Source organism: Eschrichtius robustus, chromosome X (assembly GCF_028021215.1).
Source record: "Eschrichtius robustus isolate mEscRob2 chromosome X, mEscRob2.pri, whole genome shotgun sequence".
Taxonomy (NCBI): domain Eukaryota; kingdom Metazoa; phylum Chordata; class Mammalia; order Artiodactyla; family Eschrichtiidae; genus Eschrichtius; species Eschrichtius robustus.
Window position 1 is genome coordinate 113745732 of NC_090845.1, and position 70576 is coordinate 113816307.

Below are 70576 nucleotides of genomic sequence, written 5' to 3' on the forward strand. Positions count from 1 at the left end.
CTATTCATCTTAATTCAAAAAAAGAAATCCAGCTTTACCTCACTCTACCCAAAAGCTGTGTCCTTGAGAAGTTGAGTGCAAATGACACTGGGGGGAACCAGATCCTACTTTATATGCCCCAAGAGGCTCCCAGTTAAAAGGAACTCAGCAGTACATCAAAAGTCAGTCAGCATGCTGTGTATCTGAGTAGACAGCAAAGTTGACAGTAAAGCTGACGAAGAAGGGTCCCCTTCAACGTGCCCTGGGGCATTTTTCCAAGGTGGGTTGACTGGGGAGAAGCCAAGCAAACAGTGACTGCAGCAGGTCCCTGGCCTGGGAGAGCTCCCAGCCCATTGAGGAGACAGACAGGAGCCAATGGAAGAACAATAGGCCCCAGGGAATGGATTCGAGTAATAGTTGGGTGGTGACACCATTGCTAGTTCACTAGTTCTGAGAAGCACGAGTGAGGTTAGGCAAGAAGAGGCGGGGAGGCCACTGAGGGGGGGCACCCAGGACTGCGCTCAGGCATCCCTTGCACCACCACACAGAGCTGTCCGCTTCCTGACTCTCCTTGTATGCCCCAGTTGCTTCCGAGTCCTCCTACTCTGCTCCCTCGGCTTGGCCACGTGGTTGGCCGCCTGGGGAGGCGCTGGCATGGCTCCCAGTGCCAGAGGCGGGGGGTGAAGATGTGTGGTCTGGTTGGAGTGTGGCCAGCCTGCAGGGCCCAGCGGCAGGGGTCAGGGCCAAGTTGACAATGCTGGCCTGCAGAGACGGAGGGGCAACTGCTGCCTGTCGCCTCCAAAATACCAGTTGAGGTTTTCTCCTACTTTGGGGTTTAGAAACTATTTCTATTTCTATTAGGCCTTTGCTTTCCCTAGTTTGCCTTTTTTTTTGTACTAGTGTTAGTGGTAGTGCCTGGAGGTGAGACAGGCAGGGCAGGGCAGAAGCCAAAAGAACAGTGAAGTCAGCAGAATGCGCCCTGGGGCTTGGTGACTTCTCTCCTAGCACCCCTCCTCCTATCCCTGGGCAGTGCCTCCCAGGGCTTATCCGCCATGGGCAGGACAAACAGGGCTCCCACTCTACCCTATTTCCTCCCCCATCATGACTTCCCTGAACTGTGGCCCATTGTCTCAGTACCCACCTCTCTGCTGGAAACGAGGATGTTCACTCTGTCTGGGGCTGCCTTCTCCTCCCTTAGGACACGCTCTTCCCGGACAGTCTCACCCATTCCCATGGCCTTATTTACCATGTATGTGCCATAAACTCCACATTTATTTTTTCAGCCCCCAGCTCTCCTCTGAACCCCAGGTTTACGTATCCAACTGCCCTCTCCAGTAGGGCAGCTCACAGGCAAGTCAAGTTCCACATGTCCACAACTGAACTCACCAATTCCATGCTACCCAGCCACCAAACAATATACTCCTTTAAAAAAAGAAAAAAAGGACTTCCCTGGTGGCGCAGTGGTTAAGAATCCGCCTGCCAATGCAGGGGACGTGGTTCGAGCCCTGGTCCAGGAAGATCCCACGTGCCACGGAGCCGCTAACCCGGGGCGCCACAATTACTGAAGCCCGCGCTCCTAGAGCCCGTGCTCTGCAACAAGAGAAGCCACCGCAATGAGAAGCCCGCACACCACAACGAAGAGTAGCCCCCGCTTGCCGCAACTAGAGAAAGCCCGCGCACAGCAATGAAGACCCAACGCAGCCAAAATAAACAGATAAATTAAGAAATTTTTTAAAAAAAGATAATTCACTGCTAAATGCTACTGAATTGTTCACTTTAAAATGGCTAATCTTATGTTCTGTGAATTTCACCTGAATAAATTATTTTGAAAAAGATAAATGATTATTTAAAGCAAAAATAATAACAATGGATTTGGAGGCTTATAATATACGTAGAAGCAAAATGTATTACAACAATACTACAAAGGATAGGAGAAATCAAAGTATGCTGTTTTAAGGTTCTTACTTGTACATAAAGTCATATAATGCAATTTGAAGATAGATTGTGATAAGCTAAAAATGCTTGGTTTTTTTTGTTTTTTTGTTTTTTAACATCTTTATTGGAGTATAATTGCTTCACAATGGTGTGTTAGTTTCTGCTCTGCAACAAAGTGAATCAGCTATACATATACATATATCCCCATATCTCTTCCCTCTTGCGTCTCCCTCCCTCCCACCCTCCCCATCCCACCCCTCTAGGTGGTCACAAAGCACCGAGCTGATCTCCCTGTGCTAAGCAGCTGCTTCCCACTAGCTATCTATTTTACGTTTGGTAGTGTATATATGTCCATGCCACTGTCTCACTTTGTCCCAGCTTACCCTTCCCCCTCCCCGTATCCTCAAGTCCATTCTCTAGTAGGTCTGCATCTTTATTCCCGTCTTGCCCCTAGGTTCTTGTGATCTTTTTTTTTCTTTTTTTCTTTTTTTTTTAGATTCCATATATATGTGTTAGTATATGGTATTTGTTTTTCTCTTTCTGACTTACTTCACTCTGTATGACAGTCTCTAGGTCCATCCACCTCACTACAAATAACTCAATTTCGTTTCTTTTTATGGCTGAGTAATATTCCATTGTATATATGTGCCACATCTTCTTTATCCATTCCTCTGTTGATGGACACTTAGGTTGCTTCCATGTCCTGGCTATAGTAAAAAGAGCTGCAATGAACATTTTGGTACATGACCCTTTTTGAATTATGGTTTTCTCAGGGTATATGCCCAGTAGTGGGATTGCTGGGTCGTACGGTAGTTCTATTGTTAGTTTTTTAAGGAACCTCCATACTGCTCTCCATAGTGGCTGTATCAATTTACATTCCCACCAACAGTGCAAGAGGGTTCCCTTTTCTCCACACCCTCTCCAGCAAAAAATGCTTGTTTTATTTTACTTTATTTTTTGGTTGAAGTATAGTTGTACAATATTATATAAGTTACAGGTGTACAATATAGTGATTCACAATTTTTAAAGGTTATGTTCCACTTACAGTTATTATGAAATATTAGCTATATTCCCCATGTTATACAATATATCCTTGTAGCTTATTCTACACAATAATTTGTACCTCTTACTCCCCTACCCCTGTATTGCCCCTGCCTCCTTCTCTTTCCCCTCTGGTAACCACTAGTTTGTTCTCTATATCTGTGAGTCTGCTTCTTTTTTGTTATATTCACTAGTTAGTTGTATTTTTTTTAGTTGTATTTTTTAGATTCCACATATGTGATATCATACAGTATTTGTCTTTGACTCATTTCACTTAGCATGATGCCCTCCAAGTCCACCCATGTTGCTGCAAATGGCAAAATTTCATTTTTTATGGCTGAGTAGTATTCCATTGTGTATGTATATACACCACATCTTCTTTATCCATTCATTTCTTGATGGACACTTAAGTTGCTTCCATATCTTAGCAACTGTAAATAATGCTGCTATGAACATTGGGGTGCATGTGTCTTTTTGAATTATTATTTTGGGGTTTTTTTTTCAGATAAAAATGTTTGTTTTAAACCCTAGAGCAACTTCAAACAAAACAAAACAAAAACAAAGCAAAAAAACACAGCTATAGCTAAGCAGCCCATGGTGTAGATAACACAGAATATAAAAGATTTCAATTATTCCTAGATACTTGTCCCTCCAGGAGGTGGAGCTTAACTCCCCTCCCCTTGGGTGTAGGCTGAAATTAGTGACTTGCATATAATGAATAAAATTTGAAAAGGGAAAAACAGTAGCTTTATAGTTGAGAAATCTGACAAACACCACCTAAACCAAGTAATCAAAGTTAACACCACCAGTAAGTCATGTTGATGTCACATACCCCCTGATATAATGGAATGACAAGGGCACATCACCTCAGTGGTATTCTTCCCCAAGATCCATAACCACAGACTAATCAAGAGAAAACATCAGACAAACCCAAACTGAGAGACAGTCTACAAAATACCTGACCAGTACTCTTAAAAATTGTCCAGGGGGCTTCCCTGGTGGCGCAGTGGTTGAGAATCTGCCTGCCAATGCAGGGGACACGGGTTCGAGCCCTGGTCTGGGAAGATCCCACATGCCGCGGAGCAACTAGGCCCGTGAGCCACAACTACTGAGCCTGCGCGTCTGGAGCCTGTGCTCCGCAACAAGAGAGGCCGCGATAGTGAGAGGCCCGCGCACCGCGATGAAGAGTGGCCCCCGCTTGCCGCACCTAGAGAAAGCCCTCGCACAGAAACGAAGACCCAACACAGCCAAAAATAAATAAATAAATAAATAAATAAATAAAATTTAAAAAAAAAATTGTCCAGGTCATCAAACCCCAGAAAAGTCTGAGAAACTGCCACAGCTAGGAGGAACCTAAGGAGACATGATGACTAACTGAAATGTGGTATCTGGATGGGATCCTGGAACAGAAAAAGCATTAATGGAAAAATCCAAATGAAGTCTGTAGTCTAGTTTATCATACTGTACCAATGTGAATGTCTTAGTTTTGATAAATACACTACCATGTTCATGCAAGATGTTAACAGTAAAGAAGGTTGGATAAACATTATTCAGGAACACTCTGTACTATCTTTGCAACTCTTCTGTAAATCTAAAATTACTTGAAAATAAAGAAAATACTCAATCCAACACAGGGCAGAATAAGAGGGAAAAGTTGATGAAGTTGTCGGGAAGAATAGAAAACAATTAGAGAAATGGATGACCTAAACCCAGCCATATCAACAACTACATTAAATGTAAATGTACTCTAAGCAAAACAATTAAAAGTCAGAGATCATCCTACTGTATTAAAAATAAAATTGGCCTCAATTTTTTCTTGCTGTCTATAAGAAACATCTTTTAAGTATAAAGACACAGGTTAAAACTAAAATGATGGGGACTTCCCTGGTGGCACAGTGGTTGAGAATCTGCCTGCCAATGCAGGGGGCACGGGTTTGAGCCCTGGTCCAGGAAGATCCCACATGCCACAGAGCAACTAAGCCCGTGCGCCACAACTATTGAGCCTGCACTCTAGAGCCCGTGAGCCACAACTACTGAGCCCACATGCCACAACTACTGAAGCCCACACACCTAGAGCCCAAGCTCTGCAACAAGAGAAGCCACCGCAATGAGAAGCTCGCGCACCGCAACGAAGAGTAGCTCCCGCTCACCACAACTAGAGAAAGCCCACACGCAGCAATGAAGACCCAACAATGAAGACCCAATGGAGCCAAAAATAAATAAATAAATAAATAAATTTATTTTTTAAAAAAACCTAAAATGATGAATAAAGATATATCAATGATGGCTATATTAATTTCAAAGTAAGCTTCAAGACACGGAATATTACCAAGAATAAAGACATTTATAATGATAAAAGGGTCACCTCATCAGGACAATATAACAATCTTAAATGTGTAAGTACCTAATAACAAGCTTCAAAATACATGAATCCAAAACTGCAGAACTGAAACAATATATAAAATCATAATTATAGCTGGAGAGTTCAACAGTTCTCTCTCAGTAACTGATAAAACAAGTGAACAGAAAACCAATGACGATGTAAAAGACTTGAACAACACTATCTATCAATCAACTTGACCTAATGGACATGAATGGAACACTACACCCAACATCTGCATTCTTCACCCACATTCTTCTCCAAGCACACATGGAACATTATATAGAATAGACCACATGCTGGGCCATGAAATGAGTCTCAATAAATTTTAAAGGATTGAAATCAAAGAGAATATGTTCTCTGACCTCAACATAATTAAATTAGAAATCAATAACAAAAAGATGTCAGAAAATCCTTAACTATCTGGCAATTAGATGACACACTTCTAAATAATCCATGCGTCAAAGTATAAATCAAAAGGGAATTGGAAGGTATTTGTAAATGAAAGAAAATGAAAATAACATATAAAAATTTGTGAGATGTGGCTAAAGCCGTACTTAGGGGGATGTTTATAGTACTCAATACCTATATTAGAAAAGAAAAAAGCCTCATATCAATGACCTCAGCTTCAAATTTAAGAAGCTAGAAAAAGAAGAGAAAATTAAGCCCAAAGTAAGTAGGAGGAAGGAAATAATAAAGGTAAGTGCAGAAATCAATGAAATAGCCAAAAAAACCAGAGAAAATCAATGAAACCAAAAGCTGGTGCTTTGAAAAGATCAGTACTATTGATAAACTTCTAGATAGGTAGTACTAGTTATGTGGTTGTATTCATTTGTCAAAACTCATTGAATTGCACACTTTTAATGGGTGAATTTTATTGTCTGTGCATTATACCTAAAGAACAGACACTTCACAAAGGATGATATACAAATGACCAATAAACACATGAAAAGATGCTCAACATCATTAGTTATCAGTGACATGCAAATTAAAGCCACCATGAGATACTAGTACACACCCATTAGAATGGCTGAAATTTTTTTTAAAAATAACAATAGCAAGTGGAAACAATGGGAACTCTCTTACGTTGCTGATTGAGTATAAAATGGTACATCCATGGTGGAAATCAATTCAGTAGTCTCTCATAAAATTAAACATAAGCCAATACTTTGGCCCAGTAATTCCATTCCTAGGTATTTGTCCAAGAGAAATTAAAGCATATGCCCACAAAAAGCCTTGTTCAAAGTAGCTTTATTTATCAAAAAAACAAAAACAAAAACAAAACCTGAACTAGAAACAGCCCAGGTGCCCAGCAACGGGTAAATAGGTAAATTGTGGTATATCTATACAATGGACCAATGGTATATCGATACAATGGTATATTAATACAATGGATAGTCAGCAATAAAAAGGAACAAACTACTGATATGTGCTACAACATGGAAAACCTCAAAAGTATTATGCTAACTGAAGGAAGCCAGACACAAAAGGCTAAATAGTGTATGATTCCATTTATTTGAAATCCTAGAATAGGAAAAACTAACCTGTAGTGACAGAAAGCAAGACAGTGGTAGTCAGGGATGGAGAGTGGGAGTGAGATTGATTGCAAAGGTCTTCAAGACAATTTTTTTACCAGGAGGAAAATGTTGTAAATCCTGATTGCAGTGGTGGTTTTACAGTGGCCACTCCTAGGGTGCTCAGAGCCTAGGTAAATACATTTTGCATGGCCCCTGTCTATAGACACTATTTAAATGATCCAAAACCAGTGTGTCGGTACCATTCTGATTGCCCAGTTTCATGCAGTTGTGTCAAAGAGATACTGCATTGGCTAGTGGATCAATCCACTTGCCATGCTGCCCTCCTGGAACCAGGTCCCAAGCATGAGAATCCCATAGATGATCCCATAGGTAAGAATCCTGAAGTTCCTTGGGGTATCTGGTGGGCCCCAAGCATGAAGGGGCGGTAAGGGTCTAGAGGTTCAAAGTGTCTCTTGAAGGGGAAAAACATGGATCTGGTCTCCCGCCAACCTGCAACTTATTCTGTACTATGGGCAGCCCACCCTGATGATATTGCTGACCTTGGCCATTCCCAGGCACTAAAGGGGACCTTTGAAAATTGCAAGGAAGGTGTTGCAAAACACAGTTCCCCACCCTTGAGATGCAGGGCATGGAGAAGGACCCCATTTGCCCAGGACTAAGGTGGTACTGGTTACATGGGTATATATATTTGTCAAAACTCACTGAACTGTACACTTAAAAAAATGGGTACATTTTATTGTATATAAATTATGCCTCAATAAAGTTGAGAATAATTACTAACAATTAAAAACCTCTTCTATCTCAGATTCCCAGGACCTACTCCAGACAAAATCAGATTGTTTTCTGTCTGCACACTCTGGGGAACCCTTATCTGTTGGTTCTCAATTGCCCACAGAATCACATCCAAGCCCTTTAGGTTGGCATATGATACATTTCCTAACTCAGCCCTAACCTACCCCTTCAGCCTCGGCCCCTGATACTCCGTTCCCTACCCCATGCTCCAGACACGCTGAACTTTGAATCAATCCCTATCACTGAACTTCAGACCAATCACTCCCCTTTTTAATTTTGTTTCTCTACATGTTAGGTTTCCCCTGCTTGAAATGTCCTTCTAGCGCCGTGCCTTCTCCATCCAAGGAATTCCTACCTATCTTTCCAGGTCCATCTGGCATGTCACTTGTTTCTGTGTAGCCTTCCCAGACCTCCAAACAGAGTTTGATGATCCCTCCTCAGTATTCCCGCGAGTCTTGGGACAGACTTTTTATGACTAGGACGCTTGTCAACAGTGGACTGTCAGTACCTCTCCTGGGGTTTTCTCCCATACCAAACTGCAAATTCCTCCCGGGAAGGGACCATAGCTTCTTCAATCCAGCACTCAGCACAGTACCTGGCACATAATAGTCTCTCGATCCAACTGTTGAAAGAATGAATAAATTGATGAGTCAATGATTGAATCTGTTCCCCTTTTGTGACTCTTAAATGGGAGCCTTCATTGGAGAGGGGCTTTACCACAAAGAGTGACCAGCTTATCACAGCGTCATTAAGAAAATGCTCTTTAGGCTTCCCTGGTGGCGCAGTGGTTGAGAATCTGCCTGCCAATGCAGGGGACACGGGTTCGAGCCCTGGTCTGGGAGGATCCCACGTGCCGCGGAGCAACTGGGCCCGTGAGCCACAACTATGGAGCCTGCGCGTCTGGAGCCTGTGCTCTGCAACAAGAGAGGCCGTGATAGTGAGAGGCCCGCGCACCGTCATGAAGAGTGGCCCCCGCTTGCCGCAACTGGAGAAAGCCCTCGCACAGAAACGAAGACCCAACACTGCTAAAAATAAAAAATAAATTAATTAATTTTTAAAAAAAAAGAACATAGGAGAAGTGTATATATAAAATCATCAGTCCCCCTCTAGAACAAAAAAAAAAAAAGAAAATGCTCTTTTAAGTGGGATGGCATTAGTGGCCCAGATAACTCAAGGTTCTGGGAGAAAAAGTAATTAGGAGAGATTTGCTCTGTATATTGATAAGAAAGACTATTTAAATACAGCGTAACAGTCAGGGAACATGGGAGGTATATGTGGACTGAAATTTGCAAAAAACTGACATTTTTTTCATGATAGTTTCAGATTATGATTTTCTTATGTATTTTCACCAGGAATACCACAGTAGTGATAATGTGTCTTGTGAGCTTCAGTCACCTGATAATCATTTGTCCCATTACACCTGAGGTTCACTGGTTCAGGTGCTTTCTGCAAGATTCCTCCACTACGAGGTTCATATATTTTACCTTTAGTAAACGTCTGGTATGGTTCACTGAGAAAATGTGCATAAACCATCAAGGTAAATCTGGAAAATCCCATTTCTTCTTAGTTTTGTTTTGGTTTGGTTTTTTTTTTTTTTGCTTGTAGTTTTCTTTGGAAAATGAACATTGTCACCTTTGTTTAATAAAGATATTGGCTTTTCAAGCGAAAAAAAAATGCAGTACTTCTCATTCTTGTGGCCCTTGTATGTCTTCAGGCACTTGCCTTTGCTGTAGTCCCAGAGCTTCAGCGTAAGGCATGAAGCAAAAAGCAAGAAATTTTAAGAGCTGACCCAGCCCAGAGAGGAGGAGTGTGTGGCCAAAGTTCCATTTTAACCCCTCAGATTATGTCACTGATGTATTTCAGTTTATCCAGGACCCACATTTGTGAGATGGGCAGGCCTGGGCTTCAGTCTGTGGCCAACATGAAGGGTTAGATACCCACCGTCCTCACCACTATCCTTTAGTGGGCACTTATTATGTGTCAGGTGCTGGTATAAACAATTTTGTATCTTGCCTTATTTAATCTGCACAATAACCCGGGAGGAAGGTGCTATTGGGTTGGACCAATATGAAATTGGCACTATTCAACATTTCTTAACCTACAAAATAGCATTTTCATATGGTTCAACCTAATATTACCATCCTTTTTTGGGAGCTGAGGAAACCAAAGCTCAAGGAGGTGGAGTCCCTCACATAAGTCTGATCACCCAGTGAGGGGCTGAGCCCAGATTTGAATGTCCATCCATCTGACTCCGGAGCCCGGGCTATTTCCCTCACACTGCCCAGCTTCCATCAGCTGTGAAATTCCTGCTATAAGCCAGTCCACAGAAGGCAAGAGTTCGGACAGGGGCGGGCCTGGCTAGGGTTTCAAACACCCTTTGGCAGAGGGCATGAGCTGGTTTGGTCTATGAATGTTAGCCTTTCGGTGGTCATGTTTCCAATTTCTCTTCATTCTCTCCCTCCCCCAGAATCCACCCCCCACACATACCCACACATCCAGAAGGGAAGAGCCAAGCAGCTGACTCACACACCACACTGAAGTGGTCTTGACTTTGTTCACGTAGGCTCAGTGGCTCGAGACTCCTGCCGCAGCCTGGGCGCTGTCCTCAGCTGGCACCCAGAGGAGCCGCTGCGTACTCCGCTGCGCTGTGGACCTGGCTGCACTCAGTGCTCTGGCCCTGGAGAAAGCCAGAGAGGTTGGCAAAAGCTCAAGTCCTAAGTCAAAGGGGATGCCCTGAAAGGGCACAGGCAGCGGTGGGGAGGTCCTGCCAGCTGGGTCTTTGGGCCTGGGGAGGAGCCAGCAGCTGGTGGTGCAGACCCCCACCCCACCAGCATCTCCCCTGCCCATTTACCAAGCCCTGAGAGCTGCCGGCTGGGACCATAGGCCTGGCAGTGTTGGGGGCTGGGAAGGGAGGAGCCATGGTACAGAGTGCAGTGACCTCCCAGGAGGAGCTCTCAGGAGGAGCTCGCAGTGACCCCAGTTCATAGTATGATGCCAATGATGGAGCATTGCCTGGACTGGGGTGGGCAAGGAATGGAGGGCAGGGAAAGGCAGACTTGGGCAGGGTCTCAGACATCAGGTGGGCCTAAGAGGGCGGGATGGGGAATAGAGGGAGAGGCTGGAAGCGCAGGCAGACCTCCGTGATGTTCTGCCTTGAGATGAATGTTGGGGTGGGGGGGGGGGGCGGGAGAGTCAGGCTGGCCAGGAGGGAGTCCGGGGCTACAGGCCCTGGGCCACAGGAGGAAAGACGAAACCAGAGGGCTTCCTGCAAGAACCCCGGAAGCCCCTGGCCTTTCCTGGCATAACTAGAAAGAGAAGCAGACAGGCCCCAGGATCTTACTAACAGACGGCCCCAAAGGCTAGTCTTCCTCTTTCCTCTCTCATGAGGGGGTTGCCTGAGCTGCTGGTAAGCACCCTGGGCTGAAAGTTGGGCGGCCTGGCTGCTGGTCCATCCCTGCTTCCCAGAGCCTTCCCTTTCTGGGCCTCAGTGTTTCCATCTGTGCAGATGATGAGGCAGGATAGATAGGGTCACAGCTTTCAAACTTCTTCAGTTTGAAACACTTTCTTTCAACAAAGTCTGATGTAGCAGCTCAACATGTAAAGCAGATGAAAATAGGGCTGCTCCAGGACTTCCCTGGCGGTCCAGTGGTTAAGACTCCGCACTTCCACTGCAGTGGCATGAGTTTGATCCCTGGTCAGGGAACTAAGATCCCACAAGGCGCGTGGTGCGGTCAAAAAAAAAGAAGAAGAAGAAAGTAGGGCTGCTCCAGCCCCCCTCCCCTCCCCAGAGTTTCCCCCAGAACCTCCATGGCAGCCGAGATGCCCTTTTAAAGATCACTGGGTGTCAGCATCCCCTGGGAGGCTTGTTAAAATACAGCTTGCTGGGCCCGACACCTGAGTTTCTGATTCAGTACCTATGGGGTGGGGCCGAGAATTTGCCTTTCTAACAAGTTCTCAGATGATGCTGATGTTACTGGCCCAGGGGCCACACTTTGAGAACCACTGGGCTATATTATACCCATGCTCCTGTCTATGATTCATGCCCAATCATTCAGTATTTACATTAATCCAACTCAGATTTTGTACAATATCCAAGCATGGGAGAGCACCTGGCCTTGTGCCTGGCACATAGTAGGCACTCAATCAAAGCTGGTGGCATCGGATTCTAGATGCTCTGCCTATGAGTCTCTTCAGGTTTAAAGCCATGCTAGTCACTGGTGAAGGGAGTGACAAAGGCATAAGCCTTTCCTTGAATGAGTTTACAGTCTGCTGTAGCCCCATCACCCCCCGGTAAATAACTCCCCCGCTAATTCCACCAAGAGAGGTTATTCCGTGTTAAGCATTATCCTTGCCAGACATTCTCTTTTTTCCAGGTAAACTCCCTGGAAAAGGGGTGGCCATTTCGTCCCTGACCCCTCAGTGTTTCTCAGACGCTTTCCTGGGGTGTAATGAGCATAGGCTCTACCCTCTGTGAGTTCTTCCAGGGCAAGGACCTTACCTGTATCATTCTTCCCAGCATCTCCCGTGGTTCCTGGCCCAGTGCCTGGCACAGACTGGACACTTGATACAAGTTTGCTGAACAGAATAAAGAAAGCATGAGAGCCTCAACTGGACGCAGCCCACACAGGCCACCAATCCCCCTCTCAGGCTTGGCCCAGAGCCTCCAATCCCAGCCTCTGGTCAACGTTGCTCACTTGGGAACTTTGGAAGGGCATGTGTGGAGGGGTGGTTCCCCATTCACCTGGGATTGCTGCCCCGAAGGTTTTGCAAACTGGCTCCAGGAAAGTATGGGACCTCCCGTTACCCACATCCTCCTTTTCAGGCTCACCACTTTCTTAAATAAATTGGCACTGACCCTGGTGACAAACTTGATCATTTCCCTTTGCTCCGTGATTGTGTTAAGTGACAGCCAAAGGCCTGTTCCTGAAGAGTCAGCACATTCCTTGGGAGGCGGCAGTGGGAGCCCATCTGCTCCCTGAGAGGCTTCCTTTCCTTTATTGTGCTATTTTGGCGTCAATGTCGAACCTGGACAGGAGCACCTTCCAGCCAGGGGGGAAGGGGAAAGGGTGGGGGGGAGTGCCCGTCTTCCTTCATTTCTCTCATCTCCCTGGTTTCTCGGGAAATAAATCAACAATAATCATACTACGTGCCAGGCACTGCTCTAAGCTCTCTACACGTGTTCATGCAGTTAACCCTTACAACAGCCCTGTGAGGTATAAATCGTATCTCCATTTTCCAGACGGGGAAACTGAGGCAGAGAGGTGAAGTTACTTGCCCCAGGCCACTCAGTCTGTGCTAGAGTGAGGACTGGACCAGGAGGTTCTGGCTCTGGAAGCTGAGTTCTTCTTCTACCGCCTTGCAGGCTTTGGATTCTTGGGGCTCTGGATCTGAGCCCAGAGGTACCTGAGGCCATGGCCTCTTTCCCTCTTCACTGTCTGTCAGCAGGACCTAAAGTCGCTTGCATTAAAAACGAAATTCTTAAACTTATAGTTACCAGGGGGTAAAGGGGGGAGGAGGGATAAATTGGGAGATTGGGACTGACATATACACACTACTATACATAAAATAGATAACTAATAAGGACCTACTGTATAGCACAGGGAACTCTACTCAATACTCTGTCATGGCCTATATGGGAAAAGGATCTAAAAAAGAGTGGGTATATGTATATGTATAACTGATTCACTTTGCTGTACCCCTGAAACTCACACAACACTGTAAATCAACTATACCCCAATAAAAATTAATTTAAAAAAATGAAATTCTTTGCATAGCAAAAGCTGTTCCCCATCCCTTGCCAAAGACCCACTCATTTAATATGTGAACTCCCAGATCCAGGCCAACAGGAGAATGTGGATTTTAGCGTTAGTTGCAAGAGGCTGATGTAATCATGCAAAACAGCTGCGGGGATCACCGTGTGCAGTTCTCTTTCTGGGCTGCCTCATTTGCCTCTCACAGGAACCCTAAAGTGGGCTGCAGGGAGGAACTGGGGCTCAAAGGGCTCCCAGCCAACCACAGCCCTAGCCCTTGTGCACTTCATTGCCGCACAAGATGCTAAATAGCTAGGTGGTCCTCACTGGGTGTCAGGCATTGATTCATTCAATCCTGTATTGATTCATTCAATCCCAGGAAGCGGGTACTATGATCACCCCTACATCCCTATCTCACAGATGAAGCAGCTGAGGTATGGAGAGGTCAAGTAAACTTGCCCAAGGTCACAAGCCAGGAAGCAGTAGATCTGGGCTTTGAACCCAGACTGTTGGCGGAGACTGTTGGATCACTGATGTACGCTCTTCCCTGCTACACTATACTACCTCTTGGCATGGAGGCCACCTCAGGGCCTTTGAGGTGCCATGTTACCATAGCCCTCTCCATCCTTTCTTCTCCATGTCACCCTGTTGTTCCAAGAGGACTTGCTCTTCCCAATAACCACAACTGGAGGCTCTGGAGTCAGTCCTCCATTCAAGTTACAGCTCTGTAACTCACCAGCTGTGTGACCTCTGTTTCTCTCTGTGCCTCAGTTTCCTGATCTGTAAAGTGGGGATAATAATGGTAATGATCTCATAGGGTGGTTGTGAGCATTTAGGTCAAAGAAGGTAAGTTCCCCCATCACCACCACCACCTCCTCTTCTCCAGGCCAGCCCCAGCATCCTGCCAGGGAAACGGTGCTTCATGCCCTTGCACTTATCAGTCTCACCCTCCGTGTCTGTCTCTTCCTGTCCCAAATGAAAGGCAGCCTTCAGTTACAGATTCCCTAGGCTTTTCAACACTTGGTGATTACAATTCCTCCCAGGAGATCAGAGAAACCCATTTCCCTAGCATTCTGAGCAGGAATTCTATTGTCATCTGGTAACTCAAATATGGCCAAGGTGGCCCAGCCCATCTCCTTTCCTCCCCACGCTTACTACAGACAGAGAAAAGACAGCTTCGCTGAAACATACTCCAGCAGCATCCCATGGCCAGAGTCTCCCAGGGAGAAATTCACAGCAAAGTCACCCATTTCAAGTACTTATTTGGAATCTGAGAATGCCTTGCTACACCAGTGACTGCAGAAGTGACCCTCTTCTTCTTGCCTTCTTTACAGGGAATATAAATTATCCACTATCTTTCCCCACCTTCCTAAATGTCTTTGTCCTGCAATTCCAGTCGCCTCTAGCTGTCTAGTGTCTTGTATCTTAGCTCAGTGGGGTAGAGCATCGGGCTACCTATGAGCAGCCAGTAAGAATTGGGAAAGGAAGGCCCCTTTGCTTAGTTCTTCATCCACAGGCTGAGCCCTAACCTTGGCCACTGACGGTCCTTAATCATACTCACAGGCTAAGTATACAATCGCAGAATGAGGTAACTCGAACCGAAGGAGGTAAAGGAACTTGGCCAGTATCACACAGAACCAGTTCTCCCTCCCAGCCATATACTGACCATGAATTTCAGACCATGTTTTTAGCCATAAAGTATAAGATTACAAGTATATGGATGTATCAGTTCAAAGGGATCCCTATTACTAAGGTTCCAACTCAAGGACAGGTGAGTGGCCAGCACATTTTTGTCTCTGAGGGGGAACCCACTCTTCCAGTCTTTCCACGGTGCTGGGGCTGTTAGAAAGTGTTCTTGCCTAGAGAGGGTGATTTCTACGATGAGAGAAATCAATAAATTGCTACTGAATGCAGTCCAACTTCGCTTACACTAATTGGAGGTAGCCCTTCAAATTAGTGAACCATTTGTATTGTAGGTTACTCGTAAAGAAACGAAGCTTTATTGCTTTGAATAATTCACAGTAACTCCAAGTAGGCTAACAAACTGTAGCCTAATCGAGGTCTTAGGAGGCTTGCCTGAATGAAAAGATTCCCCAGCATCAATCATTTGTACGCAAACAGCGCTGCCAAAGGAGTGACAAAGTTTGCTGCCTTGAAGTAGGGAAGCTCAGTGCATGAAGCCCATTTATTCAGATGACTCTTTCTGCTGAGAGTGGGCAAAGTAAGGTCAGGTAGGGCCCAAGCCATCGCCATCTGGTACTCATGGAGTGTCTTCTAATGAGGTTTTACTGTAAAAGGAAACAAGAGGAGAGTGACCTTAGGAGTAGCAGGTGCAATCCATCCACTGATGGAATAAAAGATGGTTTTGGAATACTGTCACTTCCTTTCATTTCTTTTTTCCTGAGAAGACATTAGGGAAAAAAAGTTACCAACGCAAGTCAAGTACCTCAGTGCTTTGTCAAAACCCGGAACAAACATTAAGGGGAAAAAAATGTGAAGGTCGAGGAAGGGAAATAAACAAGAAGAGTAAGTAAAGCATGAATCATCCATCACCACCTGATGGCTCCTTAAAAATAAAACCATGGAAGGAAGTAGAGTTCATGCCACAGTTTGGCATTTTGCTAGAGGACCTGGCACAGACTCTCTGCCCTTTTATTTCACAGAAGGAACTGACCTTTGGCTCCTGACTTGTATTGCCTTTTCCTCAAGGGCCCACAGAGCACGGAGCGAGACAATGCTCACCCGTAACACCGGCACCCACCTCTCTCCTGGACACTGGGAGTGGACACAGAAGAGATGCATTTTATTTGCATCGAATTCAATTACTTATGCCTTGTTTCCCAAAGACTTTAGGTGGCTTACAACAATAAAATAATGATAAAATAGAAACAGAGAGTCAGGACCAGGGGAAATATCAATAGAATTTTTAAAAAACCAAGTGTAAAAAACCCTCAAGGCCATATGATGTTCAACTAAGGGAGCTGAAAAGAGCAAAGTTGAGATTCAACCCAGCTCGGTCCAATGGACCATCTCCTGAAAGAGCACAGGATCCCCAGATGGACCAATCTCTAAGTGCGATCTTGGGCCAGATCTCTAACTTCTCTGAGCCTCAGTTTCCTCATCTAAATGACGGGTTTAATAAATATTATCTATTTCATAGAGAATTCAGTGAGATGAAGTCTGTAAACCACTGAGCCCCACTATCTGGCAGAGAACACATGCTCAGTAAATGCTAGCTATGGGAATCAATATGAAGACTGCCTAACATTAGGCAATACAAAACATTTGCCCACAATGGCTCTCATCTGATTCTCACACCAGCCAGGACTTGGACCCAGGAATCACAGAGAAGGGAGAGCAGAAAATGGGGGGGGGGTGCTTTAGGGAAAGCTTCCTGCGGGCAGTGGTACCTCTGAAGGACGAGTGGGATTCTCAGAGATGGAAGTGCAGTACGGATGAGGAATGAGATGGCAGTGTATAGGGACGGTAAGAAGACCCTCCCTACTCACAGAGGAACAGGTAGAAAATAAGGGGTGGGGGATAGGGCAGGATGGGTTCATGGAATTGCTTGACTCTGGCCAGATGGTGAAGGAATTTGGATCCCATTTGACAGGAAATGGGGAGTCATTGAAAGATTTTGAGCAGGTTGAGCAGGGGAAGGATGTGACATGTTGAAAGGGATGTTTTCCAAGGTGGAGTCTGTCTGCTGCTGTCTGCTCTGTGCAGGCTGGGGTGGTGGTGGGGGGGTTGAGAGGAAGCAGAGATGGCAGATCAGATGCAGTGACCCAAGGAAGAGACAGATGGCGAGAGCTCAAGCTGAGGCAGTGAGGGTGGAGAAGACGGGCGCTGCCCAAATTCAGTGAGGGGCACGTGCTGCCCATCTAGAATCAAAATTCCATGAGGGCGGGGACCGTGCTCACCTTGCTCATCACTGTACCCCCAGGATCTAGCATAGTGTTTGGCACATAGTAGGTGCTCAGCAAGTATTGACTGACTGAATGAATGAATGCATTCATGCATGCCTCCATGCAAATACTGAATAAGCATAAGAATGTTTGCTTGGCCAACAATAAGCAATACTACAAGGAAAACAAAATAGATGATCATCCAAAAAATCCCATTGCTTTAACTAACTTTCACTGTCCCTGGACCTACACTGACAGTCTGATGTAGGAAGGTATCCCAGGAGAGAGCCAGAGCAGGCTGAGAAAGAAGCCACTTAAAGCAGAACACATATTGGCGTTAATGCTCCACAGGAAGCATACCAAATAGCACATCCCCCAGACAGTTCGCACAATATAGGAACATCACAGAGCAGGTAAATTATAGATGAGAGGAGATTTTTTTTTTTTAATGGGGGTATTTACCTTACAAAAGAATTAACTGAAAATCCACTTAAAGAAGCAAACTGCCTTGTTATTATACTTAATTTAAGACCAGGATTTGACTTACTAAAATTGGATTTCCATCCAAGACAATGTCGAATAATGGTAAAAGCCCTGATTTGGGAGTCTGGAGACCTAACCCTTGGTCTAGGCAAGTAGTAGAATGAGGTGGTTAATAGCACAGGCCCTAGAATCAGGCTGCCTGGGTTTACATCCTGGCTGTACCTTGGGCAAATGGCTTAGCCTTTCTGAGCTTCAGTTTCTTGATCTGTAAAATGTGATAATAAAACATCTGATTCTGCCTCATAAGGTTGCTGTGAGGGTGAAGTGAGGTAATGTGTGTAGTGTGTTCAGCAGTACCTGTAGGGTCTCAGTGAGTGTTGACTCTGACATTGAATCTTAGCTATATGACCTTAGGCAAGTCATTTCCCCTCTCTGGGCTTTGGTTTTCCCTCTTGTGAGCCTGAGGCTTCTTTTCATCCATACTTTAGGAATGGGGTCCCTACCTGTACTACGAATTCATCATTGAACACACATAAGGGTATCTCCACTCTCTAGGGTCCCCAGTTGATAATTCTGCCCTTAGAAGGACCACTGGGACTCCAAGAAAAGTGAGAAGGCCCAAATAGAGACACGACTAGGATATATACATTTCTTTAATATACTTTGTAAACATCCCAACTCACTCACTCAGATCCCACCCCTAAATTCTAGCCCTTTTGGCCCCTCGCAAGCTGTCTTACTTCCTTAACCATCTTCACCCCAGACCCTAAGGGTGAGTGATCCCAAGAGCATGTCTCTTCTCTGAACAGCTTCCCCAGTCCACCAGAATTTGGAATTAGGACCACAAGTCCTTCCTTTAGGTTTCTCTTCCCCACCCCCACTCCAACCCAGGGAACTGGAATAGAATCAACCTCTGCTGCCCTCTGCTGTCTGGCTCCAGACATGCTGGCTCCAGTTGGGCAGGTTAAGTCAGTTTCTCCAGCCCCTAGCTGCCACCCTGACTGCAGGAACACAACGCTGATGTACTCTGCAACATTTGCACTCAACCCTAATCAACACAAATGCACACATAGTCTTTCCTATTCAGACCCGACGATGTTCCCAAGCCACAGCTGGTGTGGTCCATGAGTTTGGAGCTGTTGTCTTCAGCAAAGAAGGCGAGCTGCTAGAGCCAGCCATGTTCCCATCTACTCCTTCTTCTTGAACACTCCACAATCATTTATTGAGCATGAGCATATGCTGTGTGCAGGGCACTGTGTTAAATGTTGCACATGCATTATCTTAATGAATCCTGGCAACGACCTTGTAAGTAGGTAAAATTATTATTGTCTCCATTTTATAGATGAAGAAACTGAGGCTCAGAGAAGTGAATGTCTTGCGTAAGGTCACAGAGCCAGGGAGTGGCAGAGACATGAAAATTGCCATAGACCCTAACTGGTTTGTCTGCCTCTACTCTCTTCCCTCCAAACTAGCCTCCACACCACGGCCAGTGGTTGAGAACACAGACTTTGGAGCTGCTCTAGCAGCTCACCTTCCTCACTGAAGGAAACAGCTCCAAGCTCATGGACCACAGCAGCTGTAGCTTGGATATGTCAGGTCTGAATACAGAAGACTGTACGAGCACCGGTGTTGATTAGGGGAGAGTGGAGATGTTGCAGAAGACAACCACAAACATCTTTAGATGTATTTAGGAGGTGGGTTTGACGAAATATGGTGACCTATTGAATGTGAGGGCAGTGAGGAGGGAACGGTCTGAAATGACTGTCAGTATTCTGGCTGGGGCAACTGGGTGGCTAGGGATGCCAATCATGGAGTTGGGAACTTTGGAGATCATTGGATGAGGAACATGTTGGGGTACAGGAGAAATGAAGAGATCCATTTTGGAAATGGTGAGTGTGAGAGATCCAGGTGGAGATAGTCAGTGAGCAATTTGTTTTATGAGTCTCGAGCTCAGGAAAGAAGTCTGGACTAGCATCAACTTGGTAGATGGGTGAGATATTCCAGGGAGAGTGAGCTGCAAGAGGAAAAGAAGAAGGCTGAGGCCAGAGCATCAAAATTTAAGGTGAAGAATATAAAGGAGTGTAGGTAGAGGACTAAGAAGCAACCATGGAAAACCAGGAAAAATTGTCAAGGATGTCAAAGAAAGGGAAAGTTTCAAGAGGAGGGAACGGTTCTACTAGATCAACTACCACAGAGAGGTCACTACCCTTAAAATGGTCCTTTCAATTTTGTCATTAGAAGGCTGTTCTGGTTATCTATTGCTATGTTTAAAAAAAAAGTCACTCTGGTCACAAATCAAGCCTTGGTAAATTTAAGAAAATTGAAATTGTATCAAGTACCTTTTCCGACCGCAGTGCTATGAGACTAGATATCAATTACAGGAAAAAGTCTGTAAAAAATACAAACACATGGAGGCTAAACAATACGCTACTAAATAACCAAGAGATCACTGAAGAAATCAAAGAGGAAATCTAAAAATACCTAGAGACAAATGACAATGAAAACATGACGACCCAAAACCTATGGGATGCAGCAAAAGCAGTACTAAGAGGGAAGTTTATAGCAATACAATCCTACCTCAAGAAACAAGAAACATCTCAAATAAACAACCTAACTTTACACCTAAAGCAATTAGAGAAAGATGAACGAAAAACCCCAAAGTCAGCAGAAGGAAAGAAATCATAAAGATCAGATCAGAAATAAATAAAAAGAAATGAAGGAAACGATAGCAAAGATCAGTAAAACTAAAAGCTGGTTCTTTGAGAAGATAAACAAAATTGATAAACCATTAGCCAGACTCATCAAGAGAAAAAGGGAGAAGACTCAAATCAATAGAATTAGAAATGAAAAAGGAGAGGTAACAACTGACACTGCAGAAATACAAAGGATCATGAGAGATTACTACAAGCAACTATATGCCGATAAAATGGACAACCTGGAAGAAATGGACAAATTCTTAGAAAAGCACAACCTTCCGAGACTGAACCAGGAAGAAATAGAAAATATAAACAGACCAATCACAAGCACTGAAATTGAAACTGTGATTAAGTATCTTCCAACAAACAAAAGCCCAGGACCAGATGGCTTCACAGGCGAATTCTATCAAACATTTAGAGAAGAGCTAACACCCATCCTTCTCAAACTCTTCCAAAATATAGCAGAGGGAGGAACACTCCCAAACTCATTCTACAAGGCCACCATCACCCTGATACCAAAACCAGACAAAGATGTCAGAAAGAAAGAAAACTACAGGCCCATATCACTGATGAACAAAGATGCAAAAATCCTCAACAAAATACTAGCAAACAGAATCCAACAGCACATTAAAAGGATCATACACCATGATCAAGTGGGGTTTATCCCAGGAATGCAAGGATTCTTTAATATATGCAAATCAATCAATATGATACACCATATTAACAAATTGAAGGAGAAAAACCATATGATCATCTCAATAGATGCAGAAACAGCTTTTGACAAAATTGAACACCCATTTATGATAAAAACTCTCCACGAAGTAGGCATAGAGGGAACTTACCTCAACATAATAAAGGCCATATATGACAAACCCACAGCCAACATCGTTTTATTTATTTATTTATTTATGGCTGCATTGGGTCTTCATTGCTGCACACAGGCTTTCTCTAGTTGCATCGAGCGGGGGCTACTCTTCATTGTGGCGCACGGGCTTCTTATTGTGGTGGCTTCTCTTGTTGCGGAGCACGGGCTCTAGGTGCACGGGCTTCAGTAGTTGTGGCTTGCAGGCTCTAGAGCGAAGGCTCAGTAGTTGTGATGCATGAGCTTAGTTGCTCCGCAGCATGTGGGATCTTCCCAGACCAGGGCTCGAACCCGTGTCCCCTGCATTGGCAGGTGGATTCTTAACCACTGGGCCACCAGGGAAGTCCCAACATCGTTTTCAATGGTGAAAAACTGAAACCATTTCCACTAAGATCAGGAACAAGACAAGGTTGCCCGCTCTCACCACTATTATTCAACATAATTTTGGAAGTTTTAGCCACAGCAATCAGAGAAGAAAAAGAGATAAAAGGAATCCAAATCTGAAAAGAAGTAAAACTGTCACTGTTTGCAAGTGACATGATACTATACATAGAGAATCCTAAAGATGCTACCAGAAAACCACTAGAGCTAATCAATGAATTTGGTAAAGTAGCAGGATACAAAATTAATGCACAGAAATCTCTTGCGTTCCTATACACTAATGATGAAAAATCTGAAAGAGAAATTAAGGAAACGCTCCCATTTACCATTGCAACAAAAAATAAAATACCTAGGAATAAACACTCAGTAGGTGTGGCTCGCGGGCTTTAGAGCACAGGCTCAGTAGTTGTGGCGCACGGGCTTAGTTGCTCCATGGCCTGTGGGATCTTCCCGGACCAAGGATTGAACCTGTGTTCCCTGCACTGGCAGGTGGATTCTCAACCACTGCGCCACCAGGGAAGCCCCAAAGGCCAGCTTCTATGAAACAAACTCTTACCTCCAGCCCTGTGGCCACCCCTACACACGCATGCATGTGCACGCACACACACACAACCCAGGCAGGGCTGGCTTTTTGTCAAAGTGGGGCAGATGTGATAGAAGGAGCACCCAAAAGCACCACAGCAGCCTTCTGGGGACTAGACAATTGACACCCAATAAAGGGCATTCCTTCCAGATTAGGGATGGGGGGCTAGTCCACACATTGTTGGGGTTTAGTGTCAATTCACCAAGCTTGTATTGAGCCCACTCTTTGCTGGGCTCTGTCTTGGATTTTGTGGTGCATACAGCCATTTATAATAGCAAGCTCCTGCTCTCAGGGATGGGTGACCTAGGAGGGGAGAGTCAGGAAAGCAAAGGGTCAAGGCAAGCTTTTGATATAGAAGCTCAAACAAAATGCTATGGAAGCCTCCAAAGTGGAGGGATGAATTTGAGATGGGGGTCAGGGCTTGGTGGACAAGGTGACTTTTGAACTAGATTCTGATGGTTGGAGAGAATGTGGGCAGGAAGAGATGGGTGATGGGACATATCAGGGAGGAAGGCCTTGACCGCTGAGCCAGAGATTGAATTCTATCCTGAGGACAATGGGAGCCGTGGAGGAACTTCAGGTGGGGGTGACAGTGAGGCCCAATGGAGGGAGCAGAGGCTTTGAAGCCCCCAAAACCAGGTCTGAGTCCCAGTTCTGCCCCTGATCAGCTTGGACCTGGGCCACACCACTATTCTTCTCCAGCCTGCCTCCTCTTCTGCAGGTGAGGACTGCCTGTCTCCCAGGATGGTTGACTAACCTGATGGAAGGGTAGAAAGGGGCTTTGGAAGCAGCAGACATGTGCTCTGCCCACATGGCAAGGGGGGGCTGGTCTCTCAGCCTTTGAGGTCACGTCAACAGCTAGATTCAAAGTCCCCTCCCACCTGCAGAACAGCAGGACCACAGGCTCCCTTTTGAGGTTTCATCCTCAATATCTTGGGACATCCCCAGTGGGGTATTTCACAATGCTCGGAGCACGCTTGGGTCTCCAACTTTCCTGCTGCCACAGGCTGCTCCAGGCCACAGTGCCACCTGCGCATGCTCTCTCGGGCTGCTGTTTATGTCAACGCCACCAATCTGCCCCCAACCCACCCCGTGACCATTGCCTGCAGTGCCACTTCTGCGCCTCTCCTGCCAATGTTCGCCCCAATGCTACTCCCCGAGGCTGTCAGGATGCCCTCTGCGGCTCTGGCCTGCTGGCTCCCACTTCCCTCTCAGGCCGTCCTTGGCTTCTACTCTTCCAGAGGGTCCCACAGCAGGGCTGCCTGTGGCCCTGGTGCTAGAGCTCCTGGCATGCTGGTCGCTTTACATGCATTTTCTGTCGTACACATGAGATGGGCTGTGATTGTGATCGGCACGGTGACTCAGGACATCCGTTTTCACCAAGTGGGAGAAAATGCAAGTTAGGTAGGTGCATTCTGATGAAGTCAGGCAGTCCTGGGTACCCAGAGTGGGCAGACCTAGGTCAGAAGGCAGGATGGCAAGCCTAAGATGGGATCAGGGTGCCAAAAAAGAGGCAGGGACAGGAGTGGCCCTTAAGAACAAATTCTCCAGTTTCAGAATTTGGCCTTTCGGCTGGCCTTGGAGAGATGGGCTGCCTGCACCACCACGGCCAGGCTTCAGCGAGTGACAGTTCATCGAAACAACGTTGACACAAGGACTCTTGGCCATCCACCCTTCCTGCACTGAATCACTCCTTTCCACATCAGGCCTGTTGCCAACCTGGGTTCAAGTCCCCCAGAGTGATGAGTAAAGACATTGGTTTTGAGGTAAGAGAGGAGCTGAGGGCGAAGGGAGGTGAGGTCATCATTGCCACCAGGGCCAAGACAGGGAACCTGGGGAAAGAACCAGAGGGCTGAGTCCTGTGCGCAGCCTCCGAGACCATCCCAGGGCAGAGTCCAGCAGATGGGGGAGGGATGTCTGCTCAGGTTATTTTTTTCCAGGGTTGGCACTTCAGCCCAGCTGATCTTTGCTAAAACATTAACTGCCATTTCAGCAGTGTTGGATGCCGGGGCAGAAAGAACCAGGTACAGATGAGAATGGTTTGAGTTCTAGTTATGCATTTGATTTAACAAACTCACACAGCCTTTACTCCTTGTGGCAAGCACGTTCTGAGAGCTTCACAAACATGAATGCATTTAACCCTCATCACATTCCTAAGAAGTTACTACAATTATTACCCATTTCACAGGTGAGGAAACTGTGGGCTCAAAGAAGTGACATCATTTTGAAACTGTGCAACTCAGATTGGGACGTGAACCCATAGTCTTTTAATTGAGATCACACACCCGGTCTCAGGACTTAATGAAGCTCAGGTTCTTGATGTCTCATCGCAGAAAGAATTCACTGAGAGACAAAGTGATAGGGAAGAAGTGGGTTTATTTAGAGAGAAACACACTCCACAGACAGAGTGTGGGCCATCTCAGAAGGCAAGAGGCCTCGAAATATGGCGTGGTTAGTTTTTACCAGCTGGGTAATTTCATAGACTAATGAGCGAGAGGATTATTCCAAGTATTTTGGGGAAGGGGCAGAGATTTCCAGGAACTGGGCTACCGCCCACTTTTTTTTTTAATTAATTAATTTATTTATTTATGTTTGGCTGTGTTGGGTCTTCGTTTCTGTGCAAGGGCTTTCTCCAGTTGCAGCAAGCGGGGGCCACTCTTCATCGCGGTGCGCGGGCCTCTCACTATCGCGGCCTCTCTTGTTGCGGAGCACAGGCTCCAGACGCGCAGGCTCAGTAGTTGTGGCTCATGGGCCCAGTTGCTCCGCGGCATGTGGGATCTTCCCAGACCAGGGCTCGAACCCGTGTCCCCTGCATTGGCAGGCAGACTCTTCAACCACTGCGCCACCAGGGAAGCCCTACCGCCCACTTTTTGATCTTTGATGGTCAGCCTCGGAACTGTCATGGCACCTGTGCGTGTGTCACTTAGCTTATGCTAATGTATAACAATGAGCTTATAATGAGGCTCAAGGTCCACTGGAAGTCAAATCTTCCGCCATCTTGAACCTAGCTGGTTCTAACCAGTTTTTGTCATGTCCTATGGCTATGTCATTCTTTTAAAGGTTGTGTCCTGCCCCCTTCCCTCCTGTTTCAATTTGCCCAAGATCGTGAGGTTAGTGGGTGACGGAGCTGGGATTGAAGCCCTGGCAGTCTGGCTCCCAGGTCACTGGTCAAGGCAGGGCTGTTTGTCCTAGAAGACTGTCTTCCGGGTCCCTCCCCTGCATGACCCCATCAAGTCTACCTGCTTGCGTTTGGGGATGGCTAATACAGTGCACAGGGGAGGGAAAGGCCTTTGAGGGGACATTTCCCCAGTCCTTTGGTCTCTGGGCATAACTTCATCCCCAGTCCTGGGCTGTCCTCTGAGGCTCTGGGCTCTGCCTCTACTTTTATCCCTGGAGGTGGAGTTCCCTGAACCTCCTCACTCATTTAGACACCCTTCCTTCAGGGAGTTCCACGAAGGCCCCCCTTCCCTCTTCGAAATGATCTATTTTATGATCTTGGATGGATTACTTGAAAGCTGCCTTAAACTTGCTATGGATGTAAGCCCAGTGTAAATACGTTAAAAATAAGATCAAAAGGAATGGGTAGTTTGCCTCTGGGGCCCTCCAGGCTAGGAGGAGCGCCTGTCCATTGGGTCTGTTTGTCTCTGGGAAGTATTCCTTTCTGGTCTAGGGGTGTAGACGGCTCTGACTGGGGGCTGCTTTGGCGCTGGTGCAGTGAGCCGCCCTCTGATGTAGTGGGTGGACATAGGGCTGGCTTCAGTTTGCCCACTTCCCCCAGAGGGAGTCATGCCCGTTGGGAGTGACCCACACCGCAGGGGCACAAAGACCTGTTCTAGAAGCTATGGTAGAAAGGGCATGTCCAGTTAACCAAATTTGTCTTCTGGGAGCCCCCAAACTCCCCTTTCTGGGTCTTCTTCCCTCTTCAATGTCATCCCCCGATCCCTCCAGATGGGCCTTTGGGCTTTCATTCCCTCAGGTGCGAATGGCACTAACAGCTGAATGGACTCCGCCGTCCCCACCATCCCAAGAGAAGGGCAGTCTTCCCCTCTGCCAGTGACTGCTGCCACTTTTACAGAGGGGACTCTCCTGAGGGGACCCAGCCCTCAGTTCAGGAAAGTCAGTCTCCGGCTGTAACTAACTTCTCCGAGGGGTGCAGTGGGGCTTCACAGGCACTGGGCAGAGAGGACACTGGCTTTTTCTGAGTCAGGCCAGCTCAGAAGAGGCGGAAGGATAAACATCCATCTCAAAGCAAAAGTGAGGCTGTAGCCAGGCCTGGGGTGAGGGAGCTAATAGGAAACAGCTTGCTGGAGGGAGGGGGACAGAATTCGGGAATGGCCGAGGCTGGCTGCTGAAGAGGGGGCTGGGAGAAGCAGGCTGATTGAGACCAGCTGCTGCTCCTCTGTCTCAGAGATCTTTGGACTCTGCCCGGGGCAGGCGCACACCCTATTCTGGGTGACAGGGAGCCAGCAGAGGCTGCCTGGGGCAGTCGAGTCTTCTCCACCCAGCCTGACTCCTGGAACCCTCAGAAACCAAAGACCAGAGGACTCTCCATCCACCAGCTGGACACCTCCTCCCCATTGCCAGCCCCCACCCCCTGGCTGCTCCTGCCCCGGAAAGGCCTGGAAGAAGAGACCAAGGAAACAGCCCTGCCCACTCTCCCTTGACCCTCCATCCACCCAGCACCGGCATCTGAAGACCCCATGGCCTGGGCTCCCTGGGGCTGCTACCCCTGGCTTGTCCTCCTCTGTGGTATGTGCATCCCCCATCTCTCCCTCCCACGCTGGGAGGGCAGGTCCAGCTGGAGAGCAGTTCTGGCCTCTCCCCTGTGGGCTCAGAAAGGGTTGGAGTGAAGGCTGGGCCTAGGTTGCCTCTTTTTTTTCTTGGTCCCTCTCTCTGTCTTGAGGAAGAGGAACCCCAGGGCCAGTCCTGGGGACCCTCAAGACTCATCTCAAGTCTGGTTTGGCCTCTTTCCATTCCCACCTGTTAAAGAAAAAATGATTCTGGCACTTGTTAAAAGAGTAAGGAAGATTTTATTCAAGACTATTGCAATAGGGGCGCTGCAGCAGGGGAGAAAGATCAGGCTCAACTCCGAATACAGCAAAGATGGCTGAGGACTTCTTGTCAATGAGCAGAGTGAGGGGGTCAGTGGATGGAAAATCGCCAAGAGGAGACATCAAGGGTGAGGAGATTCTTGCTAAACTGACTTAATAGGATCCATGCTGAAGGCAGGGTGATCAAATATCAAGGATGGATGATGAGGAATTTGATCAGATATCAAGGTTGATGAGATACTAAGGGTGGGGAATTCTCTCTAAGCTGACTTAGCAGGATTCTTGCTAAGTCTGGGCGATGCAGGCCCAGTAAGGACGGGATGGACTTGGAAGTCAAGGCCTAATGGAGAAGAGGGCTTGGAGGAGCCTAGCTAAAGTTTGGTCTTTGTCACCCTATGGTGTCCTGTTTGTACTCTTTAGTCACAGCTAAGTGCCCAGCTCAGCACCCTCCACATCCTCTCCACCCTGGCCCTAGGGAGGCCTCCTTCCCTTTGCTCTGTGGCGGCAGGACCCTACTCATTCATTCAGTACCCAGTTCCTGACACCTCCCCAGTGTCAGGCCCCGTGCCAGGGACCACAGAGTGGTTCGGCTGCAGAGCCTGCCCTTGGGAGCCACAGCCCTGACCTCAGAGAACAGCAATTGGGGTGTCTAGAGGGACATGGGTTGGCTGTGTCTTGCTTCTTATGTTGGTGTTTTAGCGCCACCATTTTGCCAGAGATCTGTTCCTACAGAAATGAGTGTTCATTCTCTTAAATCAGCAGGGTGGGTCTCATCTCTCCCTTGAGTTTATGCGACCGGACCGGGAGAGAGAGTGAGGCAGGGCATTCGTGGTGTTAGAACCCAGCTGTACTCCTTCCATCTATAGCTCAACCTACTCAGAAAGGAAAAGAAGAGTGTCTCCCCAAACTCAGACCCCCATTACCTCTGGAGAGGTTCCCCCGCAAAAGATGGAGGGCTGGAGGGAAGGCCTATCAGAGACCCCTGGACTTTCAGGGTGTGAAGGCCCAGAGCCTGCAGGACTTAGCCCAGTGCCTGGCACACAGCAGGGGCTTAGGAAATGTTTGCTCAACGAATACTGGGCGACTCTTCTTGGGACACACCAAATTTGGGGCAGAGCCCCAACTGGAAACTAAGTCTCTATACATTCTCTCCCTTCTGGGGCACCACCCTTCCATGGTTGGCTTTTTTGTACTCAGATGGCCTAGGTTCAAATTCCTGCTCTGCCACGGACTCATTGTGGCAAAACTTGGGCGAGTAACTAAACGTAGCTGGGCCTCAGCTTCCTCTTCTGTAGAAAGCAGACAATAATACCCACTTCCCAGGGTTGCTGCAAGTATCAAAAGAGAAACTAGGGCTTCCCTGGTGGCGCAGTGGTTGAGAATCCGCCTGCCAATGCAGGGGACACGGGTTCGAGCCCTGGTCTGGGAAGATCCCACACGCCACGGAGCGGCTGGGCCCGTGAGCCACAATTACTGAGCCTGCGCGTCTGGAGCCTGTGCTCCGCAACAAGAGAGGCCGCGATAGCGAGAGGCCCGCGCACCGCGATGAAGAGTGGCCCCCGCTTGCCACAACTGGAGAAAGCCCTCGCACAGAAACGAAGACCCAACACAGCCATAAATAAAATAAATTAAAAAAAAAAAAGATGGCTAGCAGGACATCAGAGCCGTTTAAAAATAAAAAAATAAAAAAAAAAAGAGAAACTATAGGTAAATTGCTGAGTTCGGTGTCTAGCACACAGTAGGAGCTCTTTAAATGTTAACCCACCTTTCCCCACCAGGGGACGATGTCAGCCTGGGATTGCCTGGCCTCTGTAGCCTGGAATGAGAGGCAGATATTTGGACTGTAAGAAATGGTAGAAGTGGGCCTTGAATTTAAGTAAACCCAATATATATATAATTAGATTTATAGAAGGGTAAAACAAAGGTGGGGTGATTATTTAGCGAGATCCTCTAGAGCATTTAAGAGAAAATCTGATTACAAAAATTTAATTTACACACAACTTTTCCAGTTCGGTAGATCCTGAAAAGACCCAATTAGATTAGAAGGAAAAAATTGATTTAATGAGCACTAAAACCCATCCAAAAGTGGCAATCACTTGTCGATGAAACAGGTTTCTTTGATTGTGACCCAGGGTGCCATCCAATTCAGCCTGATTTCCTATGAAATGTAATTATTTTTATCCTCAAGTAGAGTTGGACAGCATCTCCTGCTTCAAAGGATGCAGGCCCTGTGGGGACCAGGAGCGGGGTTGGGGGAACATGTCCCCGTGCTCTCTAGGACCTATCCAGTCTCCAAGTGACCCTGGACTTTTCTCCGGTTTCTAGCTTGTGCCTGGGGCCGCCCAAAGTCACTGGACCTGAGAGAGGATGTGAGAAACTGTTCAATCAGCCCTCCGGTGAGGCCCTGCCTCCGCCCCGCCCCCGCCCCCGCCCCGCCCGGACCCACAGCTCCCACCTTCCTCCCCATCCCCCATGGGCCCAGCTGCTAGCCTCACCCTCTACCAGCCTTCCTCCTGATTTCCGGACTCTGGGGCCACTGTTTCTGATTAACCTCCCTCGGGGCGGGCGGCGCATTCTCAGGTGTCTGACATCCGCCCCTATCCCTCCCTCCCAGCCATTCCCACGGCAGGTCATCTCCTTCCCTCCAGGCCTGAGCCCAGGCAGCCCCTGCGAGAGGGAGGGAGGAGGGGCAGCAAGGAGGGAGGAGGCCCCTAGCCAGCCTTTAGCTGAGGCTAGCTAGGCAGAGGCCAGGAAGAGGATGGGAGGAAAGAAAACAACAATTCTAGAGGAACGGGGAGGAGGGCGGAAGACAGAGGGCTAGAAGAGCCAGCGGAAGGTCAAGAGAGGGAGGCCTCGGGTGTGAAGACTGTGTGAAGGCCCAGCATATTGGAGCTGAAAGGTCGTCAGCTCCCTAGCTGGAGACCAGAGGGATTCTTTCCACAACTAGATGAGAGTGTGAAAGAGCTTCTCCAGACAGGAGCAGGCCAGAAGGTGAGGGCTCAAGGGAAGGTGAGGGCTCATGGGCCTGCCAGCAGGTCACTAAAGCCTCAGGACAAATGGGATACATCTGCTTCCCTCGTCCACTTTATGAGACCACTGGGGCAGGCAGGTAGGTGGGCAAACCACATTATTTTTATGTTAAAATAAACATGGATGTATCCTGGAGTAGAAGGCAAAACAAAACAAAAAGCCCACACTTTTTATTTTTAAGATAAAATAACCTTTAACAAAATGTCTGGCTTGGAGACGATCTTTCTGGACAATGTCCCAAACTGCTGGGGGTCAGGACCCTGCAGTTCTTACCCACCCCCTACCCCATCCCAGACTCAGGTCCCATTACTGTCACAAAAAGTCTCTCTCCAAGCTCTTAAACACCTCCATCTCCACTCAGCCCAGGCACCTTAATCTAGACTAATCCATAACATCAGCTTCTGCCCCATCCCTCTCCAGGCTGGCCCAGCCTACCCAACCCCAATCCCTGCCTAAGGAGAGGATGGGGGCCCCGGCGACATTTTCTCTAAGCAATGTGTGTCTGTGTGTGTGTGTGTCTTGGTGTCTTCCTGTCACCTGTCAGTACCTTCCAGTTACTGTGGTCAATACCACAGCGCAGCTCACAGCCCTCCGCCAGCAGATGCACACCCAGAATCTCTCTGCCTACATCGTCCCCGACACGGATGCCCACATGGTGAGGGATGGCTCCTCCCACCAACCCCCCACCCCCTCCCCGCCCCGAGCCGGGTCTGGCCTAAGAGAACAGGCCACAAACAGGACGCTGTTAAGAATCGGAAGATGGAAGACAGAAAAAAGATTTGACAGGCAAAGGGAAGGAAGTGGGGAGCTTGGACACGGGCGTTTTAGGGCAACTGAAAGAATGTATTCCTTTACATAGGAGAGAAGACATTGCCAAATCTCCTTGACCTCAGGCAATGAAACTATAAACAACTTCAGAACGATTTTGATTAATTCCTAGATGGCGGATCCAGAATGAATGTTTAGGATACCCCTGCCCTAGGAGGTTAGAATGTGGGCTGGGAACTGAATTAGAAGAACCCTGAGCTCCCTTCTGGCTCAGCCCTTCCCATCAGCTGCTGGATGGAGTGCTGAAATGATCCAGCATCCAAGAGTCCACAAGTTTGGGGTGTAGGCCGGGAGAGGGGAGCAGACAGGAAAGAAGATGGTCTGAGCCAGAACTGCTTTTCCCAAAGCAGTGCCCCTACCCACCCATCCCACCCTTTCCCACCCTGGCTCCACCTCCACCCCATCCACCTTCCCAGCAACAGCCCAGTTGGAAGAGAAGGCATTTTCAGTGTCAATACGATTACTTGAATTCATTTTCCCACCTGCCGAAAAGGGCTAAGAAGCTTGGGTAAGTGTCTGAACTTCTCTGAGCCTCAGTTTCCTCTACTGCGAAATGGGAATAATGAGATCTGTCTCCAAGGGTTATGAGAACCCAAACACAATAATGTGTAAAGCTCTCTGCACAAGTTATTTATGATGTACCCATTGGGCTTGTAGGACTGGTTGAAACTGACTAGACAGAAAGAACCGGGATGTGGTTGGGGGCCTTCCATGCGGGGTGTGACTCCATGAAGAAAGCTAATGACGGTGTTGTTGATTTCCTAGAGCGAGTACATCAGCGACTATGACAAGAGGCGTGCGTGGATTACAGGCTTTACGGGGTCTGCAGGTGACAGCCATTACCCGGCCCTCATTGTTTCTGGTGGGAGACCCAGAGTGGTCAGAGAGGCCCTGGTGTGGCTAGTTCTCAGCAGCCAGGAGCCCAGGAGCGAGTGTCCAGAGGCCCCTGCTCCTCTCTCTGCCTCCCCCTTCACCACTCCAAAAGGGGTCACCAGGGCACACATCTCATAGCCCAGCAGCCACGCTTCTGCATGAGGCAGATGGCCCTCCTGACTTCTTTCCTGTGCTCGCTGCCTCGGCCACAGCCAGGCCCAGCCGGCACTCCCTGGGCTCCATTTCTGGGACAGTTGCTACCTCTATATCTAGCCACTAGGAGCCCGCTGATTCCCTTCACACAATGGCTCGTTTGGGGACAAAGTTTTACTTTGCTGGTCCTTTTATGGATAACATCACCTCACGTGGCCAAATGAGACACAAACATAGAGGCCCTTTATGGGGTCCCAGTTTTGGAATCGGCCTCCCACCTTGATCCTGGCCCCTTGAATGAAACCTAAGCTTCCCTTGCTGATCCTTAAACATCCTTCCCCTGGGCTTCAAGCTGCCTGGCTTGCCCATCACGGGCCCTTCTTCTCTTTGCAGAAGTCGCTGGGTTTGGCCTCTCTGCCTGTCCTCAGCTAAGCCCCTGGCTTAGTGTTCCCATCAGCCACCGCATCTTCATGCTGACTGCCACACCATCTTTGCTGAGAGCACCTACATGTAGCATCGACTTTTGGGGATGGACAAAAGCAGACCCCACTTGTCCTGCTAAATGCCCCCTTAAGAAAGGGCCTCAAGGCAAAGCAGAGATGCCCAGCTCAGGACACACTTCCAGCTACCTTCCCCCCAACACTCTCTTTAACATCTCCTGCCTCACTCCCTTCCAAGGGAGGAGAGCAGCTCTTTCCAGAGACCCCTCGTGACACTGTCAGAGCCAGCACCGCATTGCTAAAGCGCTAACCAAAGCCACGCTCTGCACCTTCACCCTCCCCTCCAAGTTTCTCTGTTCTGCCCCAGGAATCGCCGTGGTGACCATGGGGAAAGCCGCTCTCTGGACCGACAGCCGCTACTGGACCCAGGCTGAGCGGCAGATGGACTGCATCTGGGAGCTCCATAAGGAAGGTAAGAGGATGGCACGGATTTGTTCCCCAAGCCCTGGAGCCCAGACTGGGTTCGGGAAGGTACAGGTGAGGGGGTGCGTGGAAGACCATGCTGAGCCCCTGTGGGAAGCTCAAGAAATTTGCAGCCGTCCCTAATCTTTGAGGTGGATATCAAGGAGGACAGACGTGGAAGGACTGTCACAGACAGAAGCCCGGCTGGAGGGCCTGGGGTAACCTCAGTGTCCCTTCTTGTCTTTCTCGCAGTTGGCACCACTCCTGTTGTCACCTGGCTCCTCACCGAGATTCCTGTTGGAGGGCGTGTGGGCTTCGACCCCTTCCTCTTCTCCATCAGTATGTTCTTCCCTCAGTCCCTGCGTTTGTCCACACCAGCGAGGGAGACTCAGACCCTCAGGATGTAAAGAAGCACATCTTGGTAGAAGGAGGTGCAGGGTGACTCTAAAGATAGAGTGTTTGAACTTGTAGTTGCAGAATATTTTGCAAAAAGGGTGTATTCCTGGATTGTGTAATGAAGATACATTTAAAAGAATAAACATAGATTTTTTTTTTTAAGTCCGGAGTGCAGAGACCCAACCTAGAAGACTCAGGGAATCGTTAAGACCTAGCCAGTGGGTAGGCCGGGATGTTCTTAAACCTAGAACCATCCTCTGTGCCCTGGAACTCTAACAATCAGGGCACTAGAACCATTTGGTAGCCCTCTTCTGGAAGGCAGCTTGGAAGGGTCAAAGGAGTTGAGAGGGTTTCTGAGTAAAGAAGCACAGTCCCTGGGACTTCCCTGGCCGTCCAGTGGTTGAGACTCTGCGCTCCCACTGCAGGGGGCGTGGGTTTGATCCCTGGTCGGGGAACTAAGATCCCTCATGGCGCACATGGCGTGGCCAAACAATTTTTTTACAAAAGGAAGCACAGTCCCCTCCCCTCCCGTCCAGGAACACAGCTCCCTGAGCTCCAGTGCCCCCGCCAGCTGGCCAGCCTGCCCCCAGGGTGCCGTCCTCATGAATATGCACGGAAAGGCTCCCACTTCAGATCTGGCTTCTTTGCCAGCCTTTCCAGTGGCCTGAACCTCACCATTCCTTTGGGCTGTGGCACTGAAGTTCAGTCAAACAGACAGGACCGAAAAGAGGGCCCCGCAGCCCTTGGCACTTAAAAGGGCGAGCTTAGCTAATTGACCGTGGGCAGCACTGGGGCGGGCTCAGGGCAAGCTGAAGGAGGAAGGCGAGAGGGCACAGCCCAGGCTGCTTGAGCGGAACAGGAGGCAGAGGGGACAAGAAGGAGCTTTGCCTGAGTCACAATTTTCCCGGAGGCATACACAGGCAAGGGACAAGTGACTCCTTCCTGCCTCTGCAGATTCCTGGGAGAGATATAACGTGGCCCTCCGAGACTCTGACAGAGAGCTGGTGTCCATCACCGTCAACCTTGTGGACCTGCTGTGGGGGTCAGAGAGGCCTCCGGTGCCAAGTGAGCCCATCTATGCCCTGCAGGAGGCATTCACAGGTGATTCCTACGCCCGTTCTCTTTCCCACCTTGGAGCAACACAGGCCCCCGCTGCTGCTCCTTTGGCTGAAAAATTCTCCCTAAGAGGTCCCAAAGCAATGGTTTCATGTGCGCCTGAATAGCTTGGGATGCTTTCTTAAAACGCAGGTTTCTACGCCCCATCCCCTCAGAGAGTCTGAATCAGAAGTTCCTCGAAGCATATTTAGAAAATGCTGGAATAAAGAGTGTCAGGATTTGAAGCAAGAGGGAACAGGAAGGGGGGAAACAAGGGAGTCGGAGAAAGATGAAAAAACACCTACCCCTCTAAAGAGAGAAACAAACATGATATGAGCTTCTTGTCTGGTAGTGAAGACTGGTTTGTATTGAATCATTCAGACCTTGACTTCTGGTCCTCCTGTGATAGGGAATTTAGATGTAAGAGGGCCGGGATCAGATGGGCTGGCATGGACAAAGGAAGCAAAAACTAAGCTCAAGCTCAGTCTGTGGCACAGATTAGGGTTCAAGTTTTGGCCGGACCGCAAAGGAAAATTAACTGACCCCCAAAATTCTAACATCGATAATCTTGACCGTGTTGACACCATCTAAATATGTCATAAAAGAACAATAGGCTCTATAATTCTTATAAGTAGTAACTAAACTGACCGAACCCAGGCTACTGAGTATGAATCAATGTCTTGGCCACCACCAGCCCCTACCTCCCTAGGAATTCTGAACAAGCCCATAGACTTGGATTCCTAGAAACATTGGGCAATCTGAGAGGTCCCTTTCCACACACAGGTCTATGCACACTTCTTGTTTGGAAAGGAATCCCAGAAACAGGAGAGAAATTTCAAAATAGCGAGTCTGATGAAACAAGTCAAAATTGTGTCCAATTTTCTTTATCCATTCTGATGTAACTTGCAGAGACTTTCTGCATCTTGACGCAGTTTTTAAAGAAACTTGCTATCCAAGACAGTTCCATCATAAATAAAACTCATCCCATTCGGATAAAGAAGGGTGCGGTTATGTCAGGAAGAGGAGTGGATAAAGGGGAAAATCTTCCAGGGACTGGGAGAGAATTCACATGGGTTTTATCACTTCCCACAAGTGAGAGGAAGCCAAGCCATCACGGGCTGCTAGTCTTCAAGGAAAAGCCATCCAGAGCCAGAACTGGGCCTGGAAGCCCAAGAACAGAGTCTCTAAGCTCACAGAGACAAGAGAGACTTTCTCTCCAGCCACTCACAGGTTTTAAAGGGGGCAAAGAGCAAAGGGAAAAACATGAAAAGTAGTTACTCAAAGATACCTGTGTGTATCAAACAATTTAAATTGGCTTTCATTTGTTGTCTCAAAAATGTATCACATCCATGAACCTTGAAAACATAATTCTAAGTGAAAGAAGTCAGTGAAGGCCCCATATTGTAGAATTCCATTTGTGTGAAACATCCAGTGTAGGCAAATCCATGGAGACAGAAAGCGGATTAGTGGTGGCCGGGGGCCCGGGGGCCAGGGGGAGAGGCAAATGGGGAGAGACTGCCTAATGGCTACAGAGTTTCCTTTTGGGATGATGGAAATGTTCTGGAATTAGATAGTGGTGGTAGTTGCACAATTTTGTGAATCCTCTTTTTTTTTATATAAATTTATTTATTTTATTTTGTTTATTTTATTTTTGGCTGTGTTGTGTCTTCGTTGCTACATGCGGGCTTTTCTCTGGATGCGGCGAGCAGGGGCTACTCTTCATTGTGGTGCACAGGCTTCTCGTTGCGGTGACTTCTCTTGTTGCAGAGCACGGGCTCTAGCCGCGCGGGCTTCAGTAGTTGTGGCACACAGGCTCAGTAGTTGTGGCTCACGGGCTCTAGAGCACAGGCTCAGTAGTTGTGGCTCACGGGCTCTAGAGCACAGGCTCAGTAGTTGTGGCGCACGGGCTTAGTTGCTCCGCGGCATGTGGGATCTTCCCAGACCAGGGCTCGAACCCATGTCTCCTGCATTGGTGGGCGGATTCTTAACCACTGCGCCACCAGGGAAGCCCTGTGAATGTTCTTAAAGGCACTGAATTGTGCACTTTAAAATGGTTAAAATGATAACACTTTATGGTATGTGTATTTTACCACAATAAAATAAAATAAACCTAGAAGAAGTATCGCACCCAAAGCTTTGGTTCTTGATGAACAGTTTTACCTGTTTGCATAAAGATTTTTTAAATTGAATTATGTTGTTTATGCTAATCTCTCAGCCCAACTAGGACCCTTAATGCTTATGATCTTCTGCCAGCAAATTCCTAGCCCTGCCTAGGGGCAGACTCTTTAGAGAGATTACAGGGAGCAGGAAAAAAAGATGAAAACCAAAGTCCTAGAACCAGGATACAAGCATCCCAGAAAGGACAGCTCTGTGACACAGAGTTTAAGGACAAGGTTGGAGACTAACAAGGTTAGCAAGATAGTCCAATGTCTATACCGATTAAGAGTGTGAGCCATGTAGTCAAACAGACCTGTGTTCAAGTCTCAGTTCCGCCCCTTGCCAGCTATAAAAACCATAGATAAGTCACTTTACCTCTCTGAAGCCTCAATTTCCTTATCTGTAAAATGGGCCAAGTAAGGATTAAAACAATGTACACAAAGTGCTTAGCCCAGACCCAAGTGGCTTTAGTAAGCGCTGGGGTTACTGCGAGGAAGAGGATTAAACACGGCCCAGCCCTATCCCTTTGCCCTTCAACTAGGGCTGCTCTCCTGATCTCTGTTTTGCATGCTTATTTATTAATCAGAAAGTTATACCAGATTTTCTATACACCCAGACACAATTCTACATACATTACAAATATTAGTTAATTCGGACCTCATAACAACTCTATTGAGGTAGACACTATTATTATAATCCGTCCCCATTTTACAGATGTGCAAAATAGGACACAGAGGGGCTAATTTTCCCTAGGCCACCCAGCAAGTAATGACAGAGGTAGGATTTAAACACAGACAGTCTGGGTCAAGAGCCCATGTCCTTAATGATTACACAAGCAAGAGTTTGGTTAAAGAAAGGGTTCTACTGCTTCTAAAGGAATGGAAAACTATTGCCCTAAGGGAGCCCTCTCAGGAACGGAGTGCCAAAGAGAAGGTAGATCACTTATGCTTTCTTTTGGCTCTTTTGCTTCTAGGAAGCAGCTGGCAGGAGAAAGTATCTGGCATCCGCAGCCGGATGCGGAAGCATCGTGAGGCCCCAACTGCCGTGCTTCTGTCCGCACTTGATGAGACGGCCTGTGAGTATAGATTTGTGGATGCAGGGGGGTGCCTGGGTTCCCCCCAACCCCCAAGCCTCCTGGGCCCTGCAGCACAGGACTCCTCCCCCAGCGACCACTGACCCATGCGTTCTGAGAGCTCCGTGGTCATGGCCTGCGGGAACTAAGGTGAGGGCAGGAGCTCACGTCTGCTCGCTAAGGAAACCAGGAAGCCCTGTGCAATCTGGGGCCAGCCCCCGGGCCATCAGAGGACCAGGAAACCCCAGCAGCAAAGGCTACTGTCTCATGAAGGGGAGGAGGCCCAGCAAACACCTCCCAACCTGCTGGCCATGGGCCCAGGGCACTCAACTTCCTGGCTCTAGCACCCCGTGCAGCCCTATTCTATCCCATCGTGGCTCAGCGCTTCTCACCTGACCCCAGCTCTGGGCTTCAGGTATTTTCTGGGAACCCACCGACACCGTGTGCAGACTACTGGCTGGGTATCTGCCTTTTTCTGGGAGAAAGTGCCCCTAGCGCTCGTTAGTGCTTCAAAGACCCTCCCCCGCTCCGGAAAGACTGAGAAACATTCAGGGGCAGAGGATGTGGGCGTGCGGCTGGGGATCCTTGGAGGCCAAAGCCAACAGTAGGGCAAAGGTGTCATGTGTACTTGCGTCAGGCGGGTCAGCCTCAAATAGTCCCCATCAATTCTCTTCCCCAGGGCTCTTCAACCTTCGCAGCAGTGACATCCCTTATAACCCCTTCTTCTATTCCTACACGCTGCTCACTGACTCCTCCATCAGGTAGGGCTTGTCCTTGGCTTGCGGTCACGGACTTCCTCTAACTCCTCACTGCCCCAACATGCAGCCTTCCCAGAAGCGGGGTGCCTGCCCCAGCAGGACCCTCGAGGAAGCCTCCGATCAGCTTTTCCTGACCCGCTTGACCTCTGTTCCCGCGTACTCCAAATCTGGTCTGCTCAGCTGCCTGACGCAGGCCTCCTCTGACCTCCAGGAACAAAGGGCCGCTGGTCTTTTGCACTGTCCTTAGATTCTCTCTGGACCCTCCTGGTCTTCCCTCTCCACCTAGGTTATTTGCAAACAAGAGTCGCTTTAGCTCCGAGACCCTGCAGTACCTGAACTCTGGCTGCACGGGTTCCATGTGTGTGCAACTCGAAGATTACGGCCAAGTCCGTGACAGCGTCCAGGCTTACACCTCAGGAGTCGTGAAGATCTGGATCGGGACCAGCTACACCTCGTATGGGCTCTATGAAGTGATACCCAAGGTGGGTTTGCCAGGCACCGTCCTCCCCACCCCCCAACAGCCCTGATAAGTCTCAACCTAACGCGGGGTGGTGGGGGGACAGCCCCTGGGCCGTTCTGGCAGTTGGTCAGTCAGCAGTGGTACACTGAGTCCCCTTCTAGGGCTCCCCGGGAAGAGACAGAACATCTGTCCACAGAGAGCTCAGAGATTGTCAAGGAGGCTGGGGGAGTACAGGCTGGTAGAGCAGAGGCTTTGAGGTCACCAAACCTGAGACTGAGAACTGGTTGTGCCATGACCCTGGACAAGTGATTTAGTCAATCCGGCCTCCGTTTCCTCACCTGTAAAATGGCACTAAGAGTCACAACCTCAAAAGAGTCACTCTGAGGAGATTTAAAGGAGACAGTGCATGTAAAGCCCAGTGCCTAACGCACGGCAGGCACTCAACAAGTGGTAGCTGTCATGATATGAGATGTGCAGGAAATACACTGTCAGAACAGCCCGTGGCTGGCAGGGGCCAGGCTCGGATCCATCCCAGAGTGCTGCTGGGATCCAGGACCAGGGAGGGAGGAGGAAGGGAGGGAGGGAGGGAGAGAGGGAAGGTTAGGCTGGAAGGGAAAACTAGGAAAGCCCTGCGTAGTCAGAAAGCACACGCGGGAAGGGCATTGCCACTCCAGGAGACGGCAAGTCTCATCTGAGCTGGAATTTCCTGCCAATCTTTTTCAAACACCACCGTGCCCTAGAGAGGGCTCCCAGACCGCTTCCTCTCTGCCCCTCACAGGAGAAACTCATAGCAGACACCTACTCCCCAGTGATGGTAACCAAGGCGGTGAAAAACAGCAAGGAGCAGACCCTCCTCAGGGCCAGCCATGTAAGTCCACGGGCAGGCAGACACACGAGCCTCTGGGGAGCTCCCGGTCTGATGGGCTAGAAGGGAGACCCTGCCGGAGGAGCCTGAAGAAGGCCCTCAGTGAAACAGAGACATGGACGCCAAACTCCTGGGCACCCACTTGTGCTCCACTCTGTTGTTCCCAGCGTGGTTCAGTGGTTTAGAGCCTGGGTCCCGGAGCTATGGTATCTGAGTTCAAATCCTAGTTCCTCTACCCATCTCCTAGCTGGGTGACCTTAGGTAAGTCACTTCCCCTCTCTGGGCCTCGGTTACCGCCTCTGTAAAATGAGGATCATAACCATAACCCATAGCAGAGGGTTGTTGTGAGGATTAAAGACACGTATCTACATTGTATAGTATAAATAATAATGTATGTTTAAATATATTCATTGTAATACATAATTAATATAAATATATATAGTGTACATATATGCATTTGTATATCTAATATGTACATATAAATATATAATAATTACATAAATATATGATACTTATATAATGATTGTATAGTTCTATATGTGTAAGTATAATTATGTAATTATATATTTTTAATATATTGCTTTGAGCACTGCCTGGCACATTCCAAGTCTTAAATAAGTGTTAGCTATAATAATTCCTTCACCCCAGGGAGAGGACGGCTTGCCCCTTTGGATATTCCTGTTAAAGTTAGGATACGCTGCCTCATTTTTGAAAACTTTTCTTGCGGAAAATTTTAAGCATATACAAAAGTAGAGGAAATAGCATAATGATCCCCATCACCATCACCCAGCTTCAATAATCATCAACTCAAGGCCAATCTCATTTCCTCTACAACCCTACATTCATTATCTCCACTCCCCGTCCTCGGCTGCTGGACGATTTTAAAGCAAATCCCATCTATCATATCGTTTCTTCTATCAACATCTCAGTATCTCTGACAAGAACTCTTTTCAAAACATGACCACACTCTGATCATATATATAAACATTAATAAGAATCCCTTAATATCATCGAATAGCCAGTAAGACCCTCATGTTTTTAAAGTTCAGCTCCCAGAGCAGTCCCCCCATCCCCTTCATCCCTGAGCCCCGGCTGAGACCATTCCTCGGCCCGCCTCTCTGCCTGCCCTGCTCCAGGTGCGGGACGCTGTGGCTGTGATCCGATACTTGGTCTGGCTGGAGGAGAACGTGCCCAAAGGCACCGTGGATGAGTTCTCAGGGGCAGAGCTGCTGGAGAAGTTCCGAGGGTGAAGGACCACAGCCGTCCTTTTCGGCTGACTGTCTTAGCGTGGGGGTGGGGGCAGGGAGGGGGGATTGGTCTCCTTATGGGCGAAGGAAGACCCTCCTTGTATCTGAGGGCCCCTCTGGAGCAAGGAGTGACAGGTTCTTGGGTGGTCGTGGTCGGGAAGCTGGGCAGCGGTGTTGGATGACATTCCCCAGCTCTGTGGAAAGTGGGACAACGTGAAGGGCCACAACCCACCAGCGCCCCCTAGTGTCTGCTTCAGGCCAGCTCAGGCCAGGTAGGACCTTGGACCGCTTGAGAATACCAGGTTGGGGAGGGAGGTTCCCTGAGGGCACACTTAGCCCAGGGTGCTGATCCGGAGTTGAGGGAGTTTTCGGATACAGGGAGCTACGTTTCTTCACTCTTGCTTTACTAGGAACTCACTTTGGGACACAAGGCCTTGGTTTCCCCATCTATAAAATGGAGGTAGAGGAGGAAAAATTGGCCTCTACAATCTCTGCTTCTCTGACCTTGAGTGGTCTATGAGTGACAGGTCAGGGCTTGGGAAGCGGCAGGAGGTGGGACTGGGAAGGCCAAGTGGAGCCTGGCTGAGGTAGAGGCAGCCGTCACCTTCACTTGCCCTTGTTGGATATCCTGGGCCCATTCATTGACCATCCCTGCCTTGTCCTTTCCAGAGAAGAAGAGTTCTTCTCTGGATCCAGTTTTGAAACCATCTCTGCTAGTGGCCTGAATGCTGCCCTGGCCCACTACAGGTACTTCCGAAGAAAGAATTTTCTGGGGCTCTGTGGAGGACCTGAGTCCACATTTAAGCTCTGAGGCCTTTAGCACTGTGGAGGCTGGAGATGGGGAACGGAGCCCAGTCGGGCGTTGGGAGTCTCCTTTGAATTAAAGGACTTGAGTAATTTCTCTGCTCGAGAGGCTGGGACTTTGTGAGCACTCTGGGCAGAAGGATCTGGAAGGGAGATGGTGGGGCTGCTGCTGGATGTTCTTCCTTGGCTTCCTGTGAGTTATTTAATTCTTAAAGCTCACAAGCACATGGGGAGAAGGACCCATTCACTCTGCCTGAACCAACCAAGGTGGGCCCAAGATGTAGGCTGGCCAGATGTTTGGCTCCGTACAAAACAAACACCTGCAGGCCCGCCTGATGCAATTTGGGAGTGGGGGGGTCGAGCCAACCAGAGGCCTCAGCCTGGCAAGGGCAAAGCAGGGAGAGGGCGGACACCCTCCAGTGGCTGGCCTGACCCATCCCAGAATTCCCTCCTCCAGTGTCCCCAAGCCTTCGGCTGCCTTAGCCCAGCCCCTTCTCCCTACTAGAGAGTAACAGGGTAGGAACTCCTCAGCCCTACCAACTCCTGCTCTCCAGCTCCACCCTCGGGTACCCTCCCTTCCTGTGCCCTGGCTTCTTGGGGCCCTCTGCTCCCAGAGGTGGCAAGAGGTTAGAGAAAGCCCCAGACTCAGCATCTGGGTCCAGGCCCAGCTCCCTCACGGCTTTCCCTCGGGGCCTTCTGTGAGCCCTTTCTCTGCAGACCTGTTTCTCCTGATGTAAAAAGAGATAGCTCAGCTGGCTGCTCATTGAAGTTCTCCCGTCTCCCACATTTGGGGCTCTTTCCTTTCTCCCCTCCCTGGGGACCAGGGCCTTGCTTGGGGAGGTGCAGGATGAACAGATGTGCAGGATGAACAGATGTGCGCTGAGGACATTAGCAGCAGAAGCTCAGTAGGCTCCCAGGGCCCTTTGGGAGATGATGACTTCCGCAAAGGAGTTAGCTAGAAGGCCGGCCCCCAGGGGGGAGGAGGTTCCTCTGCTTTCACTCAGGACCCCCACCTCACCCAGCTCAGGGTTAGGCTGCTCCTTGCTCAGCGTCTCTCCCCTTCCCAGCCCCACCAAGGAGCTGCACCGCAAGCTGTCCTCAGATGAGATGTACCTGCTGGATTCCGGGGGACAATACTGGTATGTACTCCCCACCCAGCCCTGGCCCAGCTGTCTCAGCTCAGCCAAGAGCCAGCCAAAGCTTCCCCTTCCTGGGCATGGATGCTTCATCTGAGAAAGGAGAGGCCTGGACTGAATGTGCCTGAGTATCCTTCCCATTTTCACATGTGGGGGTCCCTGCCCGGTGGGCAGCAGACAGAGGCCAAAACAGTGGGGCTGCCCACAGGTGCTGCCCTGTGAGAATCAGGAAAAGACTCCCCTTGTGCAAGTAAAATGTTTTTTAAGCCCGAACATTGTTACACAGTCCGAACAGCCACGCTCAGCAACCCCGCCTGGCTGCACAAACACAGCGGCCATATTCTCACCCACTCATGCACGCCCTGGACATGTCCCGCACGCCACCAGCATGATGCATCGTCCTCACAACCTCTTCCCTCATTGTACGGTGAGGTGACCATGTCATGGGGAGCGGGGGCAGGATCAGGCCTTCAAGAGCAGTAGGCAGTGAGTGAAGCAACCTCAGGGGACACCCATCAGCATGGGGATGTGTCTGCGAGTAGACATGTGCGTGTTCTTCTGAGTGTGTGCACAGCCACAGATAGGGTTAGGCGGCGGGGCACTGTCCCGTGCTCCAGGACCCCACAATCTGTGTGTCCACTTGTGTGTTCTCACTGAAATTAGTATATACCCATTTGGTGAATGGCATTTCTTTAGATGTGTTACCTTTGTGCAGTGCACAACCTGAACACCTGGACATGACAGCCATGCAGAATAGACTAAGCCCATTCATTCACATGGGAGCTGAGCTGAGATGGGCTGGAAGATTTTCCCTTCTCATCTAGGAAGCAGGTGGACTGTGGGAAACTTAAGAGTGGGGGACAGAAAGGGGTGCGCTGAACTGATGGAGGAGCAAGGAATAGTTTCCCATCCTCTATCCTGCGGTGAATGTGCTAATGATAAAGGCCCTACACTTAGCCTTAACGGGGCTCTGGGAGCCAGCCTGGCAGGCGCTCAGCCTAGCAGCCTTCGCAGTCACCGGCGTGGCACTGTGTATACTTGAGATGGCCAGTGTGCGAAGGGGAAGTGAATTCTTGGGGCGTTGCTGGATTGGGGCGTGCTTCAGCAGGGTGAGGCCGGGGAAATGGCCATCTCACTTCCTCTTCTCTCCTTCTGAAGAAGTCGGCCACACCCTGTGGCTTGCTCCCAAGGAGGAGTCCCTAGGGCCCTGGGATCATTCCTCACTGCCCCCACCCCCGGGGGTGGCCGCAGCGGGCATCCTGAGGGAACGGCTGCAGCTGGTGGTTAGGAGTCAGACTCTTTGGCTTCTGGCAGCTTCGGTTCACTGGGACTCTGAGCAAATCCCTGGGGCAGATCCATGTTTACAATGGAGAGAACTGTGCGGAGTCAGTGCTTGCGCCAGACCTGGCCTCACTGAGGCTCAGAGAGGGAGATGGCCTCATGGCCTCAATTGCCTCACCTGTGAAATGGGGATAATGACGTCTGCTCTGCCTCCCTCCCTTCTATAAATAGCAAATAAGTATATGAATGTGTGAGAGTGTTATGATCTCTCTGGACCTCAGTTTCCCCATCGGTAAGAATGGAACCATCCCTTCCTACCTCCTAGGAAGCCTGGAGGAAGCCTTGCTTTTAGAGCCAGCCTGGCCCAAGGAAACCCAGATTTACAAAACAACCAAAATGGCTGGTATGGGGGTAGAAGATGTATGTGGGGAATTGGGACTCTCAGAAAACATAGTGATTTTGAACGTGATAGCTTTGCAGAGCCCCTTCATTCATAGATGCTGAGTTTGGGAATTGCATGATGGCAGCCATCTTCTTCCTTTCACCTCCCTCCCCACCCCCATCCCAGCCCTGCCACTCAAACCCCAGTGGAAAGCACTCGGGAAGCACGTGGCCACGATCCCTGCCCCGAGGTGTTCAGAAGAGCTGGACATGTTGATTGTCCTTCTCCACAGGGACGGGACAACAGACATCACCAGAACAGTCCACTGGGGCACCCCCTCTGCTTTCCAAAAGGTAGGCATTGGACCACATTTCCCTACCCACACTCACCCAACGGACACCCAAGCAACCACTCCGCCAAGAGCCATTTGATTGTACAGAGGCTGAAACTGAAGCCCAGGGAGGTTAAGTAGTTTGCCCAAGGTCACACAGCAAATTAGTACCAGAAAACCCAGTGCCCCCAACTACTTCCCCAGAGATATTTCAGGCCCCCAACAGGGCCTCAGCCCAAGCTTATCATCATCCCATTTCAGTAACTCAATGAACAAATATTTTTTTAGTGCTGTCTGTGAGCCTAGCACTGTGCTGAACAGAAAAGAGGAAGACAGGCATTCCATTCCAGGGGGAGAGAAAGGCACCGGCAAAGTCTCAGAGGTGGAAAGGAGCTGGCGGTTTTCAGGAAGCAGCGAGGGCTGGTCCACTTGGGGTCGAGGCAAGGACATGGTCTGTGTGCCTCTGGGGGCCTCTGGGGGGCTGGAGAGCAGGGGGCCACGTTTGTGCATTCAGCAAGTGCACTGTGGCTCAGACATTGTGCCAGAGACAGAGAGAGAGAGAGAAAACAAACACTGGTCAGGCCTCAAGGAGCTCAGTTTAGCTGTTAGATCCAGTGCCCCAGGCTATCATGCTCAAGGTGACAAGCCTGTGTGTGTGTGTGGTGTGTGTGTGGGGGGGGGGGTGAAGGGGACTCACCACATCGCCACAGGGAGTGACCAGGAGAAGAGGCCACTGTCAGCCCACCTCCCTCCCTCTTACCACAAGGTAACAGCCCCGACAGAGCAAGGCCGACCTGCCAATGAGCAGGCCTCAACCCAACCATAAGGCCTTAAGAAAACTAAAGGGTGATCATGATAATGGCAATGAAGGGTGCTGACCTCTATTTGAGCGTTTAGTCTGTCGGGAACACCCGACATGCACAAGTCTACCTCGTCCTCCCAACAACCTTATGAGCTGGTACCATGACCGTCCCATTACAGACCAGGAAACTGAGGCACAGAGCGGTTAAAATCACTTGCCCAAGGTCAAATTTGTGAGTGGCCATGTCAAGATTCCAGCCCAGGGAGCTTGCCTCCCCAATCCCTACTGTTGTGGCCTCAGCTCACCCCCACCTACAAGCGTCCCTGTGGACCAGCCAAAGAGAACCGCATGGACCAAGCCCCGGCTCTGGGCAGGTCCCCCTCGGTCTCCTCCGGCCATCCTCCAGAACCTGGGTGACCACACATGAGCATGCACTCCCCCCGAACATCCCCCCACCCAGGCCCGGGCCCACACACCGCATTCCCTCGCCCTCTCCCCATCAGGAGGCGTACACCCGCGTGTTGATAGGAAACATTGATCTCTCCAGACTCGTCTTCCCAGCTGCTACATCAGGTGGGTTTTGCAAACCAGGCTGGACCCAGAACCTCAGGCCCTGATTTCACTGCACTCAGACCCTGGGAGGCTAGTGGGGCAGGGATTATATCATCATCCCATCCACTGTATAGATAAAATCCAGCCCAGAGAGAGAAAGTGACTTGCCCAAGGTCACACAGAGGGTTAGTGGGAGAGCCAGGCCTTGAGCCCAGGCCTCCTGTCTCCTAGTCCAACTCAGGAGCTGGAGCCGGAGCTCAGAGGTGGGGGCGGTCAGTGTGGGCTGCAGCGGTCACGGGAGGATTCCTGGAGGAAGCGGGTGTCTTCACAGATGGGGAGGTCCAGGTAGTGGGTACAACGTACAGTATACTGGAGATAGGGCATGGTTACCTGCCTCTCAGGGGGCCCTCTCCTCAGGCGCCATCCTGGTGGTTGGTCTGGAAAAAGAGAGCAGGAAGGGGCAAAGCCAATAGTCTGGGGTCCAGCCAGCTGACCAGAGGTCATCTCTCTTCCAGGGCGAATGGTGGAGGCCTTTGCCCGCAGAGCCCTGTGGGATGTTGGCCTCAATTATGGTCATGGGACAGGCCACGGCATTGGCAACTTCCTGTGTGTGCACGAATGTAGGTATCTCCTCAGCACTCCCCTGGAGTCCCCCCTCTTATGAAAGAGGTGGAGCGTTTCACAGGTGTGGAAATGCCCAGGACCCACAGAGGTGCAGTGGCCCGTGCAAGGTTTCCCAGCTGGTGGGGAGTTGGTGCTCCACAGGGTAAGTGAGAAATGCTGGCAGCTGGCCACTCCGCTGGCATTTAGGATGGCCCCAGAGAGAGGAGAGGCAGGTCAAGGCCCAGTGGCTGACTGGCATAGACCCCAGAGAAATAAAAGCCAGAGCCAATCTGGTCTGTACCAGTCGCAGGTAGCCGGTGATGCGGTGGACACACGCTGCTAGGGATTGCAGTTACCTGCTCTTCCCCGGAACCTGCTAGTTTCCAAGCTGGTGAGTGCAGGAGAGCTGACACTGTCCCTGACTCTCCCTTTCCAGGGCCAGTGGGATTCCAGTCTGGCAACATTGCCATGGCCAAGGGCATGTTCACTTCCATCGGTATGGCTCTCGGGGCTCCTCCAGGACTGCAGTCTAGGGAACGCCAGCCTTCAAGGAGCACAACCCCACACAGGCCCGCCCCGGCTCCACCGCTGCACTCCCTCACCTCCCCACTCCCAGTCCCGAATGGGCTGTCCCACTCTAACCCCAAGCCCCTTCAGCCCCTACCCTCACTTTGCCCATGGGAGTTGGTTTCCAGCTGTACATCCAAACTCCAGAGTCTCCAGTCAAGTGCCAGGGTAATAGGACGGTGGCACACAGGGAGAGGGGAGTGCCTCCAGGACCCTTACCAGGGAGGGTGGGGAATCTGAAGTCTGGCAGTGGCCTCCGAGTAGCCACGGAGCATCTAACACGTGCTGGGTCTGCCCAAGCCAACAGCCGGGGGCAGCTGGGCCCTCCAGTCACTCCTCAGTCAGCGTAGGAAACCTGGGCTTGGGTCCCCTCCCCTACTTAATGTCACCAGCATCCCTTGTGTCTCCCAGAACCTGGCTACTATCAGGATGGAGAATTTGGGATCCGTCTTGAAGATGTGGCCCTCGTGGTAGAAGCAAAGACCAAGGTAAAGTGCCACTGAGGCAGGCTGGAGGTGTGGACAGTGTGGCAGTGACTCTGGGCTGCATGGGGGGTAAGGAAGGTCAAAGGAGAATTTAATGTAGGGTCATGAATTTATTTGGAGTCTTCCTTAGCGCCAGGATAATTCCATAGATCAGTTTCTCAAACCTGTTTGCACATTAGAATATTAGAATCATCTGGAGATTTTTTTTTAATGCTAACGCCCAGGTCCCACTCCAAACCAAATGAATCAGTATCCCTGCCCTAAATCATTGGTTCTCAATGCACATAATAATCACCAGGGGAGCCTGTTAGGTATAAAGATTCTGTATAATGACAACCAAGAAGATAAAATACCTAGATATAAACTTAAAAAGACTTACACAGAGAAAATCTCTACTGAGGGACATAAAAAAGATTTAAGTAAATGGTGGTCTCTGGAAATAAGCCTCAATATTATGAAGATGTCATTTCTCCCGAAGTTAATCTATAAATTCAAGGCAACCTCAATTTCAACACTAACTGGATGCTTTTGTAACTTCACAAAACGATAGTAGAGTTTATTTGTAAAAATAAACATGCAAAGATAGCTAGATAGCTAGGAAGATTCTGGAAAAGAACAATAGGGAAACTAGCCTTATGCAGATATTAGCCCACACTACGAAGCAGCCATCACTAAAACAGTAAGACACCAGAGATGGGAAAGACGGAACAGTGGAACAGAATAGTCCAGAAATAGACCCTCTAATTTCCATAAACAAGATGGGAATTTAGCTTACTATAAAGCTGGTGCTTCAAAACAGTAAAGAAGAGGAAGATTGTTTAATAAATGGGCAGGGGGGACAAATGGCTAATCATTTGGTGGGGGGAATTAAACTGAAGAACCTCACTGTTACACTAAAATAAAATTCCAAATGGATCAAGGTTTAAAGGTGAAACCATAAAAGATCTAGAAGGAAACCTATCTGAATTCATTTATAATCCCAGGGAGGAAAGGGGCCTTTCGATGTAAGACTCAGAAGTCATGAAGGAAAAGATTGATAACTCTGACTCAATTAAATTAAAAAATCCATATGGGAACAATACCATATACAAACTCAAAAGATGTATGGTGAGTATAGCACGTATGTCAGAGAAAGGGGGACTGTCCTTCCTTTACCACAAGCTTTTAAAAATCTAGTAAGGCAGAAATAAGGAAAACGGGGGGAAAATGGGCAAAAGACGGAAAGAGACAATTCACTAAGATCAACACAAATGGTCCATAAATGTGAAAAGATGCTCAACTTCATTCTTAAAGAAATACAAATCAAAGTGACAATAGAATACCATTTGATTGACAAAAGCGAAAGACTTTGATGACACCCAGTGCTTGTGAGCTTGTGGGGGAAAGAACACCCTCATACATTGCTGGGGGAGTACAAATTGGTACAACCTTTGGGGGGGGCAGTTTGATAATATCTATCAAAATACATATCGAAAATGCCTATACCTTTTGTCTCAGCATTCCCACTGCCAGATATATTCCTTCTGGATATAGTCCCAAAACGTCACTTCGTGTAAAGATGTTTATACGATGATGTTGATCGTAGCAGTGATGGTAATAGTTTAAAAAAATGGAAGCAGACTAAATATCCATCATTGGTTAAATAAATTATCATCTGCACACTATGGACCCTTAAAAAGAGTGAGGTAGGCCTCCCTGTGCTCATATGGAGCACTCTTCTAGGTTTACTATGGCAGGGGGGCGGGGAGGTGCAGAAAAGTGTGTAGTAGGATCCATTTTGCGTGAATTTTTAAAACATACACATATATATACTATATGTGCCAAAAATGTTTTCAGGAAGGAAACCGGGCAGGGAGGAGACTTTCCATTTTTATTGAGTATCTTTTTGTAGTTTGAATTTTCTAAGCACATACATGCAAGAGCTCTCTGGGAGATGGGAATTATGGGCTATTTCTTCTTCTTTATATTTATCTCCATAGATACATCAATGGATAGAAACATAGAGACGTGGATAGAGAGGGAGATGTAGATAGAGATGGAAATCAGATAGAAAGATATAAAAACCTAATACTTACCTTAAAATTATTTAAATGTAGGTTCCCAGCCCTGCTCTAGAGATTCTCACTCCAGTGATCTGGGGTGTGGAACCCAGAATCTATCTACATGTTTAACAGGCTCCCTTGGCGCTCTGGAGGCACACACTTTGAAAAACACAGGCCTAAGTCTAAACTTCAGGAATCATGAGGGAAGCACCAAAGGCGGGTGCCTAACTGGTAGACACGGGGGTGGCCAAGGGCACTGTGGAGGGTTCAGGCTTGACAAGGTCAGTTCCCCATGCCCAGGGCTTCTGGGTGGAGTGTTCCCTCCACCCCTTCAGCCTAGCTCCTCCCCCTCGCTCACTTCCTGCCTTCCTACCTTTCCTGTGCCCCCGCCCCAGTACCCAGGGACCTACCTGACATTTGAAGTGGTGTCGTTGGTGCCCTATGACCGGAACCTCATCGATATCAGCCTGCTGTCCCCCGAGCAGGTGAGCGAGCGCCCCTCGGGGCTGTTTACCCTTCAGCCCTCGAGCCACTAACTGCCTTCTCCCCAGCCCTGGGCCTCTCTCACCTCTGCTCCCCCTATGCCAAGACCCTCTGCCCCTTCCCCTCCCTTGGGAGGGTCCACACTGATGGCACCTATAGGCACACACTGGGGCATCCCTCCCCTGCTCACCTGATGATGGCTGGGGACCTATGGGGACCTGTGGGGACCTGGGCCTAAGTGACACTGGATGGCACCAAGCTCCCACACCTTGACAGCTTGGCCTGGGGAGGCCCTTACCCCTTCTACCTTTTGCAGCTCCAGTACCTGAACCGCTACTACCAGACCATCCGCGAGAAGGTGGGCCCCGAGCTCCAGCGGCGCCAGCTGCTGGAGGAGTTCTCCTGGCTGCAGCGGCACACGGAGCCCCTGGCCGCCAGGGCAGCGCCCACCGCCTCCTTGGCCCCTCTGATGACAGTCTCTGCTCTCACCATCCTCAGCTGGAGTGTCTAGCAGCTCGAGACTCCCCTCCTGACCCTCTCACTCAGCTCCCCTCACCCCCCCCCCACCCGTGCCCCAAGAGCCCCTGCTGACCCATTGCTTGGAAACCACCGCCCTTAGCCTCCTTCTGCAGGGCCAAGCCCTAGGGGTGCAGGGCTTCTGGGTCACACCTTCCCCACCCCCCCCAGCTTCCCCCGACACCTGGGCTTTGACATTTCACCCTCAGCTCCCCACCCCCAAACCCCTAGCCCCAGGATACAGGAGCCAGCCGGTCCCTTTCCTCCCATGAGCCTGGTAGGCCTAGCCTGTAACCTGGCAGAGGCTGTTGTCTTCTCCACCCCCACAAGACCAATATAGGACACTGCCCTACCCCCCGGGGGCTCCATGGCCCTGGGAGAGCCCCACCTTGTCAGCACCTGCTGGAGAGAGCCAGACCCACACTGGCTCCTGACTTGTTGGTCTTCCCGCATCCTTGAGGCCACCTCTGGCCACCCCCACTGTCCCTGGCCCTGCAGTGGCCTCCTGGCTGCAGCCCACAGGCTGAAGGAACAATTGCTGCCTCCGGGCTCCCTGCTGTGCCTGTAGAGGGAGAGGAAGGGATGGTGGCTGAGTCCTCTGGCTGTGTTACTGCCACCCCAGGGTCAGGGAGACCAGCCAGGTGAGGGGCACATACACCAGCGCCCCACCCACCCATGTGTGAGCCCATCACTCCTAAACCCTAGGCAGACTCCATGCCAGCTGACAGCATGGGGAGTTAAGCCGTAGCAATCTGGCCATGGGGTAGGAGAGGACGCGGGGAGCACTCTGGAATATGGCCCTACCCAAAGTTGGGAACAACCTGAGGCACACTGCGCAATCACTATCCCAGACTTCCGGCACGTGTGTCACCCTTTGAGCTTTCCAAAGTGCAGCCACTGGGACAAGGCTGTTAAATCCTCCGCATTCTTGGATGACCTTTAACCTGCGTGGGCAGAATCTGGTTTCCCCATTTTACAGATAAGAGAACTGAACTCCAGTTCAGTTCAATTCCCCAGGACTTGCCCAGGGACACACCGTGTTTGGTGGGAACGTGGCGGGGCCAGAATGGGTCAGCAGTCCAGCTCTTTTGCCCTTTGGCACCGTGCAGAATCCCTTAACCTACCTCCCAGCCCCTTCCAAGTTCGCCAAGCTGGGGCAGGGGGAGGGTGGGGGACAGCTGTCTCTGGCCAGCCCAGCCGTTAGCCACCTGGGCTCACATCCTGCTGAATGCTTAAAACAGCCTGGCAAGGAAGCCTGCCTCTGGGTTTTGCATTGTCTGCTGTGCAGCCGGGGACTGCTGTTACCTGTGGCTTTTGTGGTGGGAGAGGAAGGGGAGGAGTTGAGGTGGCGGCGGGGATGTGAGGCTCCCAGAAGCTCAGTTGGGGAGCACATGTGTTTGAGAACGTGCAAGTGAGCATGCGTGTGCGTACGTGGATTCGCATGAATGCCACGCCCAGCCAACCACCTCCTGTGCCAAAGGACGGGTAGCCTCGTGGACCGGATGAGGGGAGCCCCATGCTGGAGGACTTGGCAAAGGTGGTCACGGAAAGTTGGGGCCAGCAGAAGGGGAGCAGGGTCTGGGGAGGAGAGAAGCAAGTCTCTGGGGCAGAGACGGGCCCACCAGGCCTAGCTTGCCGAGCGTGAGGGTGACCTGTGACAGTTATCACCACCGATACTTGCACCCAAAGGCCAGCTCTGAGCCGTCCTCACTGAGAGCCTGTAACACCCAACAGTGGGCCTCTGTTTGCTGAGTCATTTGTTCCCCCACAGGCTCGCCCCACAAAGACAGCTGCTCATAATAAAATTAGTCGCCATCGTCGCCGCCATCATCATCATCATCATCAGAGCTACCATCCACTGAGTGTTTACTATGTTCCAGGCACTGTGCTTTACATGCATTCTTTTACATTTTTAAAAATTTTATTGTGGTAAGAACATTAAACACGAGATCTACCCTCTGAAATTTTTAAGCGTACCATACGTTATTGCATTTTCCCATTTCATCCCCACAACCTCTGAGAAAGTACTCTTATGGTTCCCATTTTACAAGTGAGAGAACAGAGCGAGGCTCATAGAGATTAACCAAGCCGCTCAAGGTCACTCGTCAAGGATATGAAAGAAGCAAGAATCAAACCAGGCAAATGACTCCAGGACCCATTCTCTCAAAAAAGGGCAAGGGATCCGGCTTTCACTGTTTTACAGATGAGAAAACAGACTCAACCAGGATCACATGGCTGGTGAGTAGGACTTAGCTCATGTTCTCCACATGATCCTGCTTCCCCAGGGCCTTCCCGCCCAGGCCTTTACCTTTGACCCCTGACACTTGATCCTGGGGTTCCTGGGCAGCAGGAGGGCCTGGGTGCCTGGCCAAGACCCACTCGCAGGCCTTTCAGCCCAGGGCAGCTCACATGCCCCCCTTTCCTCCCTTTAGTGCAAGACCCAGGGCTGCACCTCATCTCCTCCCCACAGTTTAACTGCCTCTTCTAATCCGCCATTTTTGGATTCAGAAGCCTGGCTGCAGAGGGGGCCCCAGCCACCCGAGCGCCTCCCCTCCAGGGCCTCAGATGCCCGGCACACGGAGCAGCCTGCTTCAAGGGCTTCCCTCCGGATCAGGCAGGGAAACGTTCAGGGCACACACAGCAGGGCTCCTAACACGTGCAGGGCACTTGAGACATCATTCGGAACCGAAGATAAATAAATGTCCCTTTGGGCTCTGGTCCTTGGTTTTTATGCTGGAGGATAGAGCTTACCAAACCCCTCCTCGCCTGCTGATTGCCGCTGTGGAGCAGGCCATGTGGAAAACTCCCTTCTCCTAGGCCTTAGGATTCTGGGGTCCTTGTACCGGCTGTGTGGCCTTGCTCAAGTCACTGCACCTCTCTGGTCTTCAGTTATCCCTTCTGTAAACTACCTGGACCTCCTTCCTCATGAGGTGAGAGGCCTGTAAGATCCAGATGTGACAGCGCTCTGTAAGCCAGGAAGCTGCACAGACAAGAGATGAAAATGCTATTATCTGCCCACCTTTGGACGGAGGTAAGGAAAACGTTTGGGACCAAAATTTTACATACAAATTGTCAAAACCAGACAGGCTTTTGAGCAAGTATCTAATCTGTTTTCCCAGCTATGCTTCCCAGAGCCAAAGGCTCCTCAGAAATGCCACAAGGCAAAGCAGAGCCCCAGTACACCTGAAAATGATGCAATGTTGTCAATCAACTATACTTCAATTAAAAAAAAAATAAGCAGCTGGATGGGCTTCCCATAAAGTTGTACTGGAAGCAATTGCAGGGCCACCTCCTGGGTGATTGACCTGTGCAGTCGCGCAAGGCCTTGTGCTTAGAAGGGCCCCACTCTTGATGTGATGTTCTGCTGTCACCATCTTGAAACCTTTAAGAATTTTTGTTTTTTTATAAATTTATTTTTTGTTTTTTGGCTGCGTTGGGTCTTTGTTGCTGCGTGCGGGCTCAGTAGTTGTGGCTCTCGGGCTCCGGAGCGCAGGCTCAGCAGCCGCGGCACACAGGCCTAGCTGCTCCGCGGCACGCGGGATCCTCCCGGACCAGGGCCCGAACCCGGGTCCCCTGCATCAGCAGGCGGAGTCCCAACCACTGCGCCACCAGGGAAGTCCCAAGAATTTTTTAACAAGGGGTCCCGCACTTTCATTTTGCACCAGGCCCCACAAATGCCACAGGCCGTCCTGACTAGGAGCTCCAGGACCAAATAAACAAACAAAAACCAGGTTTGGTCCCTTCAGTGTCCAGACGGGGAAACTGCAACAGCAGCCCAGAGAAAGGAAGGGACTTGCCCAAGGTGACACTGCCCTTTAGGGCAGGAGCTGGGATGAAGTCCCCAGCATTCCTGACTCAGCTCTGTGCTGGCTCCCCTGTGCCTCTCAGCGTGTGCCTCTGTCACACCCTTACTGGCGCTGATGAGCAAACTGAGGCCCATGGAGACCTGTTTGATGTCACACAGCTGTGACAGCAGTGGTGACGATGGGATTGAGCTACACTTTTGACCCTTTAAATCCTTTTTGGAATAGGAAAGAGCGTGGGTAAGATGACACATACGTACACAAAGAGTCTAAATGGTTCATTTTCAAAATGATAACTGTCAGTTCTCTCTCATTTGCCCGCCAGCTGCTCCAGCTGTTCATGGGCTAGGACCACAGAAGGGGCGGGGCTCGCTACTCTTCACCAGCTAAACCACGTCAGCAGTGAATTTTACCAACTCGCTGGGCACTTCCTCAGTGGTTGGGCACTCTTGGTGCCAAAAAATAGAAATATGAAAGAGTCAAGAGCAACTGTTTCCTCTCTGTCCATCTCTGGCCTCCAGGGTTCTCTCAGCTGGGAGTGGGAGGCGCTCCCCAGCGCCAGCCCTGCCCAGCCAACCCTGGCCCTGAGGCTGGCCCATCTCCTCACTTCCTAGTTTCTTTGTGAAACAGGAACTGAGCAAGCAGCTCAAGTGAGGTAGGCTGGGAGGTTGAGAAAGCCCCAGTGGTCCATGGCAAGGCCCTGAAGCTAATTTCCCTCCCAGTGGTCCTGAGTAGTCCTAGGCCCTCTTGCTTGTCACACCTCCTGTGTTCTAGAATAGCTTGGGCTGAGGGACCCTGCCCTTGACGAGGTGGAGACACACAGGATATGGGCCACCAGGTCACAGAGTAGAGATTCAGCTGGGGCCCAGATGAGATGTAGAAGCAGGTGCCAAGGCAGGAGTGGAGGCTGGAGTGAAAATCAGTGGAGTCCCCCACCAGGGACCAAACTTTCCACGCACTGGGCACCGGGCCAAGAGCACTCTCTCCATACGTGCCATCTGGGTAATGCTGGTTACACTTACACACACACGCACACGCACACGCACACCACACCGCACTCCTCCCCCCTCCCCCCCCCAAGCAAGGCCCACATTATCATCCTCGTTATCTAGAGCTCATTGCCCGAAGTCACTTGCCCAAGGTCATGCAGTCAGTAGGTGATGTGTGCCGATGAATTTGAATCCAGTTCTGCCTAACTCCATTTCTTGGAGATGTTATCCTGCTCCTCCTCTCCTAGAGCCCTAGGCAGCTATCCCCAGTCCCTCCCAGTCTCCCATAGAAAGGCCCTCCAGTGAGTCCCGAGTGTGTTTTTAATCAAGCACCAAAGCCCAGCCTCCTCTTCTGATGGTAATTGCCACAGCTGCCTGCAGGTGTTTGTTTTCATTTGTTTTTAAACCAAGACCTTATCATGAATTCAGAGATTCAGAGATGACTGTCTTTCCCTCCCATCAGCCCCTGCTGCCAGGGGCTCCCCAGCGTTCCCAGAGCTGCAAGCTCGTGTGTACTGTCTGTGTGCGTGGGAATGGCTGCCTCCTGCCCAGGCCCCTTGCTCTCCTCTGCCCTCCTCCCACCTGCACTTCTGCTCTCCTTGCCCTCCCTGCCTAAAATGACCACCATGAAGTCTGATAAGGGCTCAGGCTACCACGATGGACTTCACCTTGGAAATGCCCAGGTATTTCCAAGGGACTATGTGGTCTCTGTTTGAACATTTCTAGAGACGGGGAGATCACTACTTACCAGGGCTGAGCTAGCACCATCTGAATATCAAAAATGTCTTCCTTGAAATGAACCCAAACCTTCCATTTACCTCTTCCCCGTCATTCCTGGCCACCCAGAATACATCCCCCTCCTCTACACGACAGCTGTTTGAAGTCAACTTGCTTCCTAACGCCAACCCTCTAAGCCAGATATTACAGATGTTGAGTACTTCCCAGGTTGACAAGGGATCCCCTACAGATCGCCCCCACTTGATCAACCGTAACTCTCCAGCTGTTGTGTATATGATGCCGCTTCCAGATGCCCTCCCCATCCTCTTCACTCCCCTCTGCTTCAAGGTGGCCCTGTGGCACCCCAATCAGCGTAGGGTGTCGATTCTCTCACGTCCTCGTTCAGGAACTCTGCGTCAGAGGCACTTGAGCCTAGTGGTTAATAGCACCGGCCCTGAACCCAGACCAAGCCTGTGCTCAAAACTCAGCTCCCGTCACTTCCTAGCTGTGTGGTCTTACACAGTTTGCTGAACCCCTCTGATTCTCGGCTTCCTCCCTGGAAAATGAGGATGACAGCAGTGCCTGCTTCATAGGGTTGTTGTAAAGCCCACCGCCTGCCACGTAGTGTTCTTACTTTCGACTGGATATGTGTGGGTGGCAGGGGGAGGTGAGAATAAGAATTATTCAGGAAGTTTTCCAAATGTAGATATCGCTTATCCGAACTCTTCCTCTCTCAACGCAGGATTGTACCCATTCGCAGAGCGAGGGATGCTTTCATACATGTCTGGGTCCCATCTGCCCAAATATTCCACTCATGATCGTCTACCAAATTAGAATCTCTTGCAGGGAGGTGCAGGTGGGGGGCTGCTCTATGTGAATGCCTACAATGACCTTTGTATCTCTGGAAGCCCGGTATCCACCCTCTGAAGGTTCAGACGGGTCTCACTATCGGTGGAACACCTCCCTACCCCACCACACACACACACACACACACACACACACACACACACACACACACACACACACCCCGGCAGTATTGCCGGGTCTCACTATCGGTGGAACACCTCCCTACCCCACCACACACACACACACACACACACACACACACACACACACACACACACACACACACACACACACACACACACACACCCCGGCAGTATTGCCGTTAACTCAAGGCTCTCCTGCCCCACGTTTATACTGGACACATCTTTGCCATAATAATCCCAATTTAAACTACTTACCCGGGTCGGGTGGGGAGCCTGTGCCGGGATTAAATAACGTTTTTGAAGTGCCTGATGCAGTGCTTGTCAAAGAGCAAGTGCTGGGCAATGTAAGCTTGCCGCCCCACCTAGGATGTAAGCTCCCAGGTGCAAGGGACCTTGACAGCTATTTATCTTGCATCTCCTCCGAGTGCCCGGCACAAGGACCCAGAGCTAGCTCCTAGGTCCTGTTTGCCAGCCCATTATCAAGTTTGAGGTGGCCTTGTTCACTGAACTACTGACCCGGATCGCTTCTTTAGTTGAGGGCTTTATGTACCTGGATCAGAACCTATAAAATGCAAATGTGTTGCCTGGAAGGGAAACCTATTAAAAAAGTGTTTAGGGCCCATTAGCCAGCTGGGGCCTGACCTAACGGGACTGGGGCCAGGGCAATCTGCTGGGAGAGAAAATTCCGGGAAGGCAAGTCCGGGTGAGGGAGCCCAGGACCCCCGGAGTGGAGACTTCTGACCAGAAGCGACAGATCCGAAAAGAAGCCAGAAGGGAAAGGCTGAAAACACCCGCTCCCTTCTGTCCCGGGGGCTGGTCGCCTCTCTGTACTTCTCTCGAGGTGCCCCTCACCCCGCCCCCACCCCGCCGCCTTTTCCCAGGCCTCGGCGAGGCGGTCGGGGCCGCCCAGCACTGGGGTTAGGTGGCTGCCTTTGAAGGCTCTGCGGTTAGTGTGTGAGCTCGGCTCGCTGCCGGGACTGAGCAAACAGGAAGCCGGCACATCCTGCGCGGGGCCGGGACGCGCCGTCGCGGCGCAGGCCGGGAAGGTTCTGCCCGGCGGCTCCCTCCCCGGCCGCTCCGGCCGCCGGACCCCCAGGAGCCCCGAGCCCTGCAGCCGCGTCCCCAACCCGGCGCCCCCGATCGCGCCCGCCACCAAAGGCCCGCCGGGTCCCCGACGCCGCGCCGCGCAGCCTCGGCCGTTCCCGCGCCCGCGCCTGGGGCGGCAGGGGAGGGACTTTCAGTCTGGAAAGCGCAGGCCCGGCGTGGGGGGAGGGGACGGGGAGGCGAGCTGGGGGCTCCGGTCTTTTCGCGAGTCTACCCGGCAGGCTGAGTAGGACGGAGCCAAAGAAGTATGGTTTCAGCTTGGGGGAGAAGGACCTCGTCTTTCCTGAGCTCATCCCCACGGATGGGTGCTGGGAGGGCGTAGAGCAGGCTGGAGAGTAGGGGCGAGGAAGTCACCAGAACATCTTGGGAACAGCCTCGGATTTCACAAGTGTCCCAGAATGGAAAGCCTTAAAAAGATGCACACCTTTCTTTTCACCCAAGGATTCCCCTTCTGGAAATCTATCCTAAGAAAAAATTCGTGGCTGTACACGAATATTTACCTTAAGGATGTACAATTAAGAGTAAAAATATCAAGGCAACGTAAGTTCATCTGTAGGGGCCTGGTGAAATAATCGTGGTGCATTCGTACAATGGGCTGCTCGGCGGCCATTACAAATCACGTCGTAGAAGAACATTTCATGGCAGGAGAAAATCTTGATCCTGTGTTCAGTTTGACAAGCAGATGCAGTGTGTGAAGTGGGACTTTAATTTTTAAAAATTTTAAAACAGCTTTATTTAGGTATCACTTAACTACAATAAGCTGCACATTTTAAAAGTATACGATTTGTTGAGTTTTTACATATGTATACACTGATGAAACCATCACCACAACCAAGATTGTGAACTATCCATCACCCCCAAAAGGGTCCTTGTGCCCCTCCTGATTTCTCCCTCCCCTCCCCATCCCCCCAAACCACTGATCTGCTTTCTGTGCAAATCATGCTGCAGAGAGAGAGACAGAGAGAGAGACAGAGAGACAGAGAGAGAGAGAGAGACGGAGAGAGAGAGAGGTTAAATGCTCAAAAACAGAAAAGGATATTCATGCAAATAGTATGGAAGATAATTACGGAGAATTTTTGAATTTTCTTTTTGTTTATCCTTGTTTTCTAAATTGTATATGATGTATATGAATTGCTTTTGCAATAAGTAATTAAGGTTATTAAAATATCTGCCACAGATAATCCACATAGCGAACATTCTAAACTTAGCACGTAGACATTCGAGAAATGCCTGCTGAAAGGGACATTTGCTGGTGGTGTGGAGTTGCTTGCAATTGCTTTTTTTTTCATGTTGATGGCTGTGGTGGTGATAAATATAAGTGGTGGTGGCCAAGGGATGTTGACTCTAGGTGTGACTGCTCTGGTGAGAATGGCTGTAGGTGTGCCGGTGACAGCGGGGATGACAGCTGCAGGGTGATGGCGGAGGGGAGATGGCTCTAGGAGTTATGGTTGTAGGGGTGAGGGCATCAGTGGGCATGACTGGCTATAGTGACAGTGTCTGTAAGGGTGATAGCTATGAGGATGATCACGGTACCGGTGATAGTGGCAGTGGTGAGGCAGATAGAGACAGATGGCCGAGGGGTGTTGACTGTAGGGGTGGTTGTTTTAGCAGTGATGGCTGTAGTGGTGCTAATGGCAGTGGGAAAGACTGCAGGGGTGATAGCTGAAAGGTGTTGGCTGCAGGAGTGTGGTGATGGTTGCAGGGGTGATGGCTGTAGGGATGATGGTCGTGGGGTAAGAGTGTCATGGGAGTGACTGGCTGTAATGTCCGTAAGGATAACACCTGAGAGGATGACGGTTGTGACAGTGATAGCAGCAGTGATGATAACCGTAGGGGTGATGGCCGTAGGGATGGTTGTTCTAGCGGTGCTGGCTGTAGGTGTGCCAGTAGCAGTGGAGATGACTTCAGGGCTGATGGCTGTAGATAGGAGTGATGGCTACGGGGTGATGGGAGAGGTACTGATAGCAGTGGTGACCTTGGCGAGGCAAGGTGACTGGGAGCATTGGCCCCACAGGCAGAGAGATGGTCCCACTTCCGGTTTCGGGACTCTGGTCAGTGAGATAAAGGGCTGGAGTAGGCCGTATAATGTCAGGTTGACTGGCCGAAGGACTGGCAATTGTTGCCATGAGATGGCAAGGTAGGGACTTTTCTCTGCTTGTTCAACCCAAGAGCCGTCTGCATCAGAATCTCTGGAGACTGAAGCTGGGACTTCCTTCCTCCCTAGGGGCCGGCAGGGGCTGCGATTGCTGTAAGAGCAGGTCACGTGACGGGGCTTCCTGTATGCCGCTGCCGCCGGGTGTCCATGGCCCGCACCCCCAAGCTGCCAGTGCAGCAGTCAGAGTGGCAGCCAGAGGCTCAGTCCATGCCGTGCCCCCTGGACGGTGCTGGCGAGGCTGAGCGAGAGGCCTCCGCATCTCGATAGCTAGGAGAGCAGGGACGGAGTATCACCAGGGTAGAGGACCATGTTGCGCCGTAAGCCCTCCAACGCCAGCGAGAAGGAGCCCACTCAGAAGAAAAAGGTGAGGAGCATCTTTGGGAACTCACTGCTTCCTTCCCTCTGCTCTCTCAGCCCATCCTCTCCGGGACTCACGGAAGTGGGAAAAGCCAAAGGCCTTCTGTTGAGTCTGTAGGTGAGGGCCATTCTCCCAAGGGCACGGGACATGGGCCCAAAGGTAACTAGAGTAACAGAAGTACAGAAGAGACTTTCCAAATTCTAGAGAAACAGAGTTACAGAATACATTCTTAGAAGTCTAAAAGTTGTAGGATTCAACCCTACGATGATAAGATAAAGACTTAAAATTGGGGACTAGAATCCTAGACTAGAATTCGAGAATTATAAAATACAGTTCTCAAGTTGAACCCTAAGACCGTACTTAATTCTCTCTGCCCTACACCGGTCCCGCCACCGCTTCTTCCTGAGCCTGCGTCTCAGGAGCCATCTCACTCAAAGGGCTCCGCTGGGCCACCCAGCCAGGAGCCATGATGCTCCCAGGGCCCCCGCCCTTTGGCCAGAGCCCAGGCTCTGCCCACTTGGTTCAGCTCTGTTGTAGATCCCGGGGCCCACAGGAGAGGGGGCCCACCTGAAGATGGGGCCCAGCGTGATTTCCAGATTTAAAGAAAGGGCCTCCAAACCTGCAGTGGGATGCTGGGGGCATACAGTTTCTTCCCAGGTGGAGAGGAATTATTTGTGAAGAATGAGAAATGAAGGTGCTGAGATGATGAGTAGGAGTGAGGGCTGAGGAGGAAAAATTTCTGTGAGGGGGGATTTTAAAGGCCAGGAAGAAAAGCAGCTGCCACGGGCAACTGAGGTGCTCATCTTCCTGGAGTCTTGAGGCCAGACTAGAAGATTCCTTGAAGGCTCTGCCACATTTAGGTTTCTCTATTTGGATCTGAGGATTTCTAGACTTAATTTTTTGACTCGATCGTCGGATCCTCCCAGGCAATCAGCAAATACATCCCGCACATCCAGCAGGAGCCTAGGACCATCCCAAAGCAGGCCTGAACCAGGTCCAAGAGGCCAGGCGTAGCCACAGGCCAAGGTCCAGGGCCTCCAGGCCCTCATGGCGCCCCGCTGGTTTCCCCTGGAGCCCAGATCAGGTGCTCCGTGGGGGAGCCCCTTTGTCAGGGGAGTAGCTTCCAGACGGAGACTGAACCAGCTGAGAAGCCGAGCCTCGGGGCACTGGGGTGTACATCCTGCCCCATCTCAGGTCCTGGGGTGGCTGCCACTTCCGGCTGTACTCTCCCCACTCCAGCTGCTTCTCTAAGGTTGCAGTGGAGGTGGGCGGGTGGGAAAGAGATTCATGATTCTTCACACAGGCTCTGTCACCCCTGTCCAAGCCCCGCACGGCGCCAGCCCCCGGCAGACTTACCACTGGCTGTCTCTCCTCAGCGAGTGGGTCCACTTCCCCTTGCTGTCCGGCTGATGGGGGTGGGAAGCAGAGACCGCCCTACACACTGCTGGGCCCCAAACCACAGGGGAGCTGAGCTGGAGGAAAGAGCCTGAGAAAGAGCTAACACTTCAACGCTGGCACCCTGTGCCGCCTCAGGTGGAGGTGCCCGAAGGCTCACAGAAGCCAGAAATCCCGTCTTCTTTCCCCACTTCCATTATCCAGATTCTGTGTTTGGTGCCTGGGCCTCTGGGATTTCCCACAGGCCTCTCCCAGGAGAGTCAAGGCCATTGTGGCACTCTGAGGACCATGTCCTCTAGGGCAGCATCGTCCAGGCAAAGCCTACCTCACCCCTGCAGAGCCTGGGCCAGCCTCCAGAGCCACTCTCCAAGCCCCATCCCATGGAAGTGCCCTTAGAAAAGCCAACTTTCCAGAAGGTGGAGACAGCATCTTCCCCAGGCCCGGAGGCAGCGGCGCGGCTCCAGCACTGTGACTTGGGCAAGTCCCTTTCCCTCAGAGGCCAAGGTGACGTGGTGGAGGGGAAAGCACAAAGGCAAGAGAGGCCTCCCTTTCCTGTCCCTCTCCTCCTTTCGGGCCTACCAAGTGGAGAATGTGCTAGGCAGGGGACAAGAAAGCAGAGTTGGAATCCTACCGGGTTCCAGCTGTAGGACCCTGGACAGTTCACTCACCTTCCTTGGGCCTAAGTTTCCTCACCTCGGAAAAGGGGGATAGTTCCTGATCTGCCCACCTCAGGAGGGTGTGTGGATCGCCTGGAACAATACGTGTGAGTGCACTGTGTCACATGTGTACATGTGTCCACGAGAGGGTGCACGCCACAGGCGTGGGTGGGGGCGGGGAACCCACTGCAAGGACCAAGCTTCGGTCCCAGCCCTGAAGCGGAGAAAACAACACCTAGCAGCTCAGCAGGTGCCAGGTGCTGTGCTGTGCGCTCCACCCATCCCTTAGCCCGCTGGCTCTTCACGACAACCTTGTGAAGTAGGGGCAGGCATTGTCTTCATTTTATGCCCGAGGCTCAGGGAGGCGAAGTGACTTACCCGAGGTCACACAGATAGTAAACTGCAGAGCAGGGATCTAAGCCAAGATTTGTCAGTGTCCAGGGTCTTGACCCCTTCTCCCTCTACTCTCTTGTCTCCCTACTGATCTCAAAAGCACTGGAAGAGTCTGATGAGCATAAAAGACTCAGCCTATCAGCAGGAGAGCTCTGCAGGGCAGGCCCAGGTGGCCATGGAATGAGTGACCTTCAAAGCAGCAGAGCAGAGTTGGGAACAGGCCCTCCAGGATGGTGGGGTCAGGATGTGTCACCTGCTATGCATCATGAAGGATTGGGGAGACGCCCGGGCTGGGGGGAGCAATACCCCTTGGCTGCCTTTTGGAGACTTTTGCCTCCATCAAGTGTCTCTCTGCACTCTCTTTGGTCTGCTGGAGTGTAGGTAGTCGGCAGGGGTTTGTCCTGGGACCTACCTCCCCTAAGGATGGTCCTACCCCATCACACCCCTACTTTTCGCTACATCCCAGACCTCTCGCCAGGAGAAATGGAGAGGAATCAAGGCTCCCATTCGAGTGTGCAGCCGTCCCCTCCTTCCAGTCTCTCCCTGCTCCTCTCTTCCCCAATCCCAGCACACTGCTTCCCCCAGGCTCCCTTCCTACAGCACACATCTGGCAGCCCCCTCCACACCAGCATGCAATTCATATTGCCAGTGGCTCCTCATTGCCCACAGGCTAATGCCATGGCTGGCAAGGGCCTTCTGTGGCCTTCGCCATGCTTGGAACATCCCTAACTCTCGCTCCTGACAAACCCTTCCCAACTCCACCTGGAGAAATCCTGGCTCCCCTGCTACAGCCCAGCTCAAATGCGCCTCCTTCTCCACGAAGCCCTCCGGAGCCCTTCTTCCTCCATGCTCCCACCTGCTCTCCTGGCAGCTTCCTCCAAACAGCGCCTGCAGTCGCCATTGCCCTTAATCCACTTCTATACTAGGGGGCAACTTCTTGAGCTCTGAGCACAGGAACAAGCACAGGCTTCCAGAGTCACAGACATGGGTTCAAAGCCCTGCTCCTCCCACCGTCAGCTGTGCCACTCCACCTAGGATGCTTCATTTCTCCGATTCTCAGTGTCCCCAGATGGGAAGTGCGATGTAAAGACAGGGCTGCAGTGAAGCTGAAGTGAGCGGACACACACAAAGTGCTTGGCAGGGCACCGGGCACAGGGGCGGTGTTTGACCCCTCGTTACTGGATTGCCACACATGCACAGGCCTGTGCCCAGAGCCCAGAGGGCGCTCGGTCTTAGGCAGCAGGGGAAGAAGATGCCAGTGGGGGCAGGGTGCGGCTCTGAGGGGGTGATCAGGGAAGGCTTCCTGCAGGGGGCAGTGCCTTTAAAACTGGATTTGAAAAACCTTTTTATTGAAGTATAATATCCGTAGAAAAAGTGCATAAATCATAAATGTAGCACTCAATGGAGTTCCACTAAGTGAACATCCCCATGTAGGCAGTACCCAGATCAAAGAGAACACTTCCAATGCTCCAGAAGCTTCCCTCATGCCCCTGCCAGTCACTACATGACCCCCTTCCCTAAAGGTCACCACTCTTCTGACTTCCATGGATTAGTTTTGCCGGGTTTTGAACTTTCTGTACGGAGGACCATATAATATACTCTGGTGGTGGGTCCCTTCTGCCCAACGGTGTAGCCGTGAGAGTCACCGTATTGTTGGGGAGAGTTGCACGAAGCTCATTGCCATGTGCTCTTGCCTCATGTGACTCGGCCACAATTCACGAATCCCTCTACAGCTGATGAGCATTTGAGTTGCTTCCAGTTAAACTGGATTCTGAAGGACGGGAGAAACTATGGTTGACAGAGAGAAGGGCAGAGTGTTCCAGGTGGGGAACGCAAGGGGTAAGAGCCTGGAGGTGGGTTGTTGGAAAGGCTAAGTAAGCCTCCCCGAACATGCCTCGAGGGGCTGCTGTGTCACACGGTCACCCTCTCATCCGCACAACAACCCAGCGAGGTGTGTGCTCCGGTCTTCATTTCACCCATGAGGAAACGGAAGCCCAGAGAAGTTGAGGAATTGACCCAGCTTTACACAGCTGGTCAATGGCAGAACCAAGATGTGAACTCTCGCTAGCCGACAACAAGTAAAGAGACTGAGGTTTGGGGAGGTTAAATAACTCACGGAAGGTCACACATCCCAGAGTTGAACTCAGCAATGTGTGACGCCAAAAAAGTAGTTCTTTCCAAGAGGCCCATATACTCCCCTTAGACGTGAAAAAATGGCCGACAGTGTTCGGTACTACCTCCCACCCAGGACCCCCAGGAAGGTCTCACCCTAAAGGGAGGCCGGGCAGAAAATCCAAAAGGGCCCAAGGATGTCCACTCACACCTGGGTGAGGGGGGGTCACTTCAGGCTCACCGAAAGGCATTCAGGATATTTGGAGCCGCTCCTGAGTTTAGAGGTGGGCAGGGCAAGAGGCCCCCCAGGGCAAACGGCCCTCACCCTTAGTCACCCAAAGAACTTGTCTAGTTCTTTCCACGTCCCTGGGCTGAGGAGTGGCCGGCCAGGCCCACGTCCCAGCGCCACCCACATGGCCCTTTTAGATTGTTTTCTCCCATTTTGAGCTAAAGCTGGGACAGAGGGGCCCTGACACAAGGTCTCAGGAGCCAAAAGCCACCTTCCCAGCCACCCCCCCAACCCCGACTGCAGCTTAATGACAGAAAAAGGAAAGAACTGCAATTAGAGGGCAGCCTGGCGGTGAGTTTACTCTTCCTCAGCAAAGCCCACTTCCAGCCCCACGCCTGCCCTCCTGCTGGCTTTCCAGGATCACTGGTCCCTGGGGCTTCAGGGGCGACTCTTGGGATTGGGATTGATGGAGGGGAGGCCACAATAGGCCCCATCGGCCTAAAAATAGCACCCCAGCCTGCCCTTCTTGGGCCCAGGCCAGCCTGGTGCCCATCCTCTCTCTGTTCCCTCTTTTCCAGGCAATAAAAGGAGGAAGTTATCCAGGCAGCTGCATCTTAGCCATACAAGAGGAGGAAATGAATGGAAGGTGGAGGAGAGAAGGGGAAAGCAAGGAAGAAAAAGCGGAAAGAATAGCGGGCAGGGAAAACCAGGGAAGGAGGATGGAGGAGATGCATGGGAACAGGAGCGGTCACCCCACAGCCATGCGTTCCCCTCCCTGTAACCCCTCAGCCCCCTTTCCCAGCTCCCCGGCATCCTGCGGAAGAGGCTTTCTCCCTGAGGCTGCAGGTGCCTCACCCAGGAGGCCTTCATGGCGGTGGTGTCTGCTTGGCCTGACCACTGACCTAGTTTCTGGTCAGCTAGCTTGCCGTGACCTCTAGGAAGGTGTGGCCGCTGTCCCTGACTGCTGACTTGCTTTTGGTCAAGACCCACCAAGAGAATTGAAGTGTTCCACTGCAGTCCCCAGGAGCTGGGGCCAGTTGTGTGTATGCTGAGGGGGCAGGTGATACTGCCCCTGCCCTGGGGGATTGTCACTGGACCCCCCTTTTGTAGGAAAGAGGATGTGAAACTTTCAGCTTTGAGCGGGTTTGGGGCTTCGGTTCCTCAAGCCCTTAACTCTGGTGTCTGCCGCCGACCCCGCTCTATCTGTCTGGCCATCTGTGAACTCTGGTTCCTGTGTGTATCTCTGGTCTTGACTGTTGATCTTGATTCGGGCTCAGCCTACACCTCTTGTGTCTAAAGTCGGCCCTCCTTACCTGGCCCGGGTTTCTCCTGCTGTCTTGCCATGTGCGTTGCATGTACAGTTAAGAAAGCTCATTTCCTGAAAACAGGCTTATCAGCACTGTCGACTGAAAAAAAATGCATAACCTAAAAGTTGAGAATTATGGTTTATTCGGCAGACTTTCTGAGGACTTCAAGCCCGGGAGGCAGCCTCTCAGAGAACTCTGAGGGACTGCTCCCAAGAGGTAAGGGAGAAGGCAGGATATACAGGGGTTTTTGCAGCAAAGGCCAGGTAGTGGGAACATCAAAAGATCACTGTTGGTTAAAGGAAACCAGATATCCCAAGTAGTTGAATTTAGCGCTTTTCTGTGTATGGGAAGATGCAAGAGTCGGGGCTTATTGAAATCATTCCTTTGCTATGCAAAGATAAGGGCTAGTATCCTGTCCTTTCCCATCCTGTGTCCCCTCAGGGGGCACCGCTGGGGGTGGCTGCTGTGGCTGAGGATTTGGCAGTGGGCAGCCCGTTTGTCTCCATCCTGAGTTCCCTCGGGGCTCACCATCGGGGCAGCGGTAATGGCCGATGGCTTGCTGGCCGCAGCATCCTTTGTTTGCTGATACGGCCGGCAACATTTTTCATTCACAGCACAAACAATAGGTCGGGCCCGCAAGTCTGAACACTGGCACACGTCTAGTGTAGCCAGCTCGTCGCATTAGCGGCTAAGTTAAGTTAAAAGCAGAGATGAAGACAGACAAAATGGCAGCTTTCTTTTACCATATTCAACCCAATCATTTGTGTCTCAAATCTGCGGGCACCTTCTCTGAATCAGTCTCTACTGTGGCCTTCCAGAACGCATAATGCCAGGTCTTACTGGTCCCTGGGGGGATTGCCTTCCTCTTCTTGGGACACAGATGCATCAGCCTGGAGGCCCCAGTGTGTTTGCCGCGATCACCGTCACAGGAAACCGTGCTTGGGGAAGACAGAGCCTGGAGGCCGGGCTGCGGGGTTTGGGAGGGTTTGCCCTGTTATATAAATAAAGGTGACACGGCGGTTCGTGCTGAGATATGTCTCCAGTAGGAGATACGCGTTTACTCAGACTCATTTAGTCTTTCACTACAGGGTTCTGGGGACCAGACTTCAGGTAGTGGTGGAAAGCTGGGCTTAGTCTGAGGCCTGACCCGGGCGGAGGATCCTGAGGCGAGGAGCTTACTCTGCGGCCTGCTTTAGGGGCCGCTCACAGCTAAAGAACAGGACGAAGCCCGGTAGCCAGAAGGACGTCTTGTAGCTTCACCTCCTTAGCCCCGTGGCCCTGTCTAGCCCTGGGGTGCATGCGGTGTGTTGGGAGCGGGGACAGCTTTTTGCTCCTTACTCGACTACCATTTTTAGTGCCACTGATGGCAACACCTCTGCTTCTTCCAGCTCTCGCTTCAGCGATCCAGCAGCTTCAAAGATTTTGCCAAATCCAAACCCAGCTCCCCAGTGGTGAGCGAGAAGGAATTTAATCTGGATGATAATGTGAGTTTCAGAGCCTCCTTGGGGGCTCTGGCTGCCGGCCCTGGGTGGGGGAATGGCGGGGTGGGGGTGGGGGAAAGACCCTTTTAGGATTGTTGAGGCAAAGTCTTTTTAAATACAATGGGCCCAAGTCTCTCACCCACTAAAATTCTGGGCCCTAAAACCTCACCTGCATTCTTTTCGATTGCAAATTAATTGTCGATTTAAATACAAATGAATAGGGCCAATTTAAATACAAATGAATAGGGCCTAGGACAGGTCTGGGGCTGAAAGGGAAGGGATGGGGAACTCTGCTTCGCACCCTTCCAGCATCTGCCAGGACCCAAAAGCCGCCTTCAGCTCCCAAGTCCTGGACCCAGACATGGTCACCAGGGTTCCTGGACCTCCACATTTATTGTCACAGATTCCAGAAGATGACTCAGGTGTTCCGACCCCAGAGGATGCTGGAAAGAGCAGCAAAAAGCTGGGGAAGAAGTGGAGGGCCGTGATTTCCCGAACCATGAACAGGAAGATGGGCAAGATGATGGTGAAGGCACTGTCGGAGGAGATGGTGAGGCCTGGGACCCATGGGGGGGGGGCAGGGAGGACAGGCACCGCTCTGGTAGGGTTTGAGCATGGCCACTGTGACAGCCACGCTCAGGTAACGATGCCTGGCCCCATACAAGCAGGAAGGGGCACCTTGGGAAGGGAGCTCCCTCGGCCATGGACATGGCAGGAAGGCGTGGTCCTGAGGGAGCAGGAGTGGGGTCTGAGGAGGGATGAAGTTGTGGGTAGCAGAAGCTTCCTGGGCAGGCGGGTCTGAGGAGATGAGATCACACAGGGCAAATTCATCCACCGCAAACTTTTGCTTGGAACTAGCCCCTGTGATTGGGAAGGCTTGATTCCAAGAGGCCCTATGAAAGAAAATCGACAAGGCTGGCTTTGGCCCAGGGAGGGAGGGCAGAACACACAGCTGTGGGGCAGGCACATCCAAGTAGCTAAAGTCACACAGCGAGTCCGGTTTGCTCCTGGTTCTTGGAGGAGGTGCCCTGGCAGCAGTGTGCTAACTGGCTCATGCCAGCTCTGGATAGCAGTTGGTCAAATTTTCAGGGATTTTGTGAGCCAGGTGTGAGATACAACCATTACTGAAAATTAGCTTCTACCAACTTAGAATTAAATCTATTATTTTAAAAATAAAAAGACTAAAGTCAGTCTTCAAAACTCATTTCCTAATTCTTGTACTACCTTTCACTGTTCTCTGTGCCCTTGAGGTTACTGGCATCTACAGTCTTTGGGGCTGGAAATAGCCGATGATGGTACTCATTCAGTGACACCAGAGTGGTATTTCTCTGTTGCCCACGGTGGGGAGTATTTACAATACAGGAGTTGGCAACTTCTACAAATCAGGGCTTTTATTGCCATTGAGTCATTTGTGAAAGTTACCACCGCACAGAGGTGTGGGGAGGCCCAGGAGCTCTAGAGTCAGACCGACTTGTCTGTGGGCTCCTGCGTGGCCTCGGGAACGTTCCTCCATTACTTCTCATCTGTAAACTTGGGACGATCGAGCACATATCCTCAAGTGAGGATTAAATGAAATCCTCTGTCTGGCACATAGGAGCACAGTCAAAAGTAGGGACTCTCCAGCGCCGTGGTCTGCCTGGCTACGCCCTAGTAACAGCTCTGAGTTTCAATTCTGGCACTGAGGCCTTTTCT

General features: G+C 50.4%; 2 protein-coding genes across 3 annotated transcripts in view; both read left to right on the forward strand.

The window, feature by feature from the left end:
* Positions 1–26772: 26772 nt before the first annotated feature.
* Positions 26773–53149, forward strand: XPNPEP2 (X-prolyl aminopeptidase 2). 2 transcript variants are annotated; one of them, XR_011072274.1, is made up of 22 exons: positions 26773–27074; positions 29702–29772; positions 30951–31061; positions 32000–32063; positions 33068–33172; positions 33415–33501; positions 34513–34659; positions 37784–37885; positions 38562–38643; positions 38927–39122; positions 39879–39968; positions 41102–41211; positions 41882–41959; positions 43084–43155; positions 45108–45168; positions 46452–46521; positions 47016–47120; positions 47540–47599; positions 48082–48158; positions 50593–50682; positions 50997–51837; positions 52968–53149. XR_011072274.1 is itself a non-coding variant. In XM_068533423.1 (21 exons), the coding sequence occupies exons 1-21, from the start codon at positions 27026–27028 to the stop codon at positions 51189–51191; spliced, it is 2022 nt and encodes a 673-aa protein (XP_068389524.1). In that variant the 5' UTR covers positions 26773–27025; the 3' UTR covers positions 51192–53149. The 2 variants fall into 2 exon arrangements, 1 of the variants encoding a protein (XP_068389524.1); XM_068533423.1 differs by having other exon boundaries at positions 50997–53149.
* An 8111-nt stretch (positions 53150–61260) lies between these two features.
* The window catches only part of SASH3 (SAM and SH3 domain containing 3), a 13656-nt gene continuing 4340 nt past the window's right edge, over positions 61261–70576 (forward strand). Inside the window, exons 1-3 of the mRNA XM_068533417.1 lie at positions 61261–61317; positions 68792–68887; positions 69288–69434. Of these exons, the coding sequence (XP_068389518.1) occupies positions 61261–61317; positions 68792–68887; positions 69288–69434 (300 nt within the window). The remainder of the gene's footprint in view (positions 61318–68791; positions 68888–69287; positions 69435–70576) is intronic.

Coding starts and splice junctions, on each gene's coding strand:
- XPNPEP2 (XM_068533423.1), top strand. CDS start 27,026: ATGGCCTGGGCTCCCTGGGGCTGCTACCCCTGGCTTGTCCTCCTCTGT. Junction 34,660..37,783: donor CCTGCAGGAGGCATTCACAG/GTGATTCCTACG, acceptor TTTTGCTTCTAG/GAAGCAGCTGGCAGGAGAAA. Junction 46,522..47,015: donor CTTCCCAGCTGCTACATCAG/GTGGGTTTTGCA, acceptor TCTCTCTTCCAG/GGCGAATGGTGGAGGCCTTT.